The sequence below is a fragment of the Eleginops maclovinus genome, chromosome 13, assembly GCF_036324505.1.
Source record: "Eleginops maclovinus isolate JMC-PN-2008 ecotype Puerto Natales chromosome 13, JC_Emac_rtc_rv5, whole genome shotgun sequence".
Taxonomy (NCBI): domain Eukaryota; kingdom Metazoa; phylum Chordata; class Actinopteri; order Perciformes; family Eleginopidae; genus Eleginops; species Eleginops maclovinus.
The window spans coordinates 3,368,288-3,440,376 of record NC_086361.1 but is presented as its reverse complement, the minus strand read 5'-3'; the positions used below and the strand labels follow the sequence as shown (position 1 = coordinate 3,440,376).

At 39.3% G+C, this 72,089-nt stretch overlaps 4 protein-coding genes across 4 annotated transcripts in view; all 4 read right to left on the bottom strand.

Moving 5' to 3' along the window:
• Positions 1-4,430, bottom strand: part of LOC134875033 (H-2 class I histocompatibility antigen, Q10 alpha chain-like) — an 11,096-nt gene extending 6,666 nt beyond the window's left edge. Inside the window, exons 1-2 of the mRNA XM_063899428.1 lie at positions 4,184-4,430; positions 1-70 (exon numbers count right to left, since the gene is read on the bottom strand). The exon at positions 1-70 is cut by the window's left edge and continues 215 nt beyond it. Coding sequence (XP_063755498.1) covers positions 1-70; positions 4,184-4,238 — 125 coding nt within the window. The 5' untranslated portion in view covers positions 4,239-4,430. The remainder of the gene's footprint in view (positions 71-4,183) is intronic.
• Positions 4,431-7,060: 2,630 nt separating this feature from the next.
• qrfp (pyroglutamylated RFamide peptide) lies at positions 7,061-7,869 on the bottom strand. Its single transcript, XM_063898460.1, has one exon. It carries the CDS (start codon positions 7,867-7,869, stop codon positions 7,339-7,341), a length of 531 nt encoding a protein of 176 aa, XP_063754530.1. The 3' UTR covers positions 7,061-7,338.
• A 2,095-nt stretch (positions 7,870-9,964) lies between these two features.
• On the bottom strand, positions 9,965-15,446 carry LOC134875216 (LIM/homeobox protein Lhx9-like). The gene is made up of 5 exons (XM_063899690.1): positions 15,256-15,446; positions 13,911-14,019; positions 13,588-13,726; positions 13,118-13,350; positions 9,965-10,348 (listed from the first exon to the last, which is right to left on the bottom strand). The coding sequence occupies exons 1-5, from the start codon at positions 15,444-15,446 to the stop codon at positions 9,965-9,967; spliced, it is 1,056 nt and encodes a 351-aa protein (XP_063755760.1).
• Positions 15,447-21,309: 5,863 nt separating this feature from the next.
• Positions 21,310-68,778, bottom strand: LOC134875149 (tenascin-X). The gene is made up of 19 exons (XM_063899594.1): positions 68,716-68,778; positions 64,532-64,879; positions 63,778-63,835; positions 63,417-63,635; positions 58,906-60,273; positions 55,824-55,939; positions 40,458-40,611; positions 39,241-39,510; positions 32,616-32,738; positions 31,381-31,524; positions 30,395-30,514; positions 29,356-29,505; positions 29,104-29,246; positions 28,500-28,632; positions 27,523-27,674; positions 26,508-26,604; positions 25,220-25,375; positions 24,572-24,735; positions 21,310-23,431 (listed from the first exon to the last, which is right to left on the bottom strand). The coding sequence occupies exons 2-19, from the start codon at positions 64,664-64,666 to the stop codon at positions 23,333-23,335; spliced, it is 3,801 nt and encodes a 1,266-aa protein (XP_063755664.1). The 5' UTR covers positions 64,667-64,879; positions 68,716-68,778; the 3' UTR covers positions 21,310-23,332.
• Between the last annotated feature and the right edge of the window lie 3,311 nt (positions 68,779-72,089).

The following is a 72,089-nucleotide window of genomic DNA, read 5'->3' as shown; positions in this document are numbered from 1 at the left end:
CCCGGGAGCATCACAGGTTTGGAGAACGCTGTGTAGATGTAGGTGAGAGAATGCTTCCCTGAGAGTCCAACTGGGGGAAACAACAGACATATGTTCATAAGACAAGGCAGATAAGCACATAGATTTCTGAAAAATGTTTTCAACTTTAACAGACTTAAAAGTTGGCTTATATGGTGTGTCAAAATGAAAAAAAAAAACAACAGGTGAGGTTGAAATAAAGCTACCAAACATTGACGTGCTAAACATTTCTTAATGGGGTTTAATGAGACAAATCAAAAAAGAAAAGTAGCTTGAAACGGCCAAATTAGCCCCAAGACTCCAAAACAAGGGTCCCCTAAGTGCGGCCCGCGGGCCAATAGCGGCCCGCAGAAACATTTCTGGTGGTCCGCAATGAGTTACAGGACTGTAAAACTGTTAAAACTGTACATTGCTTTGAAAGGATGAATCTCAGTTTCGTGGTCTTTAGCGGCATCTATAAGCGGTAATTACAGGTGTAGTCTGACGGTCAGACAACAAAAAAAATCATTGCACCATGGACTTCTGGGAGTGAGGTCAAGTGTGGTCCGTTTTTTTATTTCACCACTGACGATAAGTCCTATTTCGTATGTGCTCCGCCCTTTAACGGGCTTCGCTATTGGAGTACCCTCTCGAGGCTCCGCCTCGGCAACTGAGAAAGAATGACTGGACTCTCCGCCCAATCAGGGGGTAGCATCCACCCTTATAAAACCCCAGTAACTGCGTTGCTTGCCTCCCTTTTTTACTCAGGAACTTGAGAACTGGATTTTTTTCCTGCGATTTTCGTTTTACCATCCGGTGTTGCAGTTTTTTTCACTATTTTTTCCTCATGGAAGCTCACAAGGTCTGTTCCACCTGTGCCCCGCCCATGTTGGCGCTCGACCCCCATGGAGTGTATTTTCTCTGCATGGGAGCGCGACATCGGGATGAGGCCGGAGCCTGCGCCTCCCCCGGGATGACGACCCACGCAGTCGAAGCCGTGGGCGGAATTTCAACGAGGACGATGACCAGCGTGTCAATGAGGAGGAAGACCCGGCCTCCCTTTTCAGGGACGACGAGCCACCGGCGGACCACTGCTACCCCCTCGACAACCTGCCAGCCCTCTTTGCCTCGGCCACCGAGAGGATGGAGACCACTCTGCCTCCTCAACCGCCCTCCTCGGTGACGGCCCAGCACCGTCGCCACTGGGCCACCACCCAGACACCTGTGAAGATGGAGCGGGAGTCGGGCCCTTCGAGAAAAAAACGTTGTGTTGGTGAGGAGAAAAGGCAGTTTCAAAATAAGTGGACAAACGCTTACTACTGTCGTACCTCACAGGTCGGATAAAGTCGTTTGCCTGATCTGCAAGCAGGTAAATGCAATGCGCAAGGACTGCAACATAAAACGCCATTATGACACCAAGCATAAAACCTACGATAAATTCAGCGTTGAGGAGCGCACCAGCAAGCTTGAATAACTTAAAAGAGGCTACACTGCACAGCAGTCAGTTTTCATACATTTGGCTAAATCCGGTGAAGCTGTAACACAGGCTAGCTACGTGGTAGCTCACGAAATAGCCAGGCGGAGCAAGCCGTTTAGTGACGGAGAATTTGTGCGAGACTGCATTTTGAAAGTGGCCGACATTTTATGCCTGGAGCAAAAAACAAAGTTCCGTGACAGAAGTTTATCGAATGACACAGTCACACAACGATCTGAAAGAGCAACTGGGACAACGTGTGGAGGGGCTAGGAAAGGGGGCTTTTCCAAAGCACGGACATTTCCAATACAGCGCAATTGCTGATTTTCATCCGAACAGTCACAGAGAACTTTGACCTGGGCGGGGAGCTGCTAAGCTTGGAGAGTATCAAAGACAGAACAAGGGGAGACGACATTTGTGATGCTGTGGGTTGCAGTCTCGATGCATGCAATGTGAACCTGTCGTCTCTGGTCGGTGTCACAACAGATGGAGCACCGGCAATGGTTGGGAGAAAGACAGGTGCCGTGTCGCTGCTCTCTGAGAAAGTGGCCAACAATGGAGGTGAGAAACTAATCACACTGTATAATACACCAAGAAGCCCTCGCTGTTCAGACGCTTGGAATGAAACATGTCATGGACGTAGTTGTGAAGACAGTTAATTTCCTGAAGTCCAGAGGTCTGAATCACCGCCAATTCAAGACTTTTTTGGCGCATTCAGAGGCAGATTTTGGTGACGGCATATACTTCACTGCCATCAGGTGGCTGAGCAGAGGTGCCACATTGAAACGTTTTTTGAACTTGAGCAAAGAAATAAAAGAGTTCATGGAGTCAAAAGGACAAGATGTGACAGAGTTAAGTGACACTAAATGGCTCTGTGACCTAGCGTTCCTTGGTGATCTAAATACTTGTCTCAGCGATCTTAATCTGAAGCTGCAGGGCCAAGGGAAGCTCATTTCCACACTACTTGACAACGTCAAAGATTTCCAGCGAAAACTTGAACTGCCGCAGGGACAGCTCAAACAGGGAGATCTCACCCATTTTCCCGCCTGCAAGTCGCTCGTAAATGACACAGACACAGATGGGCGCCACGTTTTACGTCACCTGCGGCCCTCAGTTTAATGCTGGGTTCCTAAATTGGCCCTCGGCTATCAAAACTTTGAGAACCCCTGCTCTTAACACATGAATACTGTGTAACATATTTCTACATTACAGTACAGTATATATTTAAGAGGTGCAATATAAGACAAGCACAATTTCATGTGTGGGCTATATTCTATTGTAGTTTTAGAATTAGCTGAAGGCTGATTAAAAATGGACCGAGGGCCTGCATTGGCCCCCGGGCTGTAGTTTGGACACCCCTGAATTAATTAGACAAACAGCAACTCCTTGTCATTGATATTCTGCAACCAAAGGATGTTGATGCGTTTTGGCTTGATAAAATGAGCTACACAATTAATCAATTCTGTTCATAAACTCATGAACTATTTTGATAAATTGTTAAATGTGTGTTGTTGAATGTGTAGGGAAGTGCAGTAAATAGAACAGAAATGTATGGTTTCCTGTGATACCTCCGGGAACATACCACATTAGAAAACTGAGTAAAAGCTTTAGACAGTTGTCAGTGTTGCCATAAATGTCTTATGATAAGATTTGCATTACAGAAATGCCAAAAATAGATGTGTTACGTCGTATGTATGTATGAATAAGAAGAATATGACTAGGAAATATCTGAAAAAACCTCAACCTCCAGACCTAAGATTTCCATTGCCATAACTACACTGTAGCTACAGTGCATATGATAAAAACAAATCTTGAACCCCCCCTTAAACCTCTGGTTAAAATAAAATAAAACCAGGAATAACGAGGAAATCAAACTCAGAAAAGATGCCAACTTTCATAGACAAGCTCAGAGGCAAAACAGGCTGGGCAGCATATCAAGAGATATCTTAACAATGTGGTCTGTTTACCTCAGTGACGTCCTAAGGGTGGTGTTCAGAAATCTAACCAAAGTCCCTAAAGAGCAATAAACAACCCGTCTCTGATTATGACTGGAGATTACATCAGTCAAAATGATCTAGAACCAATCATACGACAGGTTTACCATGATTTAAGAAAAGGGAATAATAACAATCTCACTGACAATAGATAGACCTGGTGTAACACCATCTGTTTTTCCTACATTTACTCCCCCGTATGTGTATAATTATGGTAACAGCAATATGCTAGGTTAGGTTAAATCCTTACATTGTTATAGATATTTTATCATTGTCATGGATATAATTGCGACATGTTATGTCATCTGAAGTCAAATATATATTTTAGGTTTGGACACTTGGTTCAACTAAACCAACGAATGTTCACCCTTTTAAAAACAACTTAAAAACATTGAAACAACTCGTTATTATCTTGTTTTAGCTTCAAATAATTTGATTCACCAAAACGTAAATGGCTTATCTGATATACGGACGCCATGTTATACCCACAGCTAAAAATGAACAACAGCTGTCAACCATGAAACACTCGATCAAATGTCATGTTAGCTTTTATATACTAGAGCTAGAGAATATGTTTTTATTACCACCAATAAAAACACACTATTTTAACAAATTAAACGAAACAAATGAACAGAAGTGCGACATTCACAACCCCGTTTCTCTTTACTTTCGATTTCAACCCGACTTACATAAAGGTCTCAAAAAGCTCTTAACTCACCGCAGTTTACCGTCAGTCCTGTCCCCAAAAGGACATACACTGCAAGGGTATACATGTTCACGTCGAACCAGACTCTCCAAAAAGTCTTCTAAAAGTCAAGTTTTATCCGAGTGTCTGACAGCCCGTCGGCAGACTGCTGCCTTCTTTCTGCTCTCTGCTGCTGTTTCCTGCTTCTGTCACACTCTGCCGTATGGTGCATTCAGGGGCTGTCCGTATCACTTATTGGAGGCTACACGGTTAAATTACGTATTGCTTAATGTACAGACATTAATACATATTGTAGACTAAATACCCAATATAGAAAACCAATAATCACTTGTTTTTGATGTAAAATCGAGAGTATCACATTTTAACAGCTGCTAATACGCGGAGGTGCGAAGTAACTAAGTAGATTTACTGTGCTGTACTTAAGTACAATTTTGAGATACTTGTACTTTACTAGAGTATCTACATTGTATGCTACTTTATACTTATACTCCACGACAATTCATAAGTTAACATTTTTCTTTTACTCCACTTCATTTATTTAATCCCTTTAGTTACTTTACAGATTTGAATTAATGATGTGAAATATAATCAGCCCTTAAATCAGACTTTAGTTCACCTGGAGTAAATTCAGCAACTACCCTGCAGTATACAAAGCCATTAAAACTAGCTGCACCTTTACCAGCTTTGAGAACACTTTAATGCATCAAAAGTAACAAAGTACATTTACTTAAGGGCTTCTTAAAATTGAAGTAGCGTACTTGTTCTATACTTGAATATTTCCTTATTTAATTGTACTTTTTACTGCACAACATTTAGATACGAGCTTATTCATTATTTAGTTTGTTTGTCTTATAAGACTTGATAACTAAACATGATTTTTACAGAGTAAACTACCAAAAGCATATAGTAGTATACTGTTTCATGGTTTTAAAATGACCAAACTTCCCTTAAAAGGGCGAAAACCAACTGCCGCGAGGAAGCCAATGCGTGTGAACTGCTGTCGTATTCTGCGTAAATCATCCAATCAAATAATTCAAAACGAGTCACTAGGCAGATTATATCACATCAGGTTGCGAGGTTGTCGGACGGCTCAGAAAGTAACCACACATAGGCAACCTAATACATCACTGTAAAATATTGTTTTTTTGTTAAAAACGCCAGACTTAAATGGCATTTAGTCAATTTATTTTCAGTCATAACTTCAAGCAAATGTGACTAAACTAATGTTAGAACACGATAAAAGTTGGTTTACTGGATTTAAATCTATCTTACATAAACATATGAATACATTAATGCAACAAATACCTTTAATCAAAAAAGATATTTTTTTAATATTGATATTTTAGGTTGATCTCATTGTGGACTTTTAACTGATTATTTTCTAATGGAATGATATGCTCTTTATTAATTGATGGACTGCTGGCTTTGTAAAAACAGCAAGTAATCACAATTACCCAGAGTCCAAGGTGAGACTTTCCAAAGTTTGTTAAGTCTAAATATTATTTAAAATCTCAACATTATAAATAATATAAATTAACTATTTATATTATAACAAAGGTCAGCTGAGATAATTAGTCAATAGATAGGAAATTAAATTAAACTCACAACAGTTAAAAGCACTACAGCTAACACAACAACATATTTTATAACCTTCATATGTTATGGATGTGAAATTCTTATCTTGTATATTTACTAGAAACACTGTAAAAAGTTTAATATTTTCCTCTGAAGTGGAAAGATCTGTATAGCATTTGAATACGTTTTTAACTATTCTGTTGATGACACGTAATATCAATAGTCCGTCACCAACATTTGTGATGAGAGTTTTGCAGTATGACTGTATTATTTGGAAAATAACTACATTCCTATCTCCTGGCCTTCGTCGAGATTGACAGAATCCTCATGACTGTAAGTTTTGTTGTAAGGTGGGTGCTGTCATCAGAAAAAAAAGATACTGTCTGTCTCTCTCTCTCTCTCTCTCTCTCTCTCTCTCTCTCTCTCTCTCTCTCTCTCTCTCTCTCTCCCTCTCTGTGTCTGTCTGTCTGTCCCTCTGTCTTTTGTGTGTGTGTGCGTGTGTGTGTGTGTGTGTGTGGTCAAATGGAGGACAGACTGTGGTGCTAGAGAAGGAGAGAGAGGACTGTACAGAAGATGAAAAATATTGCCAGAGTCCTGCTCCAATGCTTACATCATCAAAACCATGCCAATAGAGTTCAGTTGCAGATGCAATACCCGTAGTAATGTCAAGGATTTAAAAAAAGGATATCAAGTGGTGCAGGACCCCGACCGAAAGAGCCAGAAATTAGTCCGATCTCCGGTTCCCTTGTGTCAAGCCAACAGTTTTTTTTTTAACATTCATTCGCTAAGAAGCCTTAAATGACATGTGTGATATTTGGAGATTTAGTTTTACGACAGAAAATGTATAATTAAATATCTCAATTTGAACCGTCTGAAGCTTCTGCAGTATGTGTTATAAAAACAACGGTTGCTAACCATGTCTAAATGAGACTACTAAACATCATCAAGCCAAACATTAGCCCCCTTTAGCTTAGCGGTGGTGAAGCACATGTGGCGGTGAAAAAAATCCCATAGCTTTTTTATATGTAACTCTTTATTCATTGCTGTCAAATTAACACACAAGGCTTCCTTCTTGACAGCTATAGACATAGATCTATGTAAGTATTGTCATACTGTTAAGATTTTGGTTTGACAGAAATACAATTACATTCACTTTTGCAGGCAAGTTTTATCACGTGCTGCCGGTTTCTCTTTCTGTTTCTTTACATCCGGTCACTATAGAAGAAATCTCTCATGGCTTCCTTCAAGGCATATGCCCATTTTTAGTGTTGACAACCATATACAGTAAATTCATGCATTTATATTTTGTGTTTTTAGGGTGATTGTAGAGGAAGTAATAAATATCTGTGTCTTGATTTTTTTTTAAACTTAAGTGCCACCTGCAACTCGCTTATTTTTTAAGGCAGTGATCCACAGGGCAACCTTTCCAGCAACAATATGGTGCCATTAAAAATGTAAATACACTTTGGGATCATGTTGCTAAGGGCCATCTTTGTTGCTGAGTGTATCACCACCCTTCTATTGACAGAATGCCATTTACTGAATTATCTGCCTTTTCCTTCCCTCATCAGTTCAACGTATTCTCTCCTCCCTTAATCCATCCATCCCCTGTCAGTCCATCTTTTTCTCCCAAAGCGGAAGCCGAATCCTCCTTTCTCGCGGCTCACGGCCTGCAGACCTCCGGCGATGGAGGTCAAAGCTTCGTTCCTCTTGCCTCCATCCTCCGCATCACCTCCTTCCTGATAGTTCATGCTCTCCAGGGAGTGACCCCCGGGGAAGGGTGACAGCAGCCGGTCTAACAGGTCTCCTCTCTGGGCCCTCCGCAATGCCTCTGCCTCCCAGGACCGGCCCTCCTTCGTCTCCTCCCTGCGCTTCAGCAGAGCTTCCCAGGAGTCTTGAAGCCACTCGGCCCAGGTTTCAGGCCGGAAGAGCCACTCCGCCATCGGGTCCTCCAGAGCAGCCTGGAGGTGCAGCAGGTCGGACCCTAGCTGAGCTCCATCCACTGTGGGCTGGAGCCCGGGGGGGGGCTGGGGGTACGATGTGACTGTGGGTGGGATGGGGCAGAGGAAGGCGAGGGAGAGCAGGGTGAGCTGTGACAGACCGAGATGGAAAGAAAGTTTCATCTGGAAATAAGATTTAAAAAAAAATTAAAATCAGTTTAAACATTTTTTGGTCAAAAATAACCTAATTCATTCGTTTAAAATTAAGCCGTGATGACATTATTGTAGCAAAAAAAAGATATGCATTCAAAGACAGTGAATCTTTTAGTGGAACTCCTTGTCTTCATAAATAAACAAACTAGATTTACAGATGCAGATATCATTAAATTGGTTAATTATAATAATTATAATTATATTATATTCAGACTTATCTATGCTCTTAATCGTTTGCTTAATGCTGTTGAATTAATGCTCCTCAAAAACAACAAATATCTTATGTATAAAATGTAGTCCTGTAATAGAACATCTGCAAAGGCTGCATAATCTTCTTCTGAATTAATAGCACATAGATCTTATTTCTACTCTGTTACTGCTTTTTATTTTTTATTGTCTTTTAAAATTTGTTTTATTATTTAATGTCTTATATATAATGCTGAAGCATTAAAATAAAAATGCTCATGTGAATAACGCGAGAAGGCGCTTGCAAAATCGCATCACTGAGAAACTTCTTGCACAAATATGCAGTGAGAAAAACATCTTAAAGTCTTAAATAAATATAAGAACTGAAAGAAAACTGCATTAAAAGTTACTCCTATCTGTTAGCAAATAGATGAAGAAAAAGAAGAAGACAAAATTCTGGTTAGTAGCAGGTCTTACCTTGTTTTGCGGTCTAATGTTCTATCTCCTGGTCGCCTCTGACCTTTTTAAAAACTGCCAGCCTTGCTCCCTCCCCTGGGTCACAGGCTGCTGTCCCCATTGGTTCCCTCCTCTGACGCACACAACGTGGGTGCCGACAGTCATAACCTTCATTCTTTCGCCTGAGAAACGTTGGTTCACTTCAGCGACGAGGCCCAGACTGTCGTTGTAATTATAGCTGCTTGATTGGGGACCAATTCACAAAGAAGGAAGTAGCCAATTCATTAAGATGCTTGTGAGGAGAGGGAGTCTCCGGGAGAGGGGGAGAGGAAGACGAGGGCACTGTTTGACTTCTTTTATCAGCATGGTCGTCGTAAAGGTCGTCTCGCTGGGAAAACACTAACACCTGAAAGAATGTCATTCAATCATTTCACTGACAAACCACCGGTCAGTCTTGTCCTCGAAGCAAGCGACGATATGTCATTTGACTACAATAATACAATAAAAGGATTTAAAGAGTGGCGATTTTTTGATGATTTCTACTTAAAGATTATTTCAGTATTGGTAAGTTTTTGCTCAGGACACAAAGTTCAGTGGTGGGAGAAGTTTTCTAATCAGTTACTTAAAGAGGCCCTATTATACTGTATGGGGTTTTCCCTTTCCTACAGTGTGTTATATAAGTGTTTGTGCATGTAAATGGTCTGCAGAGGTTATACTCCCTGTATTCCATCCTTTGTTTACTTCTGTAACATAGTGACATCACATTGTAACATTCGAGCTTCTATTGGCTAGCACTCCAGCACATTGTAATTGACAGGCTAAGGGGTGGGACATCTCTAAGTGGTTTACCAATCACAACAGCGCTGGCTAGCTAACCAATCGGAGCAGACTGGGCTCTGGTTTCAGATAGAGGTTGAAAAGAGGTGCTGCAGCACAGAAAGTATGAGTAATAGTAGCAAAACCATGTTATAAAAGATCTGTACAAGTCCCATATACACAAAGAGAAGACTTGGAGGAAATCTTCTTGATTTATTCACAGAGCACAGAGACTTTTTTCAAAGAGGAAGAAGAGAAGAATCTTAAAACAGACACATCAGATTTAAATACATACACAAAGTGTTTGTTGTTTGGGGAAAAACACATAAACTTACAAAACAAGCTGTACAAAAGTTAAGAAAGTCTATATTATATTGATGTTTGGAACAGTTTGAAAAAAAGAGCTTTCAGTGTCTACATTACAGCTTACAGGTTTCATCAGGGTCATCATGTGAACCTTGCAGTAGTTTGTAAAAAACAAAGTCCAACATCGAGCAGTATTATGAAAGAAGGTACAAATGAAGTCAGGTACAGCTGAGTAAATGTACTTAAATGTTAAATTACATTGCAGGAAATACACAGAAAAAATGTGGAAGTGTTGTAACATCTAGCAGAAATGTGGTCTAAAAGAACTATCAGAGCCCACCTCTGCTCCTTCTGCCTCTGCAAAGTCCTCGTAAACCTCCAGTGATGAGACACATCCTGGTGCACTATGGGAATCGTAGTCCAGAAAAAAGGCGGGGTTGCGCAGCTGGCTGGCAGAGGGACTGAGCGTCAGCTCGCTGAGCGGGGCGGTGAGCAGAGAGAGCTGCATCTGGTCGATGGTGCTGGTGGAGGAGAAGGGCTGTGATTGGTCGGGAGGGGAGCAGGCCCCGGGTGAGGAGCTGCTCGACATGCTGAGGCCCCTTGGGGGTGCCGAGGGCGAGCTCACCTGAGAGTCGTCTGCAGTGAGCGAGCGTCTCAGTTTGGCTCGAGCATTCTGAAACCACACCTAAGAGACAGTGTGTGTGTGTGTGTGTGTGTGTGTGTGTGTGTGTGTGTGTGTGTGTGTGTGTGTGTGTGTGTGTGTGTGTGTGTGACAGGTAAGAGATGAGTGAAAGAAGAACAAAAAGATGTTTGTTAAGTAACGCTAAACGAAGTATACCAACTCCGTTTTTTACACTGTTTATTGAACTAACATGTCGACACATTTTGACTATATATACATGTATGTATGTACATGTTTCATTGATTGTAAAAAACATTTAATTCTATATATATTATTTTATTGCTATTTTTTCGTTTATTTGATTTTTTGTTTTTGTTGTTTGCAGTGGCGGCTGGTGAACATTTTTTGGGGGGGGGCGCAGTTGGGCGGCACGGTTTAAATAGCACTTTTTTAGAGGTTTAGCTTAAGACAGTTGGTTAGGTGGCTGCGGCCACATTCGTGCTTCTTACATTTTTGTGTGAAGTGCTTTAGATCCTTCATCCCGGTTGTAGTCCAAAGTGTTTCAGTCCCAGGACTTTGAAATAACAGACAAGGGAAACAAAAAAAGGCATTGCTCACTGTACAACCAGCTAACCAATTCCGCTTAGCATACAAGTTTGAGGAGAAAGTTCGAGTGTAGGTTCTCCCGCGATCAGTGGTCGTCTGTTGAATGTTTAAATCCGGACGCTCGGGTCCCAAGTCTTTCAATTTCTTCTTTTCGACATCTGATAGTCGATGAAACGGTGTTTTAAGTAGAGCTTGCACGGAGTTCTCAGCCATCGATGTCGCCATATTCACTCAATCTAAGTTTCAGGTAGCTACGGTGCTGCTCTTTACGCTTGTGGTTAGGGAATGATAACGATGCTGATTCGCCGAAATAGTCCAATCGCGTATCTAAGAATGTCACATTGAACTAAGAAACAATGCCATTGGCTGTGGGCGCAAAGATTTGCGCCCACAGATCTAAGTTTCATCCTCCAATGAAAAGCTATCCTTGCTAAAATGACTGAGAAAAGTATAAGCTCTCCTATAGACTCCCATGTTATCGGCGCCCACGGACGGTAGCCGACCTGCCTATTCTCAGAAAAGGCGAATGGCAATATATTATGTCCGGACACATTTTAGCGGTTGTTGACAGTGGTCTCCCATACACATTTAACCCATAAACACGGTACATTTCTTATTTCAATTATGTTGTATATATAACGTTTTTTAACTCAAAAAGTCAGGGTGGGCGGCGCCCAAGCGCCCACTATTGACGCACCGCCACTGGTTGTTTGATTACATTACTTTTTACCACATGTATATTTAGAATTTACTTTGTCGTTAACCAGTTAATATCCATGACACTTGATATTTCTTACATTTGGTGGTTTGGTTTGGTTTTTGCATCCTTCTTGTTAATATTGTGTTCTATTTGCACTATTTTTCACTTTTGCCTTTCTCTGCTAGGATCAAGAAATTGCTCTATAATCAATTTAAAAGTAATTTTATTCTCTTTCAAACTAAATAATCAAAACAACAGTAATAAGTTGTCATGAAACAAACTTTTCACTGCAATTTAAGCACAACTATTTCTCTCAGGTACAGTATTTTTTATAACACTTTTGCCCTATTATAGATAGGTCCAGTTTACTGTAGGAAGAACCACCAGTGCGAACGCTTGATTTTCATATCTGTGATTTGGTACAAAAGCTCTAGGATGTGATTACCTAGCTTAGAAATTAAGCTGAAAGCAGGGGGAAATTGTTAGCGTACTTGAAATGTACAATAAAAACAGTCTTATAAGCACCTTCAACTTAAAGGTCCCCTATTATGCATAAATATGTGTCCCCGGTGTGTAAGGAGACTCATGAAGTGTCAGAAAATACAACCCTCTCTCTTTTCCTTCCTACCCACATCTCTAAAAACGGGGGTATAAATGAGCTGATCCAGATTTGCTGCTGATATGACGTCATAACCGAAATGTAGGCTGGCTTTACATCGAACTCCTGGCAACGTCAGTATAGGCAGTAGCCTATAGGCGAATGCTAAGGGCGCATCCATCCATCAGGGGTGCCGTAAATTGCGGAGAAAAAAAAACAAAAGTAAAAAACTACGCCTACATTGCGTACAGCCCCCATAAACTGGCGCTCAAGCCCCCTTCCCCCCAAAAAGGCACTCCACCTTACGTGATTTTGGCGGGGTGGGGGTGGGGTTGCGGTGGGGTTCTGGTGCCTAGGGCAGCACAATGGTCAGGGCCGGGGCTGCGTCCCGCCCACGTAACACGTCCCAACCTATCGTCCCCCATATACAGTCGCGAGCTGAATCCCCTCCGCAGCACCTCTGTGTGTCTGTGTGTTCAGCAGGATGTCTGCAGGAGGGACTTAGAGTTGCTGTATATACAACATATATAATGTCTCTGTTCTAGTGGTAAACTCCGAGAAGCGTTTCAGAAATAATTCTGGATGTGGTTTGGAACATAATATGGGGTTTAATCACGGCAGCGTTTACTTGAGTATTTCCCTTAGAAACTTCTCTCTTCAGAGGAGAGATCATGATGCTCCAAAGGGGCGTGGCCAGCTTCAGGTCAGCTCAAATTTAAAGCGACAGTCACAGAATCAGCACTTCAGGATCAGGGCTGAAATAGAGGGGTATGAGGCATGCTACAATGGGGGATCTGTTTGGTATTTTGAGCAAAACACTTCACAGAGAAGTTTTGTATATATATTGCCCTACAATATATTGTTAGAATATAGCATAATAGGAGACCTTTAAAGTTGACATTTTGAGATGTTTAAAATAATCTCCTACCTGCAGGACCCTCTTGGGCAGGCCGGTCTTCTGAGCGAGGCAGTTCCAGTCTTTGCCGTCAGGGTTGTGTTTGTGTGCGAAGTACGACTCCAGCGCTCTGAGCTGCTCGCTACGGAAACACGTCCTGATTCGCTTGTTCCGCCTGCGAGTCCGCCCATATGCCACCTGATCATCCAATGGTGGCTCAGGACTGCTGACAGATTCCTCCCCTTCACCTGAGACCTGATTTTGAGCTTTTTCCACACACACACACACACACACACACACACACACACACACACACACACACACACACACACACACACACACACACACACACACACACACACACACACACACACATCCATTATGTTGTGCTTCAATTCTGTGCCAATCTATTATCTGAGAGGCACGGGACATGGTCTATTGGCAGCCGTCATTCTACAGTGATCTGAATTATGATTTTTTATGATCACACACACAGCTCTCACCTTCTTTCAGATTTGTTTTGGGCTGCAGATCGTTTGATGGCAGCACATTCCTGCCGTCGTCATGGTAATGGAACTGACAGTAGAGCTTGTAGCCCTGCATGCAGTACAGGTTACCGGGTATTAGTCTCACATCACACTCCTGAAAAACATGTTTATTATCATTAATATATATCTTATAGAAGTTAAGAGAAATAAATATATATAAAACTGTATTTTTTTTAATCTTTAGGGTAAACTGTTTTACATTTTGTCCCTCTACTCAGAAAGGATTACTATCCACAAAGAAACAATTCCAATTAAAAATGTGTCTCTTATTAAAGTACCTGGCAGGAGAAGCAGTGAGGATGGAAGGTCAGATCACCTGACCTCATGACCAGATCGGAGGCCGGGATTGGCTGGAAGCAGCGAGCACACTGCCCGCCTCCAAACATCCTAAGGAATCAAAGGTCAGAGGTCAGGAGGTACAAACAGACAGTCTGACTGTCAGTTGAATGAAGCTCCTTTTGATAAGGAGGATTGAGTGAATACAGCAGCATGCTTTGAGACAAACAGGAAGTGTTGTTATTGTTCTTAACCATAGATTCAAATCACTATCTCTCGGATGAAAAAATGACAACAAATAATTAGAATGTAAGTCTTTATTGGTGTTTCTTTTTTTTTTGTACCGCTCTTTTTTTATTATTAAATGTAATATATATGAGCTGCTTGAATTTTGACACAGTCCCTGTAAATCTACAAAACTTTACAATTATGATGAACACTGGTACCGTTTAAAAACAGACAGATAAAAAGTTACTTCTAAGTTGTTAACATCCGTACTGTATAACAATATTGAATTTGCATTTTATTTTGTGCAGTTTGTTAGTACATTATTGCACAGCTCATTTTTAAATGTATTATTTTGCACATGGTCAGGAGGTACAGTAGTGAAGCTGGTTAGGTCAGGACCAGCAAAGACTCACAGGGTTTAATAAACCACTTTATCCGCCTTCTATGGGTTTGGTACAGCCCCTAATGTGGCGGGCCCTCCTTGCAAACACCCATTTGATATAAGTTTTTTTGATAACGCGGTACTTTACAATAAGACTACCCTTATAAAGGATTCATAAAGGGTTTATAATCAAGTTATTAATTAGATTGTAAACACTATTAATCATGAAGAACCATTTATAAACTAGTTCTAACAGATGGCTGCCTAGCTTACTTCCTCTTCTTCATCAGCCATCATCCTCGGTATCTGTTGTTCACTGAGTTGATTCTACCCCCATCCATCTAGATGTGTCTTGCAATCGAAATAAGCTAAGTAGCCAATATAAGGCTAAGCAGTACAAATGTGGGCTCACTATTTGGCAAGCAAGCGGTCACAGTTGCCCTGTTTATCTCTTGTCTTATAAAAGCTTATTAATGATTTATAAAGTTTTTACAACCAAATTAATAAAAGAATTACAAACTATTCGTCAACCCTTTATAAGGGTAGACTTATTGTAAAGTGGAACCGATAAAGCTTATAGTTAGGACTGGCTCAGGCCCTAGTTATGCTGCTAAACCATTACGAAGCACTGCGAGGGTCACACTGTGAAGCCCCCAGAGATAAAAAGTGTCATTTGTCATATTGGGCTGAATAAATACATTTTGATTGATTTGCTGGACAGAATGTTTTCTCTTCACCTGCAGTAGTCCTGGTGGCAGTAGATGTTGCCATCTCTGCAGTACAGGGAGGGGTGTGTCTGCAGCTCGCAGTGACACTGGCTGCAGCGGAGGCAGACGTCGTGCCACACACTTCCTGCAGCCAACAAGAAGAAGCGGTCACACACCTGCTCGCTGCAGCCGGCACACGTCATCGGCTCCTGGACGGACATAGTTGTCGGAGTCTGAGAAGGATGTTTTGTTAGTTACATCGCTGGAGTTGAGGCTTCTTACCTAAAGCTAAGATGGTGGAGAGTAGGTATTGAAATGATGGCAGCAAACTTCTGATTTCTCCACAAAATTTCAGAAAATAATGGTAACATTCAATAATATTATATCATATGTAATATATAATAAATAATAGAAAATAGAAAAAAGCAGGAAATCTTCACATTTCAAAGGTTCAAAACAGCATTTTTGCAAATGAAAAACTACAATGATTAATCATTTATCAAAATACTGATTAGTCAACTCATTGTTGCAGCTCTACCTTTAATAGTTTAAAAATAATATTTATCCAAAGAATCTTTATACTTGACTTGTTTTAAATATTGCTTATAGCCTGTATTTATGATAGTAGTGATAAGCAGCTGTTCATTTTCTCTGGGTGTTTTGTTCTGTATTTATATTATTATTATTATTTAGGATCTTATATTGTGTTATGTACAGAATGCACTTTAAATTGATTTATACTTCCCACAATTACATAAACCCTAGCAGGTTGATATATGTGGTTTTCACAGGCAGAGACAGCTACAAACATGTGATGATCTAATATATACTGTAATGATTCATAGATTAAACTACCTAAGATAATATAGTGGAGTTAAAATTAACATTGCTGCAATTAACAACAGTTGTATTATCGGTTAATCAACATCTCACAGTTTTTTAACATTAAACCCCCTGAAATGTTGGCTGCAACTGATTATATAAGTTGTTTTTATTTTCTCTTTATGGTTTGGCCTTTCAAATGTCAGCAAACCGTAAACATTTCTATCGTAATTTTTCAAACCCAATCCAATTCAATGTTTTGTTTTGTCAGACAAACCCAAATATACTCATATGAAACTCTTATACTTTCCTAAGTTTCATAAGCAGGAAACGTGTACATATTCTGACAGCTCCAGAAACAATTAAGAGACCACTCCAAATGTTCTTAAATCTTTATCTCTACATGTATGGCAGCCATTCCAGTGTCTGTTGAATACAGACACAGAGACACATTATCAATAGTTTAGAGAATACAATAAAAAAATAAATCATTAACTTAAAGACATATCTATAATAAAACAAGAGAAAATGATAATGCAGAAGTGGTCTCTTAATTCTTTCCAGGGCTGTAATAATATGGCCCTGAGAAAACCTTAACATTTACAGCTGTAAAATGCAAATAGCACATTAATGTAGTAGGTACATCTATCCCAAAAGCATAAAATAGTAAAAGGCTGACAGGTTCTGACTTGTAGTGGGAGTATTTTTACATTGTGTTAATTGTGCTTTTACTGCAGTAAAGGACCTAAAATATACTCACGTTGTCTTCAGCAGCGCTGTCCTTCGTCCCTGTCGGGCCCCCGCCAAGCTCCGCTACATCCGCCTGGTCACCAAGGTCACTGCCGTACAGCAGCTCCTCCAGGGCCCAGTCTGCGGACATTATGATTGTCCTGAGGTGGAAGAGGGACAATAATCAGTCCACTTGGTAATCACAGCCATCATTAGAGAATTAATAACACACACACTTAATGTCTCTATTAATAAACAACAACAACAGACATCCAGACCCAACTGTGTGACAACGCTGTTCTCTTTCTGTGAAATATTTTGAATTATGTTTTCTTTTTTAATCTGTGGTGGTTAAAAACACTGTGTACTGTAAGAAAGCTTTACAGTTTCATTCTGTAGATGCTCACAACCTATCATTGACTTCGACATTTAAATGATTCATCTAAGACTGTCAATGAGTGTGAAATGTATAGACTCACCATTTTGCAAAATTACATTTTAATCAAATTAAACATATTCCAGTCATTTTTATATTATTACACTGGCTCCCTGACTCTCATAGTTTGAAAGACTGTGAATAGTTGAGAGTCTCTATAATTGTTCGACTGTCTCTCCCGCTGTTGAACACAACAGTGTTACATGTAGCAACAGTTGGGAAAACTAGTGCCTGTAAATTCCTGAAATAAAATCTGAAGACTTTTAAATCAATATGTTGTGCAAATAATGTTTAAAATGATCTGTAATATTAAACCCAGATTGGAAAGCTGTTTATTATTGCTTTTTAAAGAGGTTAAATCAACAGAGAAACAATGAATGTGGTTCAAAAAGATGATGGGGGTTAACATATTGTACAGGTTTGGATCTTTCCATAAGGGTATAAGGCTTATACCTAATATACATATTTTATTTATAATTCACCGATATTTAACCTTTAGTGGAAAAAATGTGTTGAGACATACAGTAACAACAAGACCTTCAACAAACAAAAACTATTGACAAATCAGAAAAATCATTAAAAAGTTTAGTGATAAAAATAGCGTTTACTTATTTCTGAGCTGCTAATATTATTTTTTTCACTGACATAATCATGTTATCCTTTTTCAATTAAATCAAAGAGGAATTAAATAGTGAGGATAAAGAATCAAAGGTTGATTTTTTACTGAGCCTGTACTTGAATGAATAGTTGGATATTTAGCTATTAAGAATAACGATGAGACTAAATGTAAACATAGGATTATAAAGGATACAAATTGACTGTTGGTCAGACAAAACCAGACATTTCAAAACTGTAATGGGCAGTTTTCACCTTTTTTTGTAGCTAAATAAGTATAAAATAATTGCCTACTTCGTCTTTTTTTCCAGGTAGAGCGAGAAAGGAGGGAGGAGATAAATGAGATCTTACCTTGTCTCTTGTTGGTTTCCACTGATGGTGCTCGGTGTGAACCCTTCCAACGACCCCAGAAGACCCCGCCTTGGCGTTAGAGTGTGTACAGACTGTGAGAATCAAACTTTTTGTTGCCCTCCCTAATGTCTTCTTTATTGTCTTGATCTTGTGGTTTTAGGATCAATTTCCACTCTTTCCTGTGAGAGCTGACCTGAGATCTGCTCCACATCATCCTCCACCAATCACAGCCTCAGCATCTCCACTGACCCCACCCCACTGCCAGTCCCAGGTGACACCCAGGCACACACCTGTAAACAAGAGGCGCAGGTGACTCAGAGGGAAGGTAGAGAATTATCTGATTGGCCGCCAGATGGTTTGAAGGGGGGGCGGTGAACCCTAGGGACCAATTAAAAAAAACAAAGGGTGGTTAAAGGACGTCTGGGACTTGCACTCGAGCATGAAAAGACAACGGCAGTAACTTTTCCCTCGGTCCCTCTGCTGCGCTTGGAAATGGTTCCATCCATGTCAAATGTTTTTGATATCATACAAAGAGGCAAAAATGAAATTAATTTGCTTCGGTGCAAATTAAGAATTCAGAAATGTAAAATCAAGAAAATCTTCCAGTGTGACACTTTTAGAACAACCTGTCATGGCCTGACAAAACATGTCAGCCATAACCAATAAAGCCAAATATGTAGCATCAAATAAAGAACATTTTTTTAACATTTACATAATTAAGACCCAACTGATAAAACTGGACTGGATCAAGTATATATTTGTAATGATCTGCTTTTGGTCCACGATCAACCATCATGTATAGAGTAGAAAAGCATTAAAGATTACAAATCATGAGATAGAGGAACTGTCTTTGGATTTTTCTGGATCTCCATCATGACTTTTGTTCCTAGATGAAAACTTCTCATCCTGGAAGACAGGATAACATTTTTGCAAATCATTGTTAGAAAATGAACACCACTAGCAGAGGGAAAATGTTGGTTTACTAACACAACTGAAAATAATTTGAAAATGTGGTTATGCACTTTGTCTAGCAGTCTGAAATGTCTCTAAAACTTCTGCTCATATTAATTTCCGATGAAAGCTTTGGCTTATAAATGTGATGCCCCTGTGGGTTTATCTGGAGAGGGTGTGGCTGTGGGCAGTCTAACCTTGATTGCAGTAACTCAGGGCACCTGGGCCCGATAACCTGTAGCTACTTAAAGTCTCCCTGCCACACTAATTCTCGCCGGTGCTGTTCTCTGCTCCTTCCTGCACGCACCCGGTTTTGGGTTTAGTATGCGGCTACTTAAGTTGTTCTAATTTGTACATCTCAACACCCTCACACATACACGTCCATGCAACCCTCACCCTGCAAGATACCACTGACGTCCACACCTCATCCTTTACTCATTTGTGCATTTCTTTAATTTGGTTAATTTGACTTACTTAAATAAACATATTTTGTTACCATTGATATGATGTGTCTCCCCTTTGTTGTGGCCTGTTGAGCCAGGTCATAACATAATCATTAATAAAGCCTCACTTGATTTAAAGCTCTGTGTCTGGGACCTAGGCTGTGAACCATGGGCCCTCGGAGCAGGTGTTGGGGGCTGACATTTAGGGATGGTGCCCTTCCACCAGCTGACAGTAGAATTGTGAGACACTATGTGATTTGTCAATCAAAAACAAGTACAATAATAGTACTATATATTAGCTTGCAGTTGATGAATATAATACTTAAGTACAGTTTGATGTAATGAATTGTACTTAAGTGTGATATTTCCTTACTCCGGTACAATTGTTATGCAACTCTACTGATGGGTACCTTTGGTTATAGAAAATACAATCAACTAATAAAAAGCTACTGCAAACTACTCAGTCATGCAACAATAATAACCTTCAAATAATTCATTTTTGCATAAGTGCTTTTAATTACTAGAACATGATGCTATTACTTTAAAGGTAACTTGAAAAGTAACTTTTGGAATGTTGCTAAATGCTGATTAATAATCCATTTGTTTTAGTATCTAATAGTGTCAGATAAAATCGTCTCTGCAGAACGAGTACTTTTTTAAAATCCAATGTTGGGTTATATTTGGCTGATTTATAGGTTTATAGGTTTCATTTTAATAAACCTTTACGATTTGACTGAGTATTTTTAGAATGTAATGTGCTACATTTACTCAGCTAAAAGATCTTCCATCACTGTCATTAACACGTGGAGCTGTATGCTAGCACTTTAAGTTTAGCCCCCTGGCTAGCTAATTTTAACGTTGTAGTAACTCATTCTATTTATCTTTCCACACATCAAGATTTAATGAACATATTGGTGGAGTTAAACTTCATCTTTTCAGCTTAATTTGATTAATAATATCTCAAACTAAATAAGCCAAACCTAGCAGCTTATCAAGTATAACGTTCACTTACTTACTTTGACCTTACAACAGAGACCAATATAGGATTCTTCATTTTCAAATTAAAATGAGCTCCAGATTCATATTTCTTAAATGGGCCTTTCTGCATAATTATTAACATTATATTATATATGTGGGTACTTAAAGGATACCTTGATGATTTTGGGGTTTTACTTCAGCTTTTAATTGTAATCACTTCTTCATGGTAGGCCTATTGGAAAAGTGACAGAAATGACAATAATTAATAATAATAATAATAATAATAATAATAATAAAAGTCTTCATTTCCCCCCCAACTATGTTGCCTACTTAGTATTTTGTGAAAATGTTATTAGCCCATGCAGCTTTCAACTTTAATAATTAATTTATTTTCAGTGTTTGCAGCATATCATGATAGTAAAACATGGAGACATTTACAAAAAGACAATGATGAGGGACAAACACAACTGTACATTACTAACCTGCTTGTTTCCTGGATCGTACTGTAGACTGCAGGCTATTTAATAGAAGGGCCACAGTGCATCTGACATTACAACGAGCAGCAGGTGGCGCTGTTGAGCTTTATAGCAAGGCTGAATCATGATGAGTTTCTAGGATTCAAAAACCAGATCCTCTTGTTTGGTTTCATTTCAGGTGGATTCGATCAGAAATTGCTAAGCCACATTTGCAGAACTTTTGACGTAACACAAAACGTAAATGTTTTTTTCTTTTAAGCCACATAATAAAGTCAAAATTACCTTGAGCTCAAAACAATCATTTATTTCCTGAATAGTAAACATTTTGCAGACAAAAGGTTTTTGCACGACCAGCGGCCAGCAACAAGATATAATCATGATTCTGTATTTTACTGCATGTATAACTCTTTAGAAACTGGCTGATATTTATTTACAAAACACATACAAAAACATTGAGAAGTTGTAGTTTTGGTACATAATTCTAAAAAACAAAATATGGTTAAAGTGCTGCAAACACCAGATACATATCATATGAAAAAGTGATCCTGCATTAAATGTGAAGTTTCAAATCTCCCAAAAGGTCAGCCCACATAACCAAAACCACTGGCTTGGGTTGAAAATATATTACCGTTCAAAGTGTGTACATTTTTTCATATTTGGCCTTTTTACCAAAGATAAAATCAATGAAATTCAGATGCCAAATGTAATTTTTGTATTTGAAACAATTTTGTGCACATATGATATAAAAGAATATTGTTCAAAGATTTAGTGACCCTTGATCATTTTTGAAGCACAACAGTGCAATTGGGTTCTAAATATAGAGTTATCATTCTTCAGGCTACCTGCAGTCTACTCTGTGGTTACATTGAAGAGGATTAAACTGTGATTGTTGTTATTTTATCGTGTGCTGAGCTGATATTCCCTGTTCCAGTTACAAAAGAGTGATGCAGTGATGACATATTTTTGTAGGCAAAAGGAATTTTCCCACTGGGGTTTGGAATTTTTAAGATAATAACATCTTTAGCAAACACACGTTTATGATACTTAAACATTTTGTTCAGCAGAATTAACTCCACACCTCGACTTTTACGATTTTTGAAACCTTTGCGCAGTTGGCAGAAGTAAAAAGCTCATAAACTAACTACGTCACAGGATTTCACGTTATCACCGCTAAACTAAAGGCGGCTAATGTTTGGCACAAGGGCGTTTAGTGGTCTTATTTGGTCACTTGCTAGCAACCAACATTGTTACGAAACATTGAAGCTTCAGACCTTCACTAGTGGGGTATTAGTACTGTAGAGCTCTTTTAAGATGACATACTGAGATGACAAACAAATGTTGCTTATCGTTTAACCTGATGATAACCCAGGGCATCTGTAACTTAGCCGTGACGCTTACGTTAGTTCACGACAGCAACCACAACTGAGATGAGAAGCTTGTTAGCAACATTTTCTCTGCATCACCTTTCACTAAAGGATGTGGACAGACATTATGTATATGTAGAAGAGCAAGTAAACACTCGGCCTGTCTCAGTAATATGGCCCTTGGTTAGCTTAAGTCTTAGGCCAGCTTTTCTAAAGCCTAAAATACACAGCGATGAAAAAGTGCAGGGGTCAAGTTTTTCTCAGACCACTTGAATTACAATGTGCTGAGAGGGTATTATCAAATCTTTGGCAAAAGATGCTAAAAATGTGTTGGCAACGGCAGTTTTAATGTTCATATTACACTTTATTATAGTCTAATAAGCCTGCATGTAACATGGAAAGGAGAACCAAATCTGAATGGCTTGAATCCCATGTTATCTGACTCGTAGCCCACAAAAACTGACTGGGTTGTCATATATAACAGTTTATGAGTCTGAAGGCACTCCAAATACTGCAATGTACAGTATAAGCACGCACACTAAAACATTTTTTTTTCTGATCTCCCTTTACATTGTTGAACTATTGTACAGCGTACGGAGTCCTTTCGGATGTGACTGGACCAAATCAAGTGTTTTTGGTAGGAGATTCAACACTTTTGAACGGTAACATGTGCGTTTTTGTATTTTGGGTAAACTGACACTTTAAATGTACATGTAGAGACAGTTAGAGAAGCCTTGCTTTGGAAAGATAAAACCTGTACAACCTACAGTAACATACTGATAAATGACCTCTATACAAATGAAAAAATACGTCTTTGTCTCCCCTGAAGTCAGAGCGAGGCTAAATCGAGAGTGTTAGAACACGCACGTGTTTGCACATGTATGTACACACTGCTGTTCATCACGCATCATGTTAAGCAGTTCATTATGATCTTCCTCGTCCTCAGCCTCGGTTTGGAGGACTGAAGGCCGCTGGTCTCATCTTCATCTCAGCGAACTCGATGGAAAACTGTTTTCCTTTCCAGGTAGTCCAGATCACACCCTGAAACACACACGCAAGAAATCAGTTGTAAGTGTGTGAAAAGCAAGACTGATCCTTGTATTAGCTTTGTCAGAAACCAGCACCCAGGATCATTAAAAGTGAATTATTGGGTTAAATAAATGAATGCATTTATGTGGCTTTTTTGGTTTACTTGGTTCCAAACCAAAAAATTACTATGAAGGAACTAATCATAATATATTAGATGTGAAATGATAAATAACACAAAATGTATAACATATATATTACATTTTGTTCTTGTTGTTTAAGAACGTCTGGCTTGAATCCGAAAAGTTCAAGATCAGCAGATGGATTTAGTCAACTAATCAATTAAAATGTTAATCGATAATTTATCAACTAATTTTACACACAAATGTCAAAAAATGTTTGTTTTTCAGCCTGTTTTTCCACCTAAATGTGGACTTCCCCGCTTTTCTCTGTAATATCATTTACAAGTGTATAACTTTGGGTTTTGCACTGACAATACAAGACAGTAGAAGACATCACCTTGGACTTTGAGGAACTGGGATGGTAATTTGGTTCTGTTTTTTACATTTTATGGACCAAAAATGTATCGATTAATCTACAAAATAATTTTTAGTTTCAAAGATTCAAAGATCTGCACCCCTAGCTTTTACACCATAAAAAGTGGGTCTCTCTCTGTAGGGTCTTGGGAACCAAAGGGTCAAATCCCCAAGCGAACCAAGTGCAGAGTTTGGACTGGTACCAGTTCACCCTATGGGCCCTGCCAAGCCCATGAGCAAGGCACCAGCCCCGCAAACTGCTCGCTCGGCACTGTATAATAGCTGCTCGCTGCCACTCATGAAGGTTTAAATACAGAGAGTACATTTACAGATACTAAAAATGTGTAACTGTGATTAAAATGGATTAAATGGGAATCATCCATCAGCTGTGCCAAAGATGAAATCAAAACTAGATCCTCCTTTCTCATGCAGTCTTAGTTTGGCTTATTTGGTCCGCACCAGAAATTGATAAAAGATTTCACATCAATTTATCTGAACCTAACAGATTTGAAAGCTCTCAGAAACACTACAACAAATACTTTGGAAAGTGTAATTTACTTAACCAGGCTACCAAAACATTTTAGATTCTAGCCAGTGAATTGTCTGAGTGAGAGGCTACCTGGTGATTGATGTCTTTGCCATAGACACCGTTGAGGTTGGCCTCGTGGCAGTTCTTGTACCACCAGCCTCCTCGGTAGGATATGGCACAACGGGTGATGAAGGGCGCCAGGTCCCGGTCTTTGGTGGAGAAGATCCGCTGATTGTGATAACTGAGAGAGTCACCTGAGACCATGAACAGGAGGGAGACAAAGAGGATTAAAGGGGAAACATAAAACATGAAAATCTATGATTCTTCCTCCAGATGCTAATTTTCAAATTGAACACTTCTATATCACCAGGTTATGTTTTAGAGGTTTAGTGTCAGCTTCTTTAATAAGCTTATACAGTGTGTAGTCAAAATACAGACACTCCAAAATGCCTCCATTAAAACCAATTTAAACATATTCAGATGGGCAATTTTTGTTTGCAGTACAAGGCAAAAACTCTACATCCGCTCATTCTGCTTTCCTGCACAACAAAAAATGAAATGCATCAACATAAATGCTGTTACTAATACTCTACTTATCTCAGGCTGTGAGAAAAAGTACACAAATATTAACACTTTTGAGGTTTTTCTTTCATAACGTCAAAAATAATCAAAATATATAATTCGATGGCAGTTTTTGTTGTTGTTGTATTCAGTACATTAGATTATTGCCAATCCAACCTGCAGTGCCGCTGTATCCGCCCACAATGAGTTTGTAGTTCCTCTTCACCAGCTCAAACGTGGAGTACTTGGCGAACACGGCCTCGTCCTGGTGTCGCAGGTCGACACGCAGAGTCATCTTGGTCATGGATGTCAGGTTGTAGAGGTTATCCAGTCCTGAAGCAGCAGGAGAAAGATCTGTTAAGTCTCGGATAAACAGAACTTCCTGTCTTGATTTATTTCAGATGTATATTTTGTGTCTGTATGTGAACAAGGCATGCAAGCTTAGTTGACTTTTATAAAGTTTCTTTGTGTCAAAATAAATGAATACATTTAAATGCACACTGTGGATTTTGTTACAGCACCTAATAGCACGTAGAGGTTTTGCAGTTTCACTGCCAATGCTTTGGACTCAAATCCCAATATTCCTCCCTTTTTGTTTGTCTCTCGTTGTTCAGTGTCTTACACCCATTTTTTATGATATAGAGACTTGCTATTTTGTCTTTCACATGATTGCCATCATGGTCATCTCCACACTGAAAAAACTGAAATGTTTCAGTGCAGTATTTGGGATCTTCTGTTCAGATAAACTGAGCACCTCAGGTTGGTTTTAGTGAAACAGTTTTCCCTTATTTCCCACATTAATGGGATGTTTCTCCAGCGTTGTACTTCTGGATTTTAGAGCAACAAATCCTGTTTGGTTTAGAGTTTAGGTTTGAGGAGAAAATACTTGTCAGTTCATTTAATTTATTGTGAGTAACATAAAAGACTGATTAAAACTTTAAATTCCTTGTAGTTAAAGTTAAAATATTCAGAACCCTCAGACCTGTGTTTGGACAAATCATGCAGGAAGTTTTCAGTCAACAGGTGGCAGACATTTGGGAAATAATTTGGGTTAAGAAATGATTCTGACGCTTGCATCAATTCCAAATTGATGATTCATATTTGTAAAACTGCACGACTTCTTAAATACCTGCAGATGTTACTTGCATACAAAGTCAATGGAAAGAAGTGCGGCACAAACTGATGGAAAGATTTATTTATGTGAGTATCAAAATATTTGAAACTGAGTGAAAAATTGCTTCAAAACAAAAGATGAGAAAGTCTTGGAAAATAGAGTTTAGAGAATCTGAGATTTCACATAGAAACCTTACACATGGTCACATTTTGCCAACGTACCCTCTGCAGTGTTTGTTATGTAATGATTTTCATTTTCAAGCTGAACACACTTTAAAATGTGTGTACTATTAAGTTCAAAGCTCTCTGTTTTGTGTATTCTCAAACTGTTTCAGGAGCGTCTCTTTCTCACCCAGCCAAAACTCCCCACTCAGACTCCCAAATCCTTTAATGTACTCCTTCCATCCTCTGAAGAAATCCACAGAGCCATCCTTCCTCCTCTGGAACACCTGCAGACAGACACACAGAGCATCACAGGAACGCCTCGGAAAATAATCTAAAACTCGTACTAAAGGCTGGGGGACATTTCACTTAAGCATTGGTTGGGGACATAATAAACTTAATTAGAAGAATGTTAACACAATTAGAGAAGTATTTATAACTAAATCAAAAGTATAACAAATGTAAAGGCTCTGACACTTTTATTTAAGTATAATTTCATTGGTATTACTCATGTATTAAGGAAAAAGTAGGATTTTAATGTTGAATTTGGTGTGTAAAACAGTGGATCCCAACTGGGGGTACAGGGAGCCCTAGGGGTACTTGAGGGGCATTACTATTAATACATACACATTATTGACACCGTTTCAAAAGAAAGCAGCATATTGTGATATTAGGACAATTAAATTGTTTAAATATTTAAAGAGATTTATGTGACAAATTGCAATGACAATTACTTTCCTCTCAAACTAATTGATTTAACAAATCTTTCCAATTATACTTGTACACAATGTGGGCTGGATTAATGGATAACAAACCTTTTCCTCTGATTTTGACAAATAACTGAAGCTATAGTTGAGTAATACAATTACATTAAATTTAAGGTACCTATTTGTATCTGACCAAGGTAGATCAGAAGTATAACATAGCTTTAAAATGGAAGAAAAGTAAAGTATAAATACCTGAAATTTCAAAGTGAGTAAATTTAATTAGTTACATCCTAGCCCAGTAATTCAAGGGACAGTTTACCCCAAAATGAATGACACATATTTCTCTCTCACGCAAAGTGCTATTCACAATCCAACTAACATTACAGGTCAGCTGAAGAGAACGCCAACCAATGTTTACCCTCTAGCCCTCAATAGTATTTATGGTTTTGGAGTGAAGAGTGTTATTAAAGGAACATTGTGTCAGTGATGGTCCTATACCGTCCAGCCTCCTCCGTCCGTCTCCATGTCACAGTACACCATCATGGGAGTCCCAGATCTCCCCTGAGGGAAGATCTCCACCTCTCCTGACGTCAAGATGCCGTTCAGCAGCTCCTGAGAGCAGTCCGTGGGGAAGGGGAACCTCAGGATGCCTGAGGAGGAACAGGAGGGACGAGGAAACAGGAAGTTAGAGTCTAGCTCTCAGTCAGTTTATAACAGTGGTGAAATGAAAATTAACCGTACACAAAAATGTCTTTATTTTACTTTCCATTTGATGCAAATTTACCATTCTACTCCACTACATCTCAGGGGGATATATGTTTTCTATTTGATCCTTTTTATCTACCTTCCTGTCCAGTAAAAAAAACATTTATATCCAGATGTGTTCATTTGAAATGTTTCTGAGAAACAGAAGAATAATTCAAAAATCCTACTTTTAAAGTAAATAAACCGTTTTAAAACCCTCTTGGATTATTAAAAAAATGTGTCATAAAGTTGAAAGCGGCGCCGTTTTTAGAGAAGCTCAACAAAGATGTCTTTTAAAAAGATAAATGCTTCTCACAGGACAGCTACAAAGCTAAAATAAACAGTATAATATTAGAGAATATGATGCATAGACATACATTTAATTAGATTGCTGGCACATGACTCAGCCAAACCCTTTTATACTGTGCATTGATATTATTAATAATAATACACCTATATACATACATACAAGAATGTTCAAAGAAAAGATACCATAAATTGAAGTAAAGATAAGCACATAAGACTTAAAATAAAAGATTAAATATATATATATATTTAAAAATATTTAATTCATTGTATTCTTAAATGTAGCAGTCTTATTCATCTAAAAACATCGAAACATTTTACTGCACATTGACTACTGTTACTGTTCACACTTGAGGTAAATGTTTCTGATAATAAATGTATTAGTACGTTTACTGCATGACAACACTGTATGAGGAAGTGGTTACCGGTGGTGAAGTCAGTGGAGAGGGTAGAGGTGTATCGTCCTCCGGTCTCCGCCTCAAGCTGCACCGTGTATTTGGAAGAGGGGTAGAGTCTGGTCAGGTTGAACTCTGTCACCGAGCCGTCCACAATCACTTCCTGTGAAAAGGAGGAAGTTAGTATGCTGTCTACTGAGTGAGTTTACAGTTTGGAAATGCATGAATTAATTTAGCAAAACTTTTTGTAATCTTTAAATCTAGATTCAAAAGTGCTTTCAACTAAATATTTCAAAGCTAAAAGCCCTATTATCATTGTATTATGTTTCTTATTTTTCAGATTATTTCTGTAAACTTAAGACAGAGATTTTTATTCTTAAACTTTTTTAGGTCTTTGGTTTTTAGTATTGTCTTATCTTTGAATGGATTTGGTCCATGCATTGTATTGCTTTAACTTCTCTGTACAACAACCCGTTTATGAAACGTGTGTTAAAAATATAATTTTCTTGCGTTTAACTTAATTTAGGGACCTGAACACTTCCTCCAATAGCCATGATCGCAGCAGGTATTATCGTATTGAAACATATTGTGTCGTGCCATACTGTAACATATCGTATTGTATCACATTCCTCACCTTCACTCCTTGACCTTCAGTTTGATAAGTGAGTCTGTAGCTGCCCGCAGGCTTTGCAGGTGGTTTCCATGACAACCGTGCAGTGCGAGGGGTCACGTCCTTGGCCTGGAGATCGCCAAACCCGTCTCCATCCCCTCCAGAGCCTGGAGAGAAAGTAGAGTCATTCTGCATTCTGGTCATTTCAACTTTTTTTTAAGGGTTGAGGGGATGACATCTATGTGTGTATGTGTGTGTGTGTGTGTGTGTACCGACCTGAGGTGGTGGTGAAGCTGGTGGTGGCCGCCGAGCTCTCCATGCTGCCTAGCTGGCTGGTGATGGTGACGGTGTAGGTGGTGGAGCCCTGCAGGCCGCTGAGCTGCTGCTCCGCTGTGTTTCCAGACACTGTGACCCTCAACTCTGAGTCTGAACACACACTAACAATCACTCACCAGGTACTTTGACATGGTGTTATATATTTTGCAAAGTAACAGTACAGATAAAAGGCATGAGAAAAAAAAGAGTAGAATTATAGAATACATAACATATAAAGAAGAAGGCACAAACTAATAAGTACATCCTGGTAGAAAAATGAGTAAATAAGAAGTACTATTTGAAAGTGTAAGTAAATGTGTAAAATACTAACGACTGAAGGTGCTGGTTACTAGGTATTTTTAACCAAGGATTGTTCTTAAGTATAAAGTAATTGTACTTTCCAACTTGAGTTACTTTTTACTTCTACTGCATTGGTGCAAACTGTTATGTATTGTTTTTTTTATCAATGTCCTTGCATCTAAAACATCTGAAACCCACAGCTTTCTCTGTAGATTGAATATTGTGTACATTCTTCACATTTTAAAATTCCATATCACATAGAATATATTCTTGCAAATTCAGGCCATTTAAAAAAAAAGATACATTGTTAATATTCGTTTATTTGTTTGTATTATAATTGTATATTTATATTGACATTTTAATTCTACTTAATGTTGTCGAAGTATAAATAGACAAGACTTTTTTTCTATTTGATGTTTTCTAAAGTATTATATAATTAATACATATGATTCACAAGGTATGTAAATAAATGAAAATAAGCCCGTTGTTTATGCTAAAGTAACAAACTGATGAACACTTAGACGCATCAATAATAATAATAAAACATGAGGAACATAATTCTAAAAAGAAGTATCATCTGCATAAAGCATGTATCCGCAAGCTTAGGATGTTAATGCTTTTGTACTCAATGTTTATTTTAGCCCGGAAACATTAAGTTTAGATTATTTTGAGGACGCGCAGCACTGCACACACCGCTCACCTGTTCCAGTGCCGTAAACAATGGCGTATTTATCCACAGCAGCCAATGCTGGTCGCCACAGTAACAAGGCCTTGGTGTCGGTGACGTTGACGGCTCGGAGGTCTGTAGGCGGGTCAGGCACTGAGAGAGAAATAAATGTATGATCATACATTTTATCTTTATTTGCACCAAAAATGGTAAAAACTAAACAGAGAAACAACATTTAAAAAACAAACAACTAAATCAAGATAGAACAATGCGAAAAAGAGGCCAAAAACCAAATCATAAACAAAGCAGATGGAGGATTTACACTGTGAGACAGATGGGAGTTTGGTTTGACAACAGTTACACCATCAGTGTTTTGAAAGAACAGAACTGTGAAAACATCCAGGACGACACTCCTCTGAGAGAGGAATGCACCAGTTGTTTCCAGATCCTGCACCTGCTGCAGACATTACCAATGATTTATCAATTACATGTAGAGAGGAACAAGACGAACCATTGTGTTTAGCTTTTTGGTAAGATCTTAACTCTTTTTTCTTGAGGTAAACGTTCATTAAAAGAAAATCAGGAAACTTATGCGTCATAGCTATTACAAAAATCATAACTTCAAATTCCTGTTAGGGGTGAAATAGGGTCTGGAGTGCATCGTACTATATAGGGACAATTCAGAAGTTTTGTTGAATTCTATTCTTTCAGAGCCGTGCATTGACATAATACTTGTTTGAGCCCCTGAAGTTAGCATTTCAAGGGCTCCCTTTTGTTATGACACATAGAAGCTTTGGAAATTCACCAGTGGGGTATTCATTGACATCATTTGTGTTGTAGAGAAAGGGCGATAATCTCTTAAACCTGTGCTAACCACATAACTTATTTCAGGCATCTAACCAACCTTAAGGTTGCTTAACATGCTAACTCATTTCCAGGTTAGGATTTTCTTATTGCATTCAGCACCAGCTCACCTCAGCTATATGACTCATAGACTAAGAGAAATCTGAAGTACTTACATGTCATGACAAAGTCTGTTATGGGATCGCTCTCGTCCAGCCCGAGGATGGAGACCACGCTGACCTCGTAAGACGAACCAGGAGAGAGTTGTGATAGGCCGACGGTGGAGTCACCTTTGTCTATGGACACCGACACCGGCTCACCTGCAGAGACACACAAAGGACAGCAGGAAGGTGTGACATGTTTATATTTAAGCTGCATCTATTGAAAATCATCTGCAAGTCTAAATCACAAATATTGGCTGTATCAGGAATTTCCTTCACCTCCCAACCCTCAATTATTTCTCTTAACAATTAAGAACAAGGAGCAGACCAATTGTGGTTGAACCAATGAGAACTGACTCAAGTCTGTTAACATTTTGGATTTCTAACAAACTAACAATTAGCAAAGGCTTGACACATATTATAATACTTATATGCACCCCCACACATTACGATGAATAATCTAATTACATAGCTTTATAGAATTTAAAGGGCTGCCTGATTAAAACAGTTGATTGTAAATATTATTGCAATAACAGGACTGACTTTTCTGTTACTTCCAAAAACTATCTTGTCACAGAAATCAACTAAACAAAATAATAAAACTACAAAGAAAGGTTGGGAATTATGTTTAAAGCAGGTCCGTAAATCCGTAGCGTAAAAAACGTAGGCCCGCGTTGACACTTTGGTAAGCAGCCAAAAAGTAATAGTAAACTTTGTAGGAAGACAATTGACAAAGAAAACCTAGTATCAAGACATTGAAATATACATTCTGCTCATTTTCAGATTGATATTAGTATTCAGTGTCTCTCCTGGGACATGTCTCCATGCTTTAATGTTCTAAAGCTCTTTGTTTTTCTCATACTGCCTGTGCTGCAGCACCTCTTTTCACCCTCTGTCTGAAACCAGAGCCCAGTCTGTTCTGATTGGTCAGCTGGCCGGCTCTGTTGTGATTGGTCAACTGTTAAGAGATGACCTGCCACTTAGCCTATCACTTCGGTGTGTTGGAGCGCTAGCCAATAGAAACGTGAGTGTTACATAGTGATGTCATTATGATACTGAGGTAAACAAAGGATTCCAAAGGAGGCTTTTCAGAGAGGGGGGGGGGGACTCCCTCTGGGGGGAACACAGAGATTTTAGCCTTTGCAGGCCATTGACATGTACAAAAACCTATAGAACACACTACAGGAGAGGAAAAACCCCAAGAAACCAAAACAGTGCCTCTTTAATAAATCATGGATGCCAGTTCTCACCATCCTCTGTGTGGGTGTAGGTGACCTTGAATCCACTGATGGGACTGTTTGGTTTGGTCCAGGACACCGTCAGAGAGTTTTCTGTCACCTCACTGAAGACGATGTCTTTCGGAGGCTCCGGGCCTGAACGGTACGAAGAACACCATGAGAGAGGTGGAGGAAAGCCAGGGAAGGAAAAGTAGAGTGAAGCAGAGGAAAAAGGTAAAGAACAAAGTGACGAAATAGGATAGAAAAGAGGGTGTACTAAAAGAAAAGCAAAGTAGTGAAGAAGGTAAAAACAATACTTTGGACAGGTAGTGACAGACATGATGACAAAAGAGCAACAAAAAGATTGGGAACAGTGCTCACAGTATTATTTTTCATCCACACATTTGCTATTAGTGCTGATGAGTTCATGTGTATATATGTACAGTGCAAACATATATACAGTATACAGATCATATACCGACAAACAGTCATTAATAATAACAAATGCAGGAGATGGATCCTGGATAGCAGCGAAGGAAAGAATGATATTAAATAGTTAGCTGGCCGCTAAAACCTGAAAATAAAAGCGTTGTAGGAGTGAAGGATGTCAAAACAAAGAAAGCAACGTTTTAAAGGACGAATGAAAACAATACAATTAGATATTAATTCAACACAGTCAGAAGATTTAGAGCACTGAAAATGATTTTGGGGATGGATTATCAACCTCACAAGAGTGTGAAGTATTTTTCAGGGTGAAACTCTGAAAAACCGAACACAGTTTTGCATGCGTCCTAGAATACCTTCATTTATTGTGCAACCTTTACACCTTTGTATTACTAAGACATTCTAAACACGTCTTAATACCATCTGATCAGGTAAAGGTAAATGTGAATCATACTGTCTTTCTATATCCACATTTGATATGTTCTTTCAATTATTATTCTTGTAGCTCATGGGATAAATACTTGGATGAAAGACAGAGCAAACGTACAGAGACCAGTCGTGGTCTTACCCTGGGTTGGGTGAGAGGTGATGGGTGTCAGTGAAGATGGCTGTTAGCCTGAATGAGAGAAAACCAGAGCAGCAGTGAATGAACTGTGTTGTTATGGTGTTACTGTTCAACTCTCATTTGATGTCAACTCAGTTTCAAAAAACACTTTTTGTTCTCAGTGTACTGCTATTTTGGTGGGGGTTTTTTCCATGTGGGTGAGGATGAGTTACAAAAATGTATAGGCATTTGTACTTGTAGTACAGTTTGTTGTGGCATACCAGAAGTGATTATCTTGTGGTTTGGTGAAGTTTAGACAGACTAAAACACAGTAATGTTTGCTTCTGGCTTTTATTTCTGGTAATGTAGAAATACAACTACAAAATTGCTTCATATTTGCATAAAATCTACTCAATATTTAGATGTAAACTCAAAGGAAGATCATTTTCTTTTCAGCTAAAATTGTACTCAAGATCCAGTAATAGAATCTGATGGTTAATGGACTGTACTTCTATAGCGCTTTATCCAGTCTTTACGACCCGACATCTCAAAGCGCTTTACATATACTGTACGACGAGTCCTTCACACCCATTCATACAGAGCAGTACCACTTGCTGTAGGGAAGCTAACTTTCATACACACTGTTGGCCATCGGGAGCAACTCAGGGTTAAGTATTTTGCACGGGCTGGGATCAAACCCACAACCTTCTGATTGAAACATGACAGCACTCCCATCACAGCCACAGTCGCCACTTGATACTTCCCCAAGCTTTGTAAGCTCACTTGTGACAAATTGTGTCTATGCCTATGTGAGGTTTGACATCAAATGATTGAGTGCTTTTTTTATGGAGTGTTGATTATTATAATGTATGACAGCTCACCCATGAATATTTCATGTATTCATGAAAGCGGATGAATGTGTGCACAAACAGAACATTAAGACAAAACAGAACCACTTGATAGACATTTGGAACAACAAGATACACTGAAAACAAACAAAACAGATAACATCAATACCAAACCAGTGGATATAAAGAAATATTTCACCCCCAAAACAATCTTTGGATATCCATTACTCATCCCGTGATACCTCTTCTCGCTCATGGTTGCAAGAGTTTTTACTTAAGTTTGTCAAGAGCTTTTGATTCTTGTTCACAGTGGAGGCATGAACGCAGGATAAGTAAATGATGTGCAAATAACCATATACAGGGTGAAAAATTCCTTTAAGTAACAAATACGTGCAATGAAACCGTAAATCGCAAGCTTACAGTTTTCAAGAGCACCGCAGGAAATGAGCTCTTGAAATCAACATGGAGTGACAATGACTGACAAATACATCGTTGTTTAAATCAGCACAAGATGTTTGGCGCAGTAAAGGTTTAGGATGGGTGAGTGAAGAGTCTTTAGTTGTAAGGTGATGTTGCAAAATGGAAAGAGTTTTCTGAAGACTTCAACATTGACGGTAATGTTGTGTTATGTGAAGTAATAAAGAAAGGTGCTCTACTGTCACAATATCTTGTACCTGTACTGATGACAAGCTTGTGCAGTCTGGACAGAAGGCCGGGACCCTTTCCAAGCAAGGTCACCGTGTAGTCAGTCTGGGGAGGCAGATTCTCAAACTGAAAGAAACGAGCTGAACCAGGAAGAACTTTTTTGAAGGGCGTGCCACTTCCTGTCACAGGCTTGGATTCTGTGCCGCTTCTGATGTGTGAAACTTGTGTAGAAACACTTTCAGGTACTATATTTACATCTTCACTTCTTCGTTCATGCTTTGCTTCTTCCTCATCATTGTCAAACTGTTTCCCCGAGTCGTCTTCCCTATCATTCTTTGTGCTCTTCGGTGGCCCTTTATCTTTACCAACATCTTTACTTGTCACAACAAAGTTTTTGTACTTCTCTTCAGGTGAGTCCCATATGAGCGAAAATCCACTTGAAGTCCGGTTCGTCACACCCACATAGTCCAGAGGTTCCCTTAGGACTCCAGAAGAAGAACCATCTGATCCCATCGATTGTCTAGGATCAACACTTCTTGTTTGGTCGGGTTTACTGCTGAACAACATTTTCCTGGAATTATTTATTTTGTCCTCTTTCCTTGTGCTTCCACTGTTGTAGAGTCTTATTGGGGTGTGAAGCTGTGTTTTCGTACTCCTTGTTGGTGGTTGTCCCCTTGGCAGTGTGCCTGGTACTGGGACTCTTGAATCAGAGGAAGTTTGTTTGATCGTTGGTTTTCCTCCACTTGTATCGCCAATATTTTTTCCGGTATTGACTCTCTCTTTATGGGCATCAGTGTCAGAGTTTGAATCTATGGGGCTTGTTTCTTCTTCCCTAAATATGGCTGGTTGGATTGGAGCTTTTTCACCCCCTTTTAATTTCTTGATCTGTGTTCTGACGGTTGTGTCTTGGCCATCAATGTGTGTACCTTGATTTGTCTCTTCAGTGTCTTTTTCTTCTGAAGGAATAATTAGGACTACCTGCGGCCGGGTGGTGGCATCCTGCCCTCCTGACTGGATACCTGGGATTTCAGGAGTACTAGTCTTTTCTAATGGTCTAATTGGACCTCTAAAAGTAACTCGTCCATGTATCTTTCTGGTTGGGAAAGGCTTAGACATGGGACCTCTTTGTGGATTTTGGAGTGGTCTTGGGTTTGTGCGTGTTATGTTTTGGAAACGTCCACCATTTAGTTGTGGGTGACGTAAGTGAACAACTTTGTTGTTTGGGCGATGGGAGGAAGGTGATCCATTTCTTCTGAGGGTCTGATTGAACTCCCTTGTCAGACCTTTTGTCAGACCTTTTTCTTCAATGTTCTCTCCAACTGGCCCTGTACCTTCGGCTGGATATGATACTTCGGAAACAAGAGGTGATGGAGTTGCTGGGAATTCTGTGGAGGATTCCTGTACTTTGCTTGTTTCTGGTGCAGGCTTTAAAGGTCGAGAGGGGGGAAGCAGCCGCCTTGAGTTCAGACGAGTCCGGTTCGGTAGTGGTCCAAAGTTTGGACGTCGCATGTATCCCCCCTTTTGAGGACTACGGCGAAGTGGGATTTCTTCTCTTTCTGTTGGCACCTTTTTCTGGTTTTGATCATCTCCGAAGGATGCATGTGTATTTGATCCATCTTTGTCTCCACTGGTATCCCTCACAGGTGCATTTACCTCCAATGAGGAAGATTCCCCTGAAGAGGGTGATGATGATATTTGACTTGTTGATTCATGTCTGGTTTCTGTTTCTCTTCTAGGTATAATGCTCAAATGAGGAAGGGAACGATGAGGAATTCTCATATTTTGGCGGGTTCCGTTTTGTAACAATCCAAACTTTGGGTGTGGGCGACGTACATATCCATGTTTTCCAGGGGTGCGCTGGAAAGGTGGAACCACACCTTCTCCTGATGGTGATTGTTTTCTGTCTTCAGGGGATGTAACTTCAGCCTCACTTTTTCTGTTTTCAACATCTCCTTCTTTGATATCAGAACCGGAGTCCTTTGAATTGGAACTGGAGGATGATGAAGGTGAAAATGATAATGATGGTAGTGATGAAGATGGTAATGGTAAGGATGAGGGTGATGATGATGGTGCTGCTGTTGATGAAGATGATGATAAGGATGATGATGATTTAGAGGTCAAAGAATGTAATAATGGTGATGAATTTGCCGATGACAACAATGGCTTCAGTCCACCTATTATCTGCTTCCTCACTGTTTCTGCATTAGCAGAGAGGTCTGTTGATTTGGACATGTGAACAGAAAATGTTGTGATATTCAAGCTATCAAAAGTGTCAGTCAGAAGTCTTTTTAAAGGATCCTGTGAAAAGTCAATGTTGGTCTCTGCAGGCTGTCTGTCTGTTTCAAAGGAACCTTCAGCTGAAACTGGTGTCTTTCCTCCCATCATTGTTCCATCCTCTTTATATCGGCTGCCTTTGCCCTGATGGGGTAATCTAATGTGTGTCATTTTAACTTTGTTCAGACATTTCTTCTCTTGGCTTTGAACAATCCCAGTTGGCTCTGGAGACACTAAAGCACTGTCAGTTCCTTTGCCAGGCATGCCAACATCTGGTTGCTCTTTGTAGCCGACAGCAGCAGTTGGTTCCTCTGAGCTACTTTGTCTGTTTGTATGTGAATTACTCCCAGACAGCATAGCTGGATTCTTGTCATCCTTCCTCTCAGTGCTTGATGCCTCTACACTCAGCTCTGCCTTTGTCCTTTCGCCTATAGCGGGGGCATCTGGTTTAGGTTTTTTGGGTACTATTGGTGCTTTCATCTTCAAAGGCCAAGGAACTTTGCCATCCTTTCTCCATCCAGGCACAACTTTGGTTGTGTTGAAACGGAGATTTTGCCTTCTGTACAATAATGGTTTGGTGCCATTTATTGGCATCTTCCGGTTGATCAGAGGTTTAGTTTTTGCAGTCACAGAGGTTGTATAGTCTTTGTTAGGTCCATCAAAAACTCTTTCTATTAAAGAGTCAGCCTCACTTGGATCCTCTCTCCTCTTCTGTTTGTCAAAGATTTTGACCTCAGGCAAAGGGTTGAACTCATGGTGACTGTCTACAACGTCTTGTGCAGGAGCTTGTGTGACCGGCATGGTCAAAGCTGCCATGGAAACCCTTGGTAATGTCTTCCCTAAAGATGTGAAGGGAGCAAGCATTTGGATTCGATGTTAAACACATCATACAGTATGCTGCTGCTGTTATTATTCCAGAAGTTTAGTAAAGGAAGAAAAGTAGTTTTAATATTCATTTTGATGCTTTTATGGAAACCTAACTGAAAATACTTTGTCAGTTATTGTGCAAACATTTCAGGGCAGTGGGATCCATGTAGAACCTGCAAGGAGAACATTGAAATATAAATAATGTTAAGCTTGGACAGATGTTTTCAACATGGTGCCTGTGCCACTGTAGAGAGGGAAATATCCTGAAACAAATCAGAATAAAGGAGCAGTTTAAGGATTACGTTCTCCTGAAACTCATTATCCTTGTGCGTGGAGGGTTGAGGCTGCACCTTGCTTCATTAACTTTTACCGACGTGACTCCACAGTGTGTTTTCAATGATGTGATATGTTGAATTATGAAGTGTCTGGAGACAAAGTTTAAATTAGTCTGTCTTCACCTGTTTACATCTGGAAGAGAAACAGTTGACCTGCTCTCACTGAGTTTAAGCAAGGTCTAAGTACACAGAAAAGAAACTGGTTTTGGGGATCTTGAAAAGACAAGTCCAAGCTTAGCACTTCATAGAGAAGTTTGGTGTTTTTTGACATTATTGTTATTTTTCATTAATCACAATATAAAGCTGGAAATAAAACTATTTGTAAGTCTGTCTCTCAATACTTTAGACCTCCTGTCTGTGGCTCTCAGGGCCCTATAGTTTGTCACGTTTATCTTTAGAAACACCTCACAAATATTGTTAGATTTCCAAAACTGATATATCATTTTTCTAAAAGCTGTTAACAATGGATTTCTTAAAACAATTAGAGAAAAGTGTGCATTACTTTTTGACTATTTCCTGCAGTGTAATAAACCACGTTTGGGTTCCTAGTGATGAAGAGGTTTTGGGAACTATTTTTTCCTTGAAGCATTAAATAATCTTTTCTCAAACTGTTTCTGGAAAGAGGACCTAATCTTACTGTCAAAGCTGTCATAAATCGAAATTTAAACCAAAGCGTTCAGATCCATTGTTTTGTTACTCACCCGGGGTAACCTGAGTGGTAGCTGGTTTGCTCCGACTCGTGCCCTTCTCAGCTACGAGTAGGATGTCATACAAACTGCCCGCCTCCAGCTGCTCAATGTGGGCGGAGTCTTGACCAGGTGGGATGGTCAACTCTTGACTCCTTCCTTCCCCGTCGCTGGGTGTGACGGTCAAACGGTACCTGTCAATCTCCCCCTGTGAATGCTCCCATTGGACCACTGCAGTAGTGGAGGTTGTTTTGACGACTCTGAGATTGGTTGGACCGGAGATGACTGAAGATGAAGACAAAGAAGAATACACATCTTAAACCTCCTTTCGTTATTTTGCCTTTAAGTGAATCAATGTAGAACAGTAGGCACAGACACAACCACTAATGCTCTATTTCATTTACCTGTCAGATTTGGATTAGAACATTTCCTGCTCTTAACCTTCCTAAACTAACACTAACACTTCAGCCTCTCTGTTGAAAGTATTCCTGAAGCTGCCACAGATTACACCTTTCACAGGAAGGGCAGCGAGAGACAATTGTTTAAACTCTCTCTGCCAGATTGGCAATGCGAGTCAAGAGAGGCCAATATTTTTGTAAGACTCTCTTTTACTTTTTTCTTTACCAGAAACTTTACTAAACTGTTGGGTTTTACATTTTAAAACACCACTGTCAACTGCAATACGTTCATGATTCCAGCATCTGCCATATTCATATGATGAATGGGTCTTTTCCAATGCACATAATTGGAAACCAATTGTCTTTTTTTGAGGCTGAAGCATTAATCTTGAACTGCTTTTCAATACCCTTTATTTAGAATAATGTTTTTTTTATTCCCTTTAGGAAACTTAAAAAGTATCTGAAACTGCTTTTTAAGGCATTACTTTAATGCTCAAAATTATTTATGCAGATCAGCCAATTAAGTAAAAGTACAGGATAAATTCACGATATTGTTAAAACTAAGTAAAAGATAATGACTTTTATATATATATAAAAAAAAGTTTTACGAATAACGTATTGCTTATTGATGTGTGCAAACAGGAATCTATTCTAACCCTTATTACTATTATTACTATTTTTTGTAATAACCTCCCAGTTATTGGTTATACGGTTATCCACAACTTTCCCATCCCTGTGTTTAAAGCGGTCTGTGATATTCCCCCTGAGGAAAAATGACACACAATAATTCGTCTTTTTAACATAATAAAGGACGAATAAATATAGAACGCTCACGGGTCATGAACTGAGTGGTGCTCTCGGCTCCCCTCCTGCCGTCGACCTCTCCGGTCATGCTGACGGTGTATTCCTGACCGGCTGCCAGGCCCGTCTGGGTGAAGGTGGTCAGGCTGCCCTCCACCTGCACACTTATCTGCTGGTCACTCTCCTTCTGTAAGGCCAGACAAAACAATCAAAACACACGACAGTCAGCTTAAATCTGCATGGATCATCCTTTGAAGTCCACTGACTGCTGGGTAGGTGAGACTGATATGTGGGATAAAATACTCTTAATTCTTTATTTGGATCCAATCAGCTCACCAATGACACATAACCAACAGTAACCAGAGATAATAATACTACAATAAGGCAACAAGAAGAGGAAAGTTCATAGGAAGTTATTGGGTTATTCCAAAAGACTAAACCAATAAACAATACATATATTTTAATACCAAGCCTTTTTTCGGACTTGTCTTTGTCTCTACTAATGTTTTAAATGCCCTGCTGCATTTTTAAGCTCTTAGTTTTTATTATTTATTTGTTAAAGTGGCTACATACCCCCCACCCTCAAAGCAATATCCACATGCCAAGTCTGCTAGAAATACATGTTCATCATATCTTTATCCAATAATATATTTACCTAAGCTTCTGTATTGCTTCAAATATAATATACTGGCTTTAATGAAGCCTATAATTTAAAGTAGCTACTGCAAACAAGACATTCGAATCAGGGCAGGGATGCCTGTACAAGGCTCTGACTGCCAATGTCAGAAGCAAACATGGAGGTGACAGAGCAGATACCTGTGCTAATAGCGCTAACACTGCTAACTGTGCCGACAGAGCTCAAATTCAATAGCTAACCGCTACCATAGATCAGGATGGATATTAGCAGTAACCACCGTATGAGCACAGTGCAGAAGGGAGGGAATAAGCTAGCCGGTTTGGCTACCAAAACAAAACAAAGAGAAGCTTGGATTACAACACCCACAGATATTCACAGTCAGATATTACTCGACTATTTCTTTTAAACAGCAAATACATGATTGCAGTAATACAAATGTTCTGTATGTCGCGTACAGAACATTTAATATCTCCTTTGGGATTCTGAGAGAAGGTCACATCGTCAGCATAGCAAATGATCCATTTTTAATATTCAATCTGAGTTTTTAAATCCTCCGCAAGTGTTAAGTGATTTATCTCCTGTTTCCTCCCTCACTGATGGGTGATAGTTACATATTGGGACAATCTTAGGCAGGGAAAAACACATTCTCAGAAATAACAATAACAAAACATGATGTTATCATCTTCGTTAAGGTGCTGGAAAAGTGGAAACACTGTGCTGACCGCAGGGCATCATGTGTATGTGGACAGCCGTTTTGATGTGTTTTTACTTGCGTGAGTTTCCAAAATCAGAATTTACTGTAGCAGAACTGAAAAAATCCTGAGGGAAACAAACTTGAAAGTCTTCTTACTGTGACTTATCATATGTGATTGAATGTTGACGTTATTCAGTGACTGCTACACCCTGAAGGGACCATGGAGCCAATTTAAGATCTCATTTTCTAAAAATAAACGTCTGAAATGCTGCAGAAACATGTTCTGTGTTTTCATTAACACAGTAGAGGCTCCTCTGTACAACATGGAAAGAAAATGTAAAGGAATGTGGGTTTTGATTTGTTGGGTTTTTTTCATTACCTAATGACCTCTAATGACCACCAGCAGCTGACTCAAGCTATTTCATTAAGCTTGTTTGTGAGAGGTTTTGTTAGTTTGTCGTTACGCTTTCTTTGTGCACATTACAAAAAAATATATACATCTAACCAATTTGGAAGAATTGGTTGATGAATTTCTATTTCCTTTGATTAGAACAGGGATAGCAGTTTTGTCCTGTTTCCTGATTATGCTAAGCTAGCAGCAGCTGGATGTAGCTTCTGGTATCAGCATTGCTAGCTTAGGTAACTCTGCAAGAAGGTTTTTTGCAAAGTACCAACGTGTGATTATTATGCATTATTATTCTTAGACTTGCCAAAATGTTTATTATGGAAATTACAAATACTCTGTCATTACAGACTCTGTTGCGACTGTGTTCAGGGTTTTTATTTATTCCCTACTTTTCAGTCCCGTTGAACAACGTTCTTTTTATTATTCCCTTTATTTGTTGGAAAGCTGGAAATTTCCTATAATTTAAAAGCTCACTCACAAGTTTCTAAACTGTGAGGACGGCGCTGGTGTTTTTTAATGAATGGATACCGTGTTTTACAGTAAATGTACCACAGCTGGTTGCTATGGAGCATCAGGGGTCATCCTGGGTCAGCTTTCATCCATGTCCATATGAATGAGGGTGACATCATAAAAACTGTAAAATCCACTCTCTGTGGTGCTTCTGAGGGACGTTAAGGGACTGCTGTTCTTTCTGGACACAGTGAGGTCTAACTGGAGTAGCACGTTACTTGCTTAAAGCAGCTCTATTATGCTTTTTTGGTTTTCCCTTTCCTGTAGTGTATTATATAGGTTTGTGTGAATGTAAATGGTACCCCCCTGAAATGCATCCATTGGAATCCTTCATTTCCTTCTGCGACATAGAGACATCACGACAGTATATAACACCTCTAGGGTAGCAACCCAACACATTGTATGTGAAAGTCTACATCTGGGACATCTTTAAGCGATTGACCAATCACAACAGAGCCGGACTGCTAACCAATCAGAGCAGACTGGGCTCTGTTTTCAGACAGAGGGTGAAACCAGAGTTTAATTATTGATGATTGATAGAGTGATATTTCTGTTGTGGTTAGTTTCTTTATAAAATAACCCACTGTTTCTTTTGCTTTCATTTTGTAACAGTTGTGAAAAAAAATAGAATTCACAATACAATAAAAAGAACATTGTACAAAATCCTGAAATTTTACTCAAATAATTAAAAGTAATTGTTTTAAATGAGGAAAAACATCCACTTTAAATGTACTACGAATGATATAATTCCATGATTAGAATAACAGAAAAAGATTAATGGATTTGTCGACAAAACATGAAGCTACATGTTTGATAATTGATCGTTTATAGCAAAATGCTCTGGTTCCAGCCTCCAGCTTTCCTGTTTTATATGATCTAACTAAATATTTCTGAATCGTAAACAAAACCAATGATTTGCCAACTTTGGCTCTGGAAACGTCTGTTGGGATCATTTCTCAACATTTTAAGAGCGAACATATAAGTGGTTATCCTCAAAATAAACACTAAAATAATAATGATTTGCAGCCCTTGAGATACTGAGCTGGTCACTTGTGTACGTCTGTTGACTGGAGAAGTGAACATCTATTTTTAAGAATCATCTGGACTGAAAACAATGATTATTTATCAGACTAAACACCAGCATGTTGGAAATAAAGACGAATGTGTGTTGTTTTTGTTTTTGTGACATCCTGTTGTTTATCTGGTAGTCTGGTATACATCCCTGTCCGCTCCGTGTCCATCTCTCTGTGTCACAGCTGTGGGCCACTGCTGATGTCATCCCCCTGGCAGTCGCCATGTTTTTGACAGTGTTTACAGGTTTCCATAGCAACAAGCATCCCACATCTGCATCTTTTCCTCTACACCTCCCAGCGCTCCTTTCATTCGCTGACTGCTCTTCTGTTTTCATTCTGATCACTCTCAACCGTCTGACTTTCATCCGTCCCTTCTCTTTGTTCTCTTGTTTTCTGTTTTGTCCCAGTCCGACCAGTAGTGAAACAAGTTCATTTTACTTCAGAAAGCTCCAAGTTTCACAGTTTCTTAAGTTTCTCTTTTCTTTACCGGAATTTTGTTTGCTTGACTTTACCTTTAACTATAGCTACTCTATTGGTATTTATCTGTTTGCTGTTGATATGTAAATGTTTATTTTCTTAAATTCATGTGCAATGTCTTGTATACATGCTGCTGTAACAAAACAATTTTGCATCCCAGATCAATATCAATTTGATCCCTTCTTATTTGAGCTTACATATTATGATATGATAAGGAAAACACTACATTGTCGGTCTGATTAATGTAAAGTCTTCAAATTCTGTATGGACTATGGAGATTGTTTAACAATTCAACTTTGAAATGTCTGGATCACACAATCCAACTTTCATCAATTGTGAAAGTGAGGATTTTTGAAAAAAAGACTATGTTTTTTTTCTAAAAGTAAATCAAAAATATGTAGGAAAAGGTTGTCTCATGTGCACCAAGACTAATGGTCATAACCTAATTACAAAAACTGTCCCTTCCACTTCAGAAAAATGGTTTGACGGGTTTCAAACATTTCTTAAATGTATGCCTAGGCACTTCCAAAAGGAAATTCCAATGTGTTAGCTGCAGGCACTCAAGGCAGGCAAAAGTAGCAGATCAGTTAAAACTTCTAAATTCAAGATAATATCAAAGTAGAGACATAAAAGTATTTAAGTAGGAAGTACTTTGGTATGGAGGTCCCTTTCAGAGTTATACTATTATATAAATCATTATTCGAATATTATTGTTGAAGCTTTAACATTTAAGCAGCATTTTATGTAACAGCTCATCGAGGCAAAGCACACACAGTATAAGCTAGTTTATCAAATGTTTTTAAACTTGATATGTAGCTCACTGTAATTTTTTTACAAATTGAAAAGATTTTGGTAAAATGTATGTGTTGTAGAGTAAATAAACTCATCAGACATATGTAGTGCAGTCAGAAATGTAGCAGAGTAGAAGTATAAAGTTCATAACTTGGGAAAATCTACTTAGTAACAGCATTCTTAGCAAGACATTTCTTACTATAAATGTCTTATTCGATTTTGTTTCCATCTATTCCATTCTTTTTTTTGTCACTTTCTTTTCTGCCCCCACCCCACGTCTGTTTTACATGGAATGCAGTGTGGATTACTTCTCCTCTCCACGGGTTTTTTAAAGAAATCATGTTGTATTCCCTCTTGCGGAACTCTTCCGGAATCTCTCCATCACCTCCCACCTCCATCCATCATGTCTTGTCTTTCTAATTGTGGGCGGATCTGGATAATTCCTGGTATTGTTAGCCTGTTCCAGGCTCAGAGTCAACACTAAGGCTTAATGTCTCAATGATTTCACCATGGGGAGATCGCTGGCCTGTATTGTTGAGGTTATCGATGTAACTGTGTGTGTGTCTCTGTGTATGTGCGTGTGTAGCTGTGTCTGAGTGAGTGTGTGGGAAAAGTAGTTTGAGAAAAAGCCAGGACGTGCGGTGAAGCGGTTCTTCCCAACGATATGGGTTTGTGTGTGTGTGTGGTAATCTAAAGCAGTGATTTGGTTTCTTTTCATGTCAGAGACAGTTTTATTCTGAATGATTTCGAAAGTGAAGTTGAGAGTGTTTTCTGTGTTCGCTGGCCCACTCTCTCCTTAACACGACTCTCACAAATACTGACGCAATTAATAATTTCCACTTTAAAAAACTGCAGATTGATCGCACGTGTTTGAGGACGGACCTATGAACATGTGAAGCAGATGGTTTGTATCGGGCTATAAATAATGGTTAATGCACAAAGAAAATGAAGTACTGTATTTTAAAGTGTAATAGATGATCACGGTCAGCCTCACGTGGAAATTACACCATGCAATCAACGTCAATGACTTGACCTTACTAACATGGTAGTTGTAGTTCCACCATTTTGCCACTACAAATATTCGCAACAATGATTGGTGCATGAAAATGTGCACAGTGGCCAAACTGTGGTACTCACTACACTTCTACTGCGTGACGTCAGTTGGAACCAAAAAAAAAGAATGTTCCCCATTGACTTACATTGTGAAAGAGACTTCTGTCAATCAGCGATAATTGTTTTTTGCTTAATATATTACCATGAACCCATTTTTTAGCCCTTATCTAAATCATTAGGGTCTGAAAGTAAAATGCGTCAAAAGCTGAATCCATTATTTTCTCTCTCCATTCAGTTGACTGAGCCAAGAGCAGGAGATCGGAGGTGGGTCTTAAAGGTCCTCTATTATACTCTTTTTCAACAATAGATTACAGGTCTCAGATATAAACAGAACAGGTCTCTGATTGGCTGAAACACCAAACAGATCATTGTAGCATGCCATAATCCCCTCTGTTCCAAAAGTGCTGATTCTGTGTCTGTAGCTTTAAATGTAATGAGCTGCTGCTGACCACGCCCCTCTGGGAAGAGATTGGTTTAAAAAACAATGGTGCTCCAATAGGAGACTCAGGTGTAAACGTGGTGGGTTAACTTGGTTGGTTATTGGCTAATGGTGGGACAACCCAAAACACATTGTGTCATCACAAAGTGGCCAAAATATGATCAGCTCCTTTTCCGTTTTTATAGAGATAGATCAGGACAGAAAGAGAGGGAATCTTTATCCTGAAACTTTCAGAATCTCTTAACACAGAGGGGACACATATTTATGTATAAAATACATGAAAAGTGGATTTTGCATGATAGGTGACCTTTAAGGAAAACTAAAGTGTGCTCTATGGAACCAGATAGGGGTACTTGTTGAATCTTAAGCCACTCCATTTTGCGCTTCATGCGACACTGAACAACCCTTATAAGAATAAACGGCCCCTGCCTCCGACGCTGTACCAGTTCTCTTTATAAAACCATGGCTTGGTCACACTGCTTGGTTACCGGTTTGATTGCACAACCTACAAACTTTGTAGACAGTGTTGGTAGAGATGAACTAGTTAGCTAACAATCGCTATTTTTCCATAATTTTCCCACTAACTGGCACATGCTGGCAAAAGACCCGTGATAGCTAAGGTGGATAACCCTAGACTATTCATTTTCTTAGCCACACAAGGTTAGGTGGAGCGTCCTCACCTCATAAGATAGAAGCCAAAACAGAGTAACATAATATTATCCACAGTGTTAATACTTTTACTTATGTAAAGGATGTTAATACTTCTTCCAACACTGATGTTAATCTGTCTCCTGAGTGAGGGGACCACTTTTTAAGAGAAAGTGTTGCTACGCTACCGTCTGTTTGTTCCGCATACAGTGAGACTGATGGTGTGATACTAACGCTGTCACTAATAACACACCCACTCCTGCTGTTCAATGACCTGTTGAGGCTCCTGGAAGAAGAACGGAAATAAATCTAAAATATGGCTTTAGTGAAGCAACATAGGAAATGAAAGAAAGAAGATGAGGTGTTTATGTCCTCCATGTGACTGCATCCCAGTGAGACGGAACCGTTTTAAATTCTAAGAAAACCCAACATCTGTGAAGCTTCAACTATATTCCATTGTCAAGTTACCCTTCTTTCTTTTGAGTCAGAAGTTTACTTTGCTTTATTAGAAAGAGGATTCAGAGACACCAGACTAACATTGCATAGGCTCTACATTATGTTTTCTAGTACGTCTCATCATAACAACCTGGCTGCAGTTCTGCCTCCTCCTGAATGTCTCATGTAAACCTTCCTCTGCACTGGGCTGCAGTGTAGATCTGTTAGTACAAACAGTGGCTAAACCACCATGAAATACTATCAACATCCCTATAATGATACAAATACATGTCATGGATATAAACACATGTTATTTATAGCTTCTAAATCCGATGGATAATGAGTCTAATTTTGACCAACTCTAATTATATAACTTTACCTTTTAATCTAATCTATATAACTCATGTTTGTTTTATGAACACAGTGGTACTTTGAGGAACATATTTTATTGGGAAAAGCACGAGGACTCCTGTTATGGGTCATTTTGGTGCTAATTTCTCAGCTGTGTCCAGAGGAATTTAAATTAGAGGGTGCGGGATGATTTAACAAATGCTCAATAGAATTCTACAAATGGACTTTTCCATGAACTGTTATCCTGCGTGTTGCAAAGAGCTCATTGTCAACACAGCAAAGCACACACCTGCAGCCAGATTAACAATAACTTGTCAAACGATTATAGAAGTAAATAATGGGATCAATATAGGTTTGCAAATTGTTTATGTTTTTTATATTTCACAACTTCAACGGTCACGTAATATTGTAATCAGTGAGTTGTAGACATTTTCGGACCGTTATGAATTCAAGCAAAATAATTAGTGACTTGTTTTGTATTTTTTCCTTTTTTCACATACTTTTTATCCAATATGTTTCAATAAAACATCAGCCTAGATTGAAATGACCCAATGTTGCAAACGATTGGAACAGTAATATATAAACTTGGCACTTTGATCCAAACACCCACAAAAAGAGTCGATTCATTTTCTATGGAAGAAGCACATTGGTCGTTGGCATATTGATGCTTCCTGAGGATTACTTTGATTGACTAACATTTAAAGAAAAACTCTGGACATCCTGGCATGGATCAGATGCCAGGTTTGACTTTTGATCTACTGATAAAACTTTAAATGTTTAGAATGGGTTTTAAAATAGCAGTTGTGCTGATTTATTTTGGTATATGACGGATTTAGTATAACTTGAATATTTAATTTCAGTGTTTTTGAGACCATGCTTGAAGTCTTAAGTCACTTTGAAGTCCGTTTGCACTTAAACTATTATGCAATGTAGCGGGATTAATGCACCACAAAGATGCTGGCATGTATTTGTTGTCTTTTTCAGAGTTTTGGGGCAATGTGGTAGTTATTCTTGTTGTCATGGAAATGCTACATGATTAAACAACATCATTATCCAAGCCTACACACAACATGTATTACATCTAACCTGGCAATACGTTTACGGTTTTTTCCCTTGAATAATTCTTCTTGTAAAATGGGACTTTTTTCCATTTGCTAAATGTTCTCTGTTTCTGCACGAAGCTTTAAGTAGAAAACAAATGCCTCAGAGACAGAGTCGTGGTCTCATTGTCTGCAGGTGAATAGTCATGTTTTTTGGTTATTTATGATGTCAGACAGCAGAGGTTGTTTGAGGTGATGCATTTCAGTTTTGAAGTGCTGTCTGTAGACCTCATCCTAAATGTTTTAGAGCTCCTTAGGGATCTTGTGTAAACTTCCGACCAAGTTTTTTCCTCACAAAATGAGTGGCCATATGAGGATTTTCAGCAGCTCTGAATGTTGGGACATCCAGCAAACATCTTCTGCCTGAATTATTTGTGTCTGAAGGGTGGGTGTGTGTGTTTTTGAATATCTCGTTTGTTTGGCAGATTTTGAGCATGCACAGTATTTAGACTTCCTCGCAACTGGACACCAATGAGTTGTGACTGCACTCGGACTTAAGTGTTTTATTTCGGAAACACTTGATAGCTTCTGCCAATCCCAAAGATTGAAACATGTGTTATTTAAGTGTGCCATGAACCAACTTTTTCTCTCATTTATTGAACAAATAAAGTTAATGCTATTTATTCCAAGGAGGTCTGCACTTAATTTCCTAGAATCCACGTTTGAACCAACAGTATCTATTAGGGTTGGTCAAACTTCAGGATACTGAATAGTATATTATAACATGGTATAGTTAAGTTTAGTATAGTATTGTAGAGTATAGAAGAATACAGTATCGTAGAGTAGAGTTTAATTTAGTATAGTGAAGTATAGTACAGCACAGTACAGTACAGTAAGGTACAGTATAGTATAGCAGTGATTCTTAAACTAGGGGTCGCGACCCCAAACGGGGTCGGCAAAAACTTCCGTGGGGTCGCAAAATTATTTGTTACTTCAGTCGGAAATTAGCTGTTATAACACCTGGTGAAACAACGAAAAATAAAATGTCAATACAATGAAAATCTGCCTTTTTCTCATTCCTACACGCTGTTAAGAGGGAGAGAGAGAGAGAAAAAAAAAAGTTGCCCAGCTTTAAATGGCGTTTCGAATCGTTTATTGGTCCTATGATAGAAACAATGTAACAATCTGCGCCCACTGTTCAAACTCAATTTCTTCCCGGTTTTTTTACAATACGTCATAGTTAACTCGCCACGTTACTAGCCACGTTTGTGATACTAGCCACTTTTTTAGCCACTAGCCTAGTTATAACTTTCATCAAAAATGGACAGGTGGCTGCTAAAAAACAATGATTTGAGCTCAGAAGTGCCATCTACCTCCAGTTGTGCACCTACTCCTCCGCGATCCTCAGATGGGACAAGTTTGGCCGGTGGTGAGAATAAAAAAGACCCACCAACGAGGCGTCGCCGATACCTGAAAGAATTTCTTAAATATGGATTCACGTGCCAGGTAAAACATGAGCTCGACCACCCACAGTGTGTTATTTGCGGCGATGTTCTGGCACATGAAAGTTTAAAGCCCACAAAAATGAGACGACATCTCGAAAGCCGACATCCAGATGATGCTCAGAAACCCATGACATTTTTTTTACGAAAAGAAGCTGCGCTGCATGGGCAAAAGACCGTTGTGCATAGCCAAGCTACTGTGCCCACCAAAGCCTTGGCAGCGTCATACAAAGTGGCCCACCTTGTAGCCAAAGCACAAAAGCCACACACAATTGCTGAAAGCCTCATCCTTCCTGCAGCAATTGCGATGACCACAGCAATGCATGGTGAAAAGATCGCAAGTGTGCTTAAACAGATTCCCCTCTCCAATGATACCATGTCCAAACGCATTAACGACATCGCTAATGATATGAAATGCCAGCTCATCGAGAGAGTGAAAAACAGCCGGTTTTCTTTGCAGTTAGACGAGTCTACTGACTTGACTAATGTAGCCCATTTAATGGTTTTCATTCGCTACAGTCATGACGGGAAACTGCATGAGGACATGCTGTGCTGCTCTCCGATGGAAGGAAGATGTACTGGTGGAGACATTTTTAACTGTCTTAATGGTTGGATGGAGGAGACAGGCCTGGATTGGGATAAATGCATAAGCATATGCACTGACGGTGCCGGGGCTATGATGGGAAAACACAAAGGGCTGAAAGCCAAGGTCCTTAGCGTTGCACCACATGTCAAGTTCACACACTGCATTATCCATAGGGAGGCCCTGGCATCCAAGACACTTGAACCCGAGCTTAACAATGTTCTTCAAACAGCAATCCAAATAGTGAATTCGATCAAATCGCGCCCTTTAAATTCACGACTCTTCGCCCTTCTCTGCCAGGAAATGGGGTCTGCACATGAATCCCTTCTTTTTCATTCAGAGGTAAGGTGGCTTTCACGGGGCAAAGTTCTTACACGCCTGTTCGAGTTGCGAAGCGAGGTGCGCACCTTCCTCTCAGACGTGCATTCCCCTCTTGCAGACCATCTCACTGACTCGAGATGGTTATCACGTCTTGCATACCTGCCGTGCATATTTGACAAATTAAATAGTCTCAACCTGTCACTACAAGGCCCCAGCACAAACATCCTGACCCTCTCAGACAAAGTGAATGCTTTCACAAAAAAATTGCAGCGTTGGGCAGCCCGTGCAGAGAGTGGGGACTTTGAAATGTTCTCGGAGCTGCACGACTTTTTGGAGAGTGACATGAATGCCAATTCATTGAAAGAGTCAATAACCTGTCATCTTCGTAGTCTCCTCGACAAATTCAATAAGTATTTCCTCACGGAGAATGTAGAGCCTTTTGACTGGGTACGACAACCATTCACCAACTGCTCCTCAAACAACCTGCCATCTGAGCTCGAGGATGCGCTGATTGAGCTGTCCAGCGACCGCACATTGCAGGCGTCGTTTGCCTCAAAAACTCTAGATGAATTCTGGCTGTCAGTTGTGCAGGAATACCCCGGGTTGTCCAAGGCTGCCATGGACATCCTCACGCCGTTTGGATCAACCTATCTGTGCGAAAAGACATTTTCGTCCCTGGCCTACATAAAGAACAAATACAGATGTCGTCTCAACAGCATGGAGGAGAATCTTCGTGTTGCTGTGAGCAGCATCGATCCCCGAATTGACCTGCTATGCTCGCGGAAGCAGGCCCATCCTTCTCATTGACATGGCGTCCGTATAAGAGGAAGTGAGATCGTTCCAATCATACACACTCTCTGTTGACTCTTGACTCCCGTTTGATTTGGACATTTGTTTCATTGCTTTGTTTGTTCCAGTTCTTGTTTGCGTTAATAAATTGTTGCCGCCCAGGCCTTTTCTTACACATTGCCTATTTGTTTTTGCTTGATTGACAGTCGTTACCATGGGTTTGCAATGCATAACGTTGTCCTGGCAACGCGATTTACAGCCCGCCCCCAAACAACCAAACTGCAGATGGCATTGCTGTTTCTTTCAAAATGTATGACTATCACTCAAATCATTGGAGACGCAAACTCGTAAATTAATTCACACAAAATCGTTCCTTTTCCATAAAATAATCGTCATACATTGTTAATTTGTTTGGATTGGAACAAAAAATCGGTTGCTACGGAAACGTGACGTCACACTTACACACTTTTGGGAAAGTGGGGTCACCAAACCTCTCCAGTTTTTTTTGTGGGGTCGTCAGACAAAAAGTTTAAGAACCACTGTAGTATAGTACAGTACAGTATAGTATAGTGAAGTATAGTATAGTACAGTACAGTACAGTACAGTACAGTATAGTACAGTACACTATAGTATAGTAAAGTGAAGTATAGTATAGTATAGTATAGTACAGTACAGTATAGGGCTGAACGATTTTGGAAAATAATGTAATTGCGATTTTTTTCCTCAATATTGCAATTGCGATTTAATATGCGATTATTTTTTCAAGGTCCTCTTCTCATGTATTTTTCAACAAACACAAGCAATAAATCAATTGTGATTACAATCGGGAACCTCGTGAACTTCCAGCAGTGCACTCTTCTGACGAGCCTGAGGCCATTGTGCAACAGGTTCAAGCGCAGCGTTGACTTCTTTCCCTGCCTGCTCGGCTTCGCTCGGCTCACTCGCAAGTCACGTGACCAGATCACGTGACCAGTCAAATCGCAGCTTTGCGGTTGGAAAATCTTGTTTTGTCATATCGCGATATTATCGCAAATGCAATTAATCGTTCAGCCCTAGTACAGTATAGTATAGTACAGTATAGTATAGTACAGTACAGTACAGTACAGTATAGTACAGTACATTACAGTATAGTATTGTATAGTATAGTACAGTACAGTACAGTACAGTATAGTATGGTATAGTTTAGAGTGTAGTGAAGTATAGTCGTGTAGTGGGTTGCAGTATCATGTACTGTAGTATAGTAAAGTATAATGTAGAATAGCATAGTTTAATAAAGTATAGTAAAGTTAAGTGTAGTTTAGTCTTGTGGAGTATCGTATAGCATAGCATATAATATAGTAGTGCAGAGTACAGTAGTATAGTAGAGCAGAGTATAATAGTGTGTAGTAAAGTAAGGTATAGTATAGTAGAGCATCCTGTAGTGTTGTAACAGTACTATTATACTATAGTATAGTATAATGTTTCATAGTATAGTATAGTCTTGTAGAGTATAGAATAGTATAGTAAAGTTAGGTGTAGTATAGTATAGTCTTGTAGAGTATAGTAGAGCATTGTGTAGTGTAGTAACATAATATAGTATAATGTTTTGTAGTCTATTATAGTCTTGTAGAATATATAGTAGGTAGGGGTGGGCGATATACCGGTATGATATTAAAAACCGGTATTGTGCTGCGCCATGATATGAATTTTGAGATATCGTTGATACCGCGGTATTCACAAATTCATAAATTGGCGTTCATATTGGGTCGCATTGTCGAACATTCTTTGTCTTCTGAAGTATATTCAAACGGGCTTCAGAAGATTAACCTAACAACAGATCTCCGCTGGATTAATGAATGCCTGGACGTGTTCCTAAACAGCCTGTCTGTTCCTAAAACAGTTGGGCACAGAGTTCTCGTGCACCTAATTTCCATACAAAAACGCTCCACGAGCTCCTTATAAGGGCATGCAAGACGTGTGAACAATCCAGACTCCACAGGCAACGCGAAAGCAACTTTAAACGATCAAAATCATGACATTATTTTAGGACATCACGATGTCTAGTAGAATCATGAATGTAGATGTGAAACAGATTTTTTTAGTCCGCAATAAGCATAATAGCGTGTTTAGAACAAAGTTTTGGAAATCTTTTCCCCCGTGACTAATTTCGTAACTTCTAGCAAGCAGGGGCTGGTCTTGAGCGGAATGGTTTTTCAGTGAGGAGACGCACAACGCTAAATGCATATGCAGTGAATGATATTAGCCTACTGTAATTATGCCCATTATTTGATTTAAGTAATACAATACAACAGAAGGTAAGCAAGAAATAAAGGCCTGGTCCATATACAAGCCTGCCCCAAATAAAGGCCAGTGCGATGTGCAGCCTAAGTAAATAAAAGCACTCGGCCACAATTTGAGGATTTACAGTGTAGACCTATTTTTATGAGTGGACGTTGCAAGCATTTTTTGCTGCGCGGAAGTAGTGCTAGCAATAGTGGATCCAAAACAAGAAGAAGAACAAGAAGAAGAAGACGAAGACATTGAAGAAAAAGAAGACATTGAAAATTAAAGATGAGTCAACAGGCAGAAAAGAATACCCAGGTGCAGGATGACGAATTGGTGAAAAAGAAAGGGGGCACCTCTGTCGTGTGGAACTGGTTTGGTTTTAAGATCTCCGACCTCGAACAAAAACATATCTTATGTAAAGTGTGTCGCCGTGCTGTTTTAGCGAAAGGTGGAAACACCACCAATGTATTAAATCACCTTAAAACGATGCATGTACGAGAATATGCAGATTGCATCAAAATGCGAGAAGCAATCAGCCCAGGAGCTCGACCAAAGATAAGCCAGACTTCCACTCAATCGCTTCAGCAATCACTACAAACATCATTCGCTGCCGGTACTCCCTATGAGCGGACAAGCAAGAAATGGAGAGACATCACGGAGGCTATAACCCATCACATTGCGAAGGACATGGTACCCATCCAAACTGTGGAGAAAGTGGGTTTCAAAAAGTTACTTCAAACTCTGGACCCAAGGTACGAGATCCCGAGCCACAAGTACTTCAGCCAGAAATGCCTGCCTCAACTTTACTTGGAATGTCGGGAGAGAGTTACGGCGAAGTAAGCCAAGTCGATTTATGATGTTAAAATACATATTTTGCCTCAACTAATGTCATTTAACTAAGAAGGGCTATTCAAATGTGATTCAGATTTTTTCCCCCTCATATATCGTGATATAATATCGATATCGTCTGGACAGTGAACAATATCGTGATATGAATTTTACCTCATATCGCCCACCCCTAATAGTAGGTAATAGTCTAGTATAGGAAAGTGCAGTGTAGTGTAGCATAGAATAGTGAATAGTACTGTATAGTACAGTATAGTCTAATTAAGTGAAGTTTAGGCTCCTAGTATAGTATAGTTAGTTTAGTATCTACACATATTATAATACGGTATAGTATAAATTGTAGTCTAGTATAGTATAATACAGTATAGTAGAATAGAGAACCGCTTTAGAAGAAATGTGTATGCAAACAAAGTCATGATGGACTTAAATAGGCGCTGTTACTGAGGCGAAAGCATGATATGATCCGGATCACGTGTACCTGGCTGCTGAAGATGAGGTGGTAGGTGTCATACTGGACCCTGGGTGGAGTCCAGAACAGAGTGACATCCGTCTCTGTGATGTCTCTGGTGCTCAGCTGAGAAACCCCCGACATGGCTGCATAACATGAAATAAAAATATAATGTTAGTACAGCAGGAAAATATTCCACTTAATGTGTTTGTGCAACTGCATCTTTGTTTTACAATTTCCACTTGTGACCCGTTTCTGTCCAGATTCTGATCATTTCACAAACATGTGGCTAAATATTTTCAATGCAATAACCCTGTCAGTCTCAGAGTAACCCCCTTCTCTTTGATGGGCTATCGTTGATACATCCCATCTCTTTCATTGGCCGAGGAAAAGGCAAATACATTAATGATGATAAAATATTATAGGTTGACAGAATGTTATGCTCTATCATGCTCTACTGATTCACATGGTACAGAACACATAAAGTGCAGTTGCAGAAACCACAGACGGGAACATGTGCAGCTGATGCATGACTTCACACAGTAAAGCTCACTCGATAATAATTCACAGGTTTGCTTTACTGCACCAGTTTCTCATAAAGTTGGTGCTGAAAAATTCACTGCTCACCGAGAGCCTGACATCATGTTTCCTGTAACCCGTTGCCCAGATCCAACATGCGCTTCATATACAGAGTCATGTGGCCACCTACCACACTCACACATGCGTTTTATTGCATCTTCTTTGCATCAAATTCCTGAAAAGGTTTCTGAACACGTTTTTTTACTTCAACTACAGTACTTTTATAGGAAGATTCTGAGATGCTGAATCTTGTCGGGGCATTTAATTGCTGCACCTGAAATAGTGTTTAGGTTTAGAATTTGGTCATATCCTGCGTTTAAATAACCTGTGGATGCTCTACAGTAAAAAGAAAAGAAAAGTGCACAGCTATGGGAGGGGCTGGAGTGTGCGTGGGGGGTAATCGGATCCTTTCTTTCAGTACACACACATTGTGGAAAGACGACAAGTTAAAGTGCTGCATTCAAATCTATTTACAAGTATGCAAGTATTATCAGCAAAATGAGCTGAAGTTAAAGTATTTATTGTGAAGTAAAATTACTGCTGCATCACTTCCTTCCAATAATGTTGGAAGAAGTACTTCTACTTGATTAAAAGTACAGTATATTATCTTTAGTATACAAATACTTTGTGACAATTACAAGCCCTGCTTCAAAACTGTAAGTGAAATTATGCAATTATTATCAGCAAAATGTAATTCAAAAGCAAAGTGTTTTGCTTGTCCAGTAAAATGATCACCGCCAGTGTTTTAATATTATATAAGATGACTGAATAATGTGTATCTTGATTACTGCTGCATTCAAGTGTGTGTTGCATTTAACTGCTGTATATGCTTATTAAATTCTTTATCAAATTGGTGGGTAGTTTATTTACAGCAAAGCATCATATACAACACACTCATATATTTGTAGTTTTGCAATACCCTATTCAACTGATTTAAGAAGCTGTATGAATAGTTAATTTAGTTTAAGGGGTAGGGTCACACATAAAGGAACACTTTATCCTTTAAATATTATTAATTCTAATAAAAAAAACACATTGAGAGATTTTAAAATGTAATTTTAAATGTAAGTTAATCTGCCAGACAAATAGTGTACTAATATGTGGTGAAGTAGAAGTGTAGAAATATAAAACATAAATACTCAGGTAGAGTACAGAGTAAACCAACACTTTCACAAGACATAAAACACTTTTGTGCAGTTTGCTTGAATTGAAACGGGTGGATGGAAATATACAATCTCCCTCTTGTGGGGCTGATATTTTGGGACTTCCCTCCCTTTGATCCAATCAGAGGTCGTGGTTACATTTGGGAATACACTTCACACCCTCACACACGTGTCCCGTGTTAGGCTGCAGTGTGAGGGACTACTACGAGCAGCAGATCTGGATCCTGCTCTTAATGAAACAGCTCCGTCACTGCAGCTACTGCAGCCAGGTCCAGAGAGACAAACTACTGCACTCTTGTAGCCCTGGCAACAACAAGGACCAAGACACAAACAACAACAAAACAGCAACAGTGCTCACTCACACACTCACATGATGATGCATCATAGTAGCGAAGTGAACAAAGAATTTGCTTAATATAATAAAGACTTTACCAGAGCTTTGACCGGAATGTGCAGAAATAATGAAATCATTTATGCAAACAAATGATTACAATCACTATGTCAATTTTACAACAGTTCAAAGCATTTGTTTACACTGGGGGAATAAGTACTTCAGTTTGAAAAAAATAAATGTTCTTTTTATTTTCTACGACTGTATCCTATTTTTTATCTCTACTACTTTTACTGAATTAATTTCTTAAGTATTAAGTTGCTTTGTAAATTCCGATGACTAATACGTTTAAATCAACTCGGAAATGACCATATGCCACTTGCATGTGTGTGTGTGTGTGTGTGTGTGTGTGTGTGTGTGTGTGTGTGTGTGTGTGTGTGTGTGTGTGTGTGTGTGTGTGTCAGACGTTTATTTGTTTCACCTGGACACAAAATTTGAGTTTAAAGAAATATCAAAACACTGGAGACAGTGGAGAGAGGTGTAAACATAACCAGTTTAAATAATATCTACATGTAAATAAAGTATTGATGATAGATGCATTTACAATAAATGCAAAGAAGGTTTAAAATGTAAAATTCCTATTGATATTTGATCCAAATGTGGGGCACAATGGTTATAAAGACAACACTCATTAATTCCAGGTGTAAATGGAGACTGCATCTAATACCCCTTTTCCATTGAAGCAGTTCCAGGCTGGTTCGGAGCCGGGGCCCAATTACGAACCAGTTTTTCCGTATTTCTATTGCAGTGAAAAACATGAGCATAGCTCCTACGCAGTCCGCCATTGTTGACACTAAATGCATACCTGATGTAACGCATAGCAAACTGGTTTCGCAGTTGGTTCAACCTGCCAAAAAACTGTGAAGCAAACTGGCAACAGCCCAGACCTGGAACGGACTCTCTCCAGTGGAAAGCAGTATACATGACAGAGTTCTTCAGTCTCAATAAGTGATTCTAAAATATGTTGGCTTTGACTTACCGGTATCACAGTTGGGTCCGGTCATGCCGTCCTCACACTGGCTGCAGTCTGGCCCTTTGAACCCTCGGCGGCATACACACTTCCCTTTGACGCAGCGGCCCTTGTTGTTGCAGTTACCGGGACAGCCTTTGGCGCTGCAGTCTGGCCCGGCGAAGCCCACCTCGCAAACACACTTCCCGTTGACGCACTTCCCGCGGTTGCTGCAGTTATTTGGACATGCTTTTTCAGAGCAGTCTGATCCTGTGAAACCATCATCGCAGACGCACTCTCCGTTAACGCAGCGCCCCCTATTGTTGCAGTTTGCCGGACAGGATTCGTCTGAGCAGCTGGGACCGGTGAATCCGCTCTCGCACTCACATTTACCGTTCACACACCTCCCGCGGTTGTTGCAGTTATCAGGACATGCTCTTTTTGAACAATCTGGACCCGTGAACCCGGGGTTACACACACACTGTGCGTTCACGCAGCGCCCCTTGTTGTTGCAGTTTCCTGGGCAGGACACCTGCGAGCAGTCGTCTCCGGTGAAACCACTTTCGCACTCACATTTCCCGTCCACGCACTTGCCGCGATCGGTGCAGTCGTTGGGGCATGTTATTTCGAGGCAATCCGGGCCGCCAAATCCTTCATCGCAAACGCACTCTCCGTTCACACAGCGCCCCCTATTGTTGCAGTTTCCAGGACAGGATTCGTCTGAGCAGCTGAGACCGGAGAATCCGCTCTCGCACTCACATTTACCGTTCACACACCTCCCGTGGTTGTTGCAGTTATCAGGACATGCTCTTTTGGAACAATCTGGACCCGTGAACCCCGGGTTACACACACACTGTCCGTTTACGCAGCGGCCCTTGTTGTTGCAGTTCCCTTGGCATGAATTCTCAGAGCAATCGGCACCAGTGAAACCGCTGTCGCACACACATTTCCCGTCCACGCACCTACCCCGATCACTGCAGTTGTTAGGACAAGCCCTGTTGGAGCAGTCGGTGCCGGTGAACCCAGGGTTGCACACGCACTTTCCGTTCACGCAGCGGCCCTTGTTGTTGCAGTTTCCGGGACAGGATTCGTCCGAGCAGCTGGGACCGGTTGAGCCTTCATTGCACACACACTTGCCGTTCACGCACCGGCCACGGTTGTTGCAGTTTCCAGGACAGGAGCTTTCAGAGCAGTCGGGGCCGGTGAAACCAGGGTCGCACACACACTGTCCGTTCACGCACCGGCCTTTGTCGTTGCAGTTTCCGGGACAGTTGGACTCGCTGCAGTCCTGTCCACTGTAACCAGGGAAGCAGACACACTTTCCGTCCACGCAGCGACCCTGATCACTGCACTCGTTGGGACACTCGTCCGTCTCGGCTTTAATGGAGCATCCTGCACCTGAAGCAGAGGGGGGACAAAAACATTGAACAACGGAAATCACAGACAAACACCTCCAACTACATACGTTTTTAAATAGCATTTGTGGCTATACTCTTATGTAATTGGACACTATCCTTCTCTACTCTGTATTTACTACCCACTGCTGCCACATTAGAAAAATAAACACGCATCAGAATCTTGTTAGTTTAACATTGTACTGCCACTGATACTTGTCTTTCTTTTCAGCAGCACAAATATGTGGCTGTGTATTGTTCAGTCAGAGGTTGATGGAATGCCAAATATGTTTTTTGAAGGTGAAATATAGTCATTTATGGCCAAGACTATTTTCAACTCAGGTGACATCTAAAGTGCATTTGTGTCCACTTGGTATATATGTTGCAAATTAGTATGAGACTACTTCCATTTTGCAAGTCCTTTTGTTTTTGTTGTGTTTTTCGCATCAAATAACATGTCTATTACATCTGTTTGTTACAGGGTGTATAGATCAACACACTGATGTAAACATATTCATAAATCAGATTCTGAAATTTGAAATGTTTTAAAGGTTCAGAAATCCTGAAAAAGTTGGAAACCACTGGTCTGCAATGTTATATTTTCCTAAATTCCTCACTAGCAGGGCTTATTTTCACACTGACCCCCACCAGGGCAGTGACATAAACCTTGTTTTGCAGCAGTTCAATAATGGAAGTTAATTTGAAACATGTCTTGAATTATTTCTAACAGAATCCTCTTCCCCTTAGTATTTGATGGTGGGAGGTGGAGGCCTAATCCTCCATCATTAGAGTGTAACGTGGCCTGGCTTTGTGACTAATTAGAGGAGGGAAGCTGCGCTGGACTGGGAGGAGGTGGAGACTGAGATCACACTGGGCAGAGAGCAGAGGACACACACACACACACACACACACAAACACACACACACACACACACACACACACACACACACACACACACACACACACACACATACACACACACAATTAGCTCATGCTTTGAGCTTTGCCAGTTTCTAATGGGCTCAGTCTTGAGGTCAGCTCCACTTTGAACAAGGTAGTAAGTGACAGACTGAAAATACATGTGTCAAAGATAGTTCAACTGTGACAGATCTACTTGTGATGTTAAGATGAAGTACAAATACTCAAGTGTGGTACTTGCTGTCACTAAATATGTAGGTAATAGTACTTTATTTCAACCCCACAAATGTTAGAACTGAAATATTTTTGATGATATTGGTTCTTCTTTTGCTGTTTCCCAGATTTACCTCCAAGGAAGTTATGTTTGTGTTTTATTTATTTCCATGAAACTTTTTGAAAGAGTGTAGCTTGGGCCAAGGAAGAACTTATTACATTTTGAGACCAGATTACAGGGCAGATATACAAATGATTTAAACTTTTGTCAACATTTGGAGACGGGTTATGTTGATCTTTTAGTTGATTATTTAATAGTTGTGTTTTAGGATTCAATGTTTCAGTTTCTCTCATGCAAGTAGGGTTGACTTGAGTTCAATTCATTTTTAAATCAAGTTTCATTTATTTGTCCAGTGTAGCAACAATACTCTGGTATGAATCAGGAGTCATTGGATCACATGACATGATGGAAGCTATTTAATCATAAAAATAAATAAATGTTAGGCTTGTTTTTTAATGTGTTAACCCATTACGGTAAGGTATGTGTATTCATCCTAAAAGAAAGAAAAAGATGGAACAAATTGTGTAAGTGTGTAACTCCTCTCTATTTTCAATGATAAATTGTCAGCTACACAAGATGTGTGTGTGTATGTGTGTGTGTGTGTGTGTGTGTGTGTGTGCGTGCGTGTGTGCGTGCGTGTGTTGCAGAATGAGTCAGTGGAACAGGAGGAGCAGCTACAGGCAGAAACATTGAAGCAATATGGGCTCATGTGATTGGCCGAAACAAAGACATGGCAATCGTGCAAATTGTGACTGAATGTGATGAAGAGTTAGAACGGGGAGAGATGAAAGGTGGGAAATATATAGACTGTGAACTCTGAGTCAGGCCTTAATATACAGTATGTGTCAGACCCTACAGATGCTGATTTATGTTTTAACAGTTGTTATTCTGAGGAAACACTTCACCTTATAATCATACAGTAGATTTTACAAGAGCACTGCAGCATCATTGAACTTTTTGTCCTTAATTACCTTCCTGTATACAAATCCTTAGTGCATTTCATCACATTAGGAGCTACTTCATTATGGTTTTGTAACATTTCACTTCTCTTTTAGTGCCACCTTAAGGTCAAACTTGTATCTTTCACAAAAGAAAAATCAAATTAAGCAGAATATTTTCCAGTCTAAGCTGACCGACTCTTGGCATGCACTTTCAGTTAACAAAGACAATGATATCCATTGCAATAAGAACACTGGTTGAAACAATCCTGCAGTTTAAGAACTGTAAAGCATCTGACGTAGACTTTTATTTGGTGCTTTCGCAACAACAAATGTATGAACAAACTTAGGGAGATAATGGTGGATGAGGCATTTTGTTTTTACACTGGTTATAGCCATTGCTTATTAAGTCACAAATATATAGATCTGTTATTTAGAGCAGTGCAGTATTTACGTATTTTTTGTCGGCTAACCAAGAAGTAACAGGTTCCCTCGGGAAAAACAGTTTTGGGATTTAGATTTCTGGAAAATTGCAAGATCTTTGGCTAACACACGGTTATGATGCTAACACGTTTTGTTCAGCAGGATAATATCCACATATTAACACGCTAAAGCGTAAATGCAATTGGCAGAATCAAAAAGCTAACGTTAGGCCTTAAACAAACTGCATCAAGGTCACATGACTTCACATCGCCACTGCTAAGCTAATAGCGTTTAATGTTCAGTGTGATTGTGATTTGTAGTCTGATTAAGCCACTATTTAACAACCTCTGTCTTTCTGACAGCTTCAGACATTCACCAGTTGGGTATTTACTAACGTATTTATGTCGTTGTTCAAAACATTACAATCTCTTGTGTTAACCACAGGCCTTTTGGCATCTAACCAAAAACAAGTTAAACATCTTTTGACTTCAAGACAAGGGAAGCTGAAGTGGTGAAATGCTAGCTCATTTCCTGGTTTTCGGGACTCATTCCTGCACCACTCAATAGTTCAAAGTAACAGATACCTGGTCTCACCTTTGCTCTCTTTGGTGGTGCAGCAGCCCCCCTCAGGTCCTTCACATTTCTCCCTGAGGGATGACACTTCCCTCTCCAGCCTCTCTAGACGCTCACGCAGGGCAGCGAAGTCCGCCTCACAACCACAAGACCCGGATCCTGAACCAAATCCTGATGGAACCAGTTTGATCTTATGGGTCAGGATCAGAGGGGAACCGGCGGTCAGGTCTATTTCTTTACCTGAGAGAGTAACAGGTTGGATTAAAACTGGGACAAGGTGGAACCTGAACTTTAAGTAAAGCAATGATGAAGTCGTATAAAAGTGACATTGGTTGTTGATAGTTTATAATTAAATAAACAGTTCTGCTCTGCAGGTTTTTACCTCCCATGCTGACATCAGATGAATCCCCCTGGGTGACGCAGCCTTCGGAGATCACCACCTGTAACAACAATTACATGAAAGGGTTTGTGTTAGGTTGGCAGCACCCTATTTATGGGGCTGAATTAACTATCAAAGCTTGGGTTTGAGCCCAGCTCTTGAAGTACACTTTTCAATGTATCCGTGGGCTAGATACTTGACCCAAAATTACTCAGCCAATATTTAGACAATGCATGCATCAGGATAAACAAAGAATGAGAGTCCATGGGGCTCAATGACAGAGTTTCAAAGTGTGTTATTTATCATTAATTAATATTTTTGTATGTGATTCACAGTGATATGCAGTTAAGGTGCTGCAAGTCCTGAAACCTGCCTGATTTTTTTTTATTCCATTTAAAAATGTAATAAATTAAATAGGAAAACAATGAAAAGTTAATGTAATAACTTGCAACAAAAAAAGTTAAATGGCCCAAACCGATCAAATGCAATTAAATAGAAAATAAAAATACATGTATGAACACAAAAAGTTCAGTTCAATATATATATATATTTATATATATATTGATTTTGAAGATCTGAATATGTCTTTCTGTGTCTTTAGATGATTATAAAATTGAAGTTCAGGATACTTGTGTAAAGGCATTTTTAGGAATATCAGGAAAAGAAGGTTAATAAATAACCAATAAAAAAACAACATGTAGATGGGTATTATCTCTTAAATGTGTCAATCAATCCAAAAACCTTTCAATCAACTGACCTTGATGGAGTCATGCTTGTTGTCCCTTGGCAACCCTTGACCTCTGACCTGTACCTCACGGGAGGGCGATGGGGTCAGGAGGGCGGGAGCAGCCTGGAGGAGGAGGAGGAGGAGGGAGGGGATGAAGGAAAACATGGCTGGGGTCAGGAAAACCTTCCTCAGGGTGTGTTAGAGGAGAGGTTCCAGACAGTTCGGAAGCAGGTTGTTAATTATAAGATGCACAGATGAGTCGCTCTTGTAGTGGAGGGTTAGAGAGAGCTCCGTCAGCTGCTGTCACTTCAGTCAGATCCAGAGAGGAGAGAATATTTAGCGGACACTTTCCCTCTGTACTGCTGGGAATTTCTCCCTCTGGAACAAAGACAGAAGCACACATTTAATCCACCTTAAATTTCCAATCCCTTTTGGTCACAATTAGCACAAATGGGGCCATTAACTTTTACAGGCTTCACTGTCACTGTAGCGTGTCGGCCAGTAAAACCACAACGGAAAAAGTAACTTGGTCTGAATGAGTAATCTGTTAGAATGCAGCCAGTTGCTGATGGATCACGCAGCAGGCTATTAGTCACACTGTGATATATGAATTTATTTTATGAATTAAGTATTTCCAAGAAACGGATGCTAATGTCTTATTGTTTCTAGCTTCTCTCCTTTTGATTGTGGTTGCTTTTTAAATCTCAAATAGTTCAAAGTTTATCAATACATCTCAATTCCCTTATACACTGTTGCCTATACACTTTGAATTACGTTTTTTCTTTACCACTTCTCATAAAATGATTGTGAGTAAATAAGAATAAAAAGAGGAATGTGTCTGAAAACAAAATCAAAAGTGTAGTCAACAGTTTTTCAGCTTTTTTTGTAAAAACTTTGAGTTTTGATTAAGACTTGGTGTACCAATGGTGCTATTGTAAATGGAAAGGCTTAATTTAATGCAAAATGTGTACTGCTCACCCTAACCCTCATCCTAACTCACACTAATACTATTCAATGTAATGTTCAATGTTAAGAAAAAAAGAAAAGCTTTTGAACTTCAACTTTTCGAAAGGCTATTCCATCATAATATAACAATATTTCAGAAAAACCCAAGCAGCTAACTAACAGGTGCTGAAAAATGATGCAAACAGGCAAATTTCAACAAACTGCAGTTACTCAAATGACCACTTGAGGCTGTTGGAGATCCCTACAGGAGGGAAAATATCAAGATTGTTTCCCCCTACATTTCTTAAACCCTTTCCCATAGGATGACTGCATTCATCAAACTTTGCTCCATCATCCCAATCAAATATGGACATTAAAACTAAAGAAAAATATTTGACAACCTGTCAGCAGCTTTCTGAGGCAATGATTAAATACAGAGTTGGTATGAGTTAAAATCTTAAAAACGTGCTCACATTAATAATTAACATTGACTGCTATTGTTTATCAGGTACAGCATATTGTTTACCCAGTTTTTAGACTTTGTTTAACGTGTTAGCATGCTAGCATCAAACACTGTTTGGCTGTAGTTGAGTGTCATTAGTGTGGCGGGTATTTGGACAAATTTAAGTTGGGTTGATGGCAATAATAGTAATGCTTTTTTACAATTGACCCTGAGAGGAAAGTTAATCTCTAATGACATTCCATAAAAACATAGCTGGGACATTAAATTATAAATATTCACTCCATGGAGGTGCTAGAGGAAATGTCCGATGAGTCTGGTGTACATATTCTGTGCCAATCCATCCAATAGATTTTAAGATGTTTGTGAGATGCAAACGGACAATTCAAAAAATTATAAAGCAAAAATAAGAGGCATACAATTTCAAAATTTCAATATCAACATATAGAATAACAACAAAAGCCTAACTAACAAGTATTATGAACATTTTATAATCTCCTCTACAGCAGAGACACCAAATCACAATGTTTGCTATGTACATGAATGTATATGTTTCCCTTGTGGTCCAATTATTAAAGCGATGTTAAAAATCCCCTTAAGGCATTGTGTAAAACATAAAAATACTCCCTGAATAATAAGTTGGTAGTGCTTTTAAGTTCAATTCCCAAGTTAACTGCATGTCTCTCATTACAACATCCAGAAGGCACATGGTATCACAAGTCTCCTTCTAACTGATGCATTTCAAATGGGAACCTACATTTTTTCGCTGTTGCTAAATTGACTTGACCCGACACATAGAGAGTTCAGTATCTGCAGTGAGCCTGCAGCTCGCCTGTTCCTCAGCCACCCCAATTAACTTGTAAATACCTGCCAGTGACAGCTGCTGCAGCTGCTCCGGTTGGACCTTCTCAGAAAGACAGGGCAATAGAAAGTCCCTGAACGCACCATAAAGCCTGCACACTTGCTCTTCACCTTTACCTTCTCACACTGCTGCTGATTTTATTCCTCCTGTTCACACCAAGCCAAAAAGAACACTCCTTCCAGCACTTGATATCCAAACTTTGCTGTGTTTAATGACGTGTGAACAACTGATACCTGGAGGCGTTCAGATGTGAGGTGCATGAAGGTGAAGTGCATAAATGTGTGTGCTTTAATTATTTATCAACAGAGTTGAAGTGAAATAAGCAGTTTAAGAATAAAAGTAATATATAACCTGAAACATGTATTCTCATTTCAGAACTTTATTTCCGTTCATTATCTCTAAGACAACCAAAAACAGACCAATCTTTGGAAATGAAAACTTCCCCTGTGATAAAATACTATACAAAACTGCAACTTGTTAAACTCCCCCTGCACCTCCAAATCAGGAAAGATGTTGTGGTTTTGATAAGTTGGTAAAATTAAAAGTACTACTACGATTTTTGTATCAAGATGACAGTTGATCAAAATATAGGATAGAAATCTAAGCAGCAGAACCAGAGATTTTTATGCCACAAATTCTTCCACCTTCTAAATAACTGGCTCCTACATTACCCATAATTCAACTTAATCACAGAGCTGAGTGTGAGATCCAGTTGTGTTTGGTTAGTCTGGTGCTAATGTAGCCTGGAGCCGCCAACATGCAGCAGGTATGAGGAGCTGCAGAGGGGTGTGACATCATTTCTAATTTCAAACTCCACACCCCCTCTATTTCTTCTTTTCATCACATCACTTGAGGACATTTATCAGACTTCAGACAGCTTCTTCTGGATACACAAAAGCCTTTTTACTAACTACTTTTCAAAACATGTTCACCTAATCAACATACTCATGTGGAAAACTGTAACACCCCCCCCCCCCCCCTCCAAAAAAAGAAAAAATCACAACTTTCAACTCAGCAAGAGCTAAGGACAGGTATAACATGCAGAAGACAGAAAAAAGTGTTTGTGGACTTTTGGCAGGTAAGTGGCGCGATTTGATAGGTTGTTGGTGATGTAATGATGGACAGCCATACTGTACACAGCTCTTTCACAAGTCTGTGATCAGTCTGAACTCTCTAAAGTCTGACAGTCAGACAGGAGGATGTCACATGTAAAACAACCAAACGCCTTCACTCACAAGGGTTGAGTTTTTCACATTAATTTGCATCCATTTTCGTCTTACACAACGATAACACTGCAGCAAATTTCAATAATTTCATCCGTGCATTCAGGAGCTTTAAGATGTAGTGGATGCTGTTGAATCCCCCATAATGCCTTGATGTAAGTAAGTTTAACATCGCCATCTTAACATTTATTTTTATTCTAAAAACTTCTGGATAAACCACTGTGCAAACATGTTGATTTCACCTGTTACAAATTCACTTTTTTAAGGCCATCTTTATCTGTCTCTCGTCTTGTCTCTGGTTAAGTAACAACAGGGTGAAATAATCTCATTCCAATTGCAGAATGGAAATAAGATATACTTTGAAATAAATAATATTGCACTGCACAAGAAACTAAATGTTTTAGTCATACTGGTTACAAAAAGAGTTTTCAAAAATGTTCAACACAAGTTTACATGTTGTATCAGATGTAGTGCTTAGATATTTGTATACTGTTGATTTATTCTGAATATTTCATATTTTGTTTGCTTATTGTTTCCAAAATAAAACGTTAGCATTACATAAGACCATTCACCAAATGTTTGTAAATTGTTGCTAATTTACTTTTTTTCCCCCTTATCATATTATAATATCTATTAACCAATGTCAAAATATTCTCAATGATTATGAATGAGATAAATCAAATATGCGTAATAAGCATACTGATAGCGTGGAGGTGTATCTTACCTGCTGTAGTCTGGAGGACTTCTTCTGTGTAGAACTCTCCCTGACTGACCAGTAGGAGCAACAGGACGGGGGATGGACAGAAGGAGAGAGGAGGGAAAAAAAAAGAGAAGCAGAGGGGAGGAGAGCTGTAAAGTTTTCTCATACTTGAAGAATTTTTCCTCCCTCTCCTCCTCCTCCTCCTCCTCCTCCTCCTCCTCCTCCTCTTCCTCCTCTCCTCTCTCTGATGTAATTCTATGTGCTTTACAGGTCCCTGTTGGGCGGAAGATTTGTGATGGAAAACATCTGAATTTTTGAATGTTTTTAAGGGAACGTTGGGGCCAGACGATCTCTGATGTGTTTTGAGGCGTGTGTCTCTTCTGCTGGACTCTCCATGGCAATAGACTGTGTGTTGTTTGTTTCCTCGGCCACATCGTGATGCTGTGTGATAAAGCTGCTCTCCATTCACATGCAGTGGAGCAGCTCAGGACCTGGCATGATCACACACACACACACACACACACACACACACACACACACACACACACACACACACACACACACACACACACACACACACACACACACACACACACACGCACACATGTGGCTGAATTATTGCTTGTTTTGTTCAGGAGGGGATGTTCAATAAATTCACCCTGTAAGAAGGATTGGAAGTTGAACAAGAAGATCACTTTGGAATCATGCAATGCACCAAATTCTTAAATAAAAAAGTTATTATTGCATAATCAAATGTATTTTGGGGCGAAATCTGCAGAGATTTCTTGGCCTACAAAAACATTTAAATATATTGTTCAATGTTAATGACAACAGTGATGCCAAATGACTAATCCCTTTTATAATATGAACGATATTGCAATTACATTATCAGTCAAAATAATCATAATAATATGTTTTTTCTAGATTGTGAAGCCCTAATTATTAATGAAATTAATAAAAAATGAAGTCAGCGAATTGATTTACTGATAATAATTGTATTTGTCAAACCGTTGTTATGATTGGATATTGAGTTAAGATAATACAAATAAATTGGCATAAAGCTGCAACATAAGATGTGTACCCTGTTATTTCCTTTATTGGGGCACTAAAGCCATCATTGCACTTTCTATCTGGTCTGTTCAACATATTTTGTATTTATTTGAAGTATTTTTCTTTGAAAAAGTAATTTAATTCTATCTGAAGTGATTTAACTTTTGTATTGCTTTTGACCATTTATGCCACAATCAGTAGCATAAAAACCAATATAGGTTAAAACTAACAAGGAAGTTGCTTGGTGTATCATGGTGCTTACATACAGACCTAAGAGAAAAAGTAAAGCAAACAAATATAACTGTTTAAAATTGTTTTATTAAAAAAAAGTTAAGACGAAATAAAAATAAACAACAAAATTAATACAATTAAAATATTTGAAAAAATATTTGAACAATTAAAGATTTTTGGTCATTTAATTGCACCAAGCAGCCCTGTCAGCATCAGGGCTCACATGAACATGTTTCATCATGAGTCTGCACAGTGTCGGTCACACATCACAAGCCATGGACCTTCTCCAGCAAACATGGTACACAAAATATCAGGAGGAGTCCGGAAAGTCCTGTCCCATCTCTGCTGTATTTATAAAGATCACAGCCTTGCAGGAGATAACGCTGTGAAGATGTGACCCCTACACCATCCTGTCCTAGACAACATGAGCTTCTGAGTTTTTCATTATTCATGAACTTCCGCTCCCCGGAGCATCTTAAACAGATGCTGAAGGTGCGTTGTGGACAGGGTTGGCCTTGACCTCCTTGGGGTCCAAAAATCTGGTAAGGGGCCCTCCTACCTGACCTATGAGCCACATAAACCATTTGCTGTCATAGCTGACAGCTTGGGCTCCCACTATATTACCCCATCCTTCAGAACAGTCTGCTACATCTGTGTTTCTAAAAATAAGTTATCCGTTACATCAGTCCAAGGTCAGACTGCTAACCCAGATTTCCTTTTATACATTTTCTAATATAAAATATTTTTCATATTATGGCTTGGAAGCTTGATGAACACAGTGCACGCTTATCAACATCTTCAACATTGAATCAGTAGTCAGTGCTGATTTTGAGTTAGTCCTGGGTTGTTTGTGCTGGAGCTAGTTGGGATTGCATTTTGTTCAATTTAAGAACCATTTTGCTTCCCACTGACCACTGTAAGATCCACTTCATAACGTCACTGTTTACATCACTGCAGAAAGAATTTCCCTTATAATAACAACAATGGCGGAGCATGTTTTAGCTGTGGTCATGTTGCTATCAAACTTAGGAAGCCAGATTGAATTGCAGGCAATTCAGAGAGCCAGGCCCGCTGCAGAGTAAACACAAAATAAATTCCACCTTGAGTAAAATTCTTTGGGCCATGTTAAGCACTCAAGGGCACATTTGTTGGATCCAAGGCTCTGAACTTGCATTAGTATCATGATGCCGACGTCCACTGCCCAGATGTTTGATGCTTTGAGAGCTGTTGCCTGTTTAATTGGAATAAAAAATTAATTTCTTCCGCAACAGGGACATTTTATGCCACCATATCAGCAAATTACAGTGCAGATAGAAGTAAAAAGAGTTACTTACATATTATATAAAAAAAAGCAAATACACAATAAGTAAAATCAATAAATAGATAGTAAAAGATAACACACGATGGTAAAAAACAAAGAAAGTAGCAGTATTTCTGTCTATGATAAAGTAGCTGGTAATATTTACAAATGGTAAATAAATGACTCGAAAGAATAATGCGTAAAATGTACATGAGTTTATATTACACATGAGTTTATATTACACATGAGTTTATATCACACATGAGTTTATATTACACATGAGTTTATATTACACATGAGTTTATATCACACATGAGTTTATATTACACATGAGTTTATATTACACATGAGTTTATATCACACATGAGTTTATATTACACATGAGTTTATATCACATGAGTTTATATCACACATGAGTTTATATCACACAAAGTTTATATCACACATGAGTTTATATTACACATGAGTTTATATTACACATGAGTTTATATTACACATGAGTTTATATCACACATGAGTTTATATTACACATGAGTTTATGTTACACAAAGTTTATATGTATGTCTAAAGGGTGTTCTCAGCAGTGACGTCCTTGGATGCGACCAATTTAAAGCTGGTTTCCGACCCGGTAAGTAACAAGGGGAATTAATTAGATAAATAAAAGAGACAAAAACGTAAATATACACCACAACTACTACTAATTCCGGCCAGGAAGTTTTTGTTAGCACCTTGAAGTGCAGGGTAGATGTTTTGTGTATTTGTGAATCCTTTAGGGACATCAAAATACAACTACCTCACTATTTGCTAGCTAGCCGCT

Bases quoted from the DNA above. Each gene is read 5' to 3' on its own strand.
- qrfp (XM_063898460.1), bottom strand. From the start codon at position 7,869: ATGAAACTTTCTTTCCATCTCGGTCTGTCACAGCTCACCCTGCTCTCC.
- LOC134875216 (XM_063899690.1), bottom strand. From the start codon at position 15,446: ATGTCCGTCCAGGAGCCGATGACGTGTGCCGGCTGCAGCGAGCAGGTG. The intron at 13,727-13,910 runs GTACTTTAATAA...CATGTTTTTCAG, and splicing joins CTCACTGCTTCTCCTGCCAG to GAGTGTGATGTGAGACTAAT. The intron at 13,351-13,587 runs GTGAGAGCTGTG...GTGTGGAAAAAG, and splicing joins CAAAACAAATCTGAAAGAAG to CTCAAAATCAGGTCTCAGGT.
- LOC134875149 (XM_063899594.1), bottom strand. From the start codon at position 64,666: ATGTTTTCCTTCATCCCCTCCCTCCTCCTCCTCCTCCTCCAGGCTGCT. The intron at 29,506-30,394 runs GTGAGCGGTGTG...GTGTGTGTTCAG, and splicing joins TGTTTACGGCACTGGAACAG to ACTCAGAGTTGAGGGTCACA. The intron at 25,376-26,507 runs GTGAGAAAGAGA...CTGCTGCTTCAG, and splicing joins GAGTGGGGAGTTTTGGCTGG to GACTGGATAACCTCTACAAC.